This window comes from Glycine soja, chromosome 19 (assembly GCF_004193775.1).
Source record: "Glycine soja cultivar W05 chromosome 19, ASM419377v2, whole genome shotgun sequence".
Lineage (NCBI taxonomy): Eukaryota > Viridiplantae > Streptophyta > Magnoliopsida > Fabales > Fabaceae > Glycine > Glycine soja.
The window spans coordinates 39,072,013-39,143,453 of record NC_041020.1 but is presented as its reverse complement, the minus strand read 5'-3'; the positions used below and the strand labels follow the sequence as shown (position 1 = coordinate 39,143,453).

The 71,441-nt window shown below is 31.1% G+C and overlaps 8 protein-coding genes across 8 annotated transcripts; 4 read left to right on the top strand and 4 right to left on the bottom strand.

The window, feature by feature from the left end:
* Positions 1–6,329: 6,329 nt before the first annotated feature.
* LOC114399029 (DNA-directed RNA polymerase V subunit 5A-like) lies at positions 6,330–10,332 on the top strand. The gene is made up of 4 exons (XM_028361124.1): positions 6,330–6,666; positions 7,581–7,757; positions 9,261–9,374; positions 10,001–10,332. The coding sequence occupies exons 1-4, from the start codon at positions 6,526–6,528 to the stop codon at positions 10,124–10,126; spliced, it is 558 nt and encodes a 185-aa protein (XP_028216925.1). The 5' UTR covers positions 6,330–6,525; the 3' UTR covers positions 10,127–10,332.
* Positions 10,333–11,148: 816 nt separating this feature from the next.
* LOC114399375 (mitochondrial fission 1 protein A-like) lies at positions 11,149–14,940 on the bottom strand. Its single transcript, XM_028361564.1, has 5 exons — positions 14,796–14,940; positions 13,895–14,033; positions 12,760–12,881; positions 11,528–11,591; positions 11,149–11,443 (listed from the first exon to the last, which is right to left on the bottom strand). Exons 1-5 carry the CDS (start codon positions 14,886–14,888, stop codon positions 11,358–11,360), a joined length of 504 nt encoding a protein of 167 aa, XP_028217365.1. The 5' UTR covers positions 14,889–14,940; the 3' UTR covers positions 11,149–11,357.
* An 8,724-nt stretch (positions 14,941–23,664) lies between these two features.
* On the top strand, positions 23,665–24,231 carry LOC114398818. The gene has a single exon (XM_028360951.1). The coding sequence runs from the start codon at positions 23,665–23,667 to the stop codon at positions 24,229–24,231; it is 567 nt and encodes a 188-aa protein (XP_028216752.1).
* A 3,512-nt stretch (positions 24,232–27,743) lies between these two features.
* On the top strand, positions 27,744–31,938 carry LOC114400782 (pyrroline-5-carboxylate reductase). Its single transcript, XM_028363417.1, has 7 exons — positions 27,744–28,140; positions 28,233–28,281; positions 28,357–28,448; positions 29,427–29,499; positions 30,082–30,202; positions 30,749–30,854; positions 31,502–31,938. The coding sequence occupies exons 1-7, from the start codon at positions 27,940–27,942 to the stop codon at positions 31,682–31,684; spliced, it is 825 nt and encodes a 274-aa protein (XP_028219218.1). The 5' UTR covers positions 27,744–27,939; the 3' UTR covers positions 31,685–31,938.
* A 1,688-nt stretch (positions 31,939–33,626) lies between these two features.
* On the bottom strand, positions 33,627–35,659 carry LOC114400340 (lycopene beta cyclase, chloroplastic-like). The gene has a single exon (XM_028362776.1). The coding sequence runs from the start codon at positions 35,321–35,323 to the stop codon at positions 33,800–33,802; it is 1,524 nt and encodes a 507-aa protein (XP_028218577.1). The 5' UTR covers positions 35,324–35,659; the 3' UTR covers positions 33,627–33,799.
* A 7,428-nt stretch (positions 35,660–43,087) lies between these two features.
* LOC114399109 (protein polybromo-1-like) lies at positions 43,088–44,325 on the bottom strand. The gene is made up of 3 exons (XM_028361215.1): positions 44,120–44,325; positions 43,972–44,034; positions 43,088–43,757 (listed from the first exon to the last, which is right to left on the bottom strand). Exons 1-3 carry the CDS (start codon positions 44,315–44,317, stop codon positions 43,305–43,307), a joined length of 714 nt encoding a protein of 237 aa, XP_028217016.1. The 5' UTR covers positions 44,318–44,325; the 3' UTR covers positions 43,088–43,304.
* A 4,444-nt stretch (positions 44,326–48,769) lies between these two features.
* On the top strand, positions 48,770–50,760 carry LOC114400775 (ganglioside-induced differentiation-associated protein 2-like). The gene is made up of 3 exons (XM_028363409.1): positions 48,770–49,093; positions 49,486–49,750; positions 50,309–50,760. Exons 1-3 carry the CDS (start codon positions 48,853–48,855, stop codon positions 50,541–50,543), a joined length of 741 nt encoding a protein of 246 aa, XP_028219210.1. The 5' UTR covers positions 48,770–48,852; the 3' UTR covers positions 50,544–50,760.
* A 13,933-nt stretch (positions 50,761–64,693) lies between these two features.
* Positions 64,694–68,418, bottom strand: LOC114398100 (BTB/POZ domain and ankyrin repeat-containing protein COCH-like). The gene is made up of 2 exons (XM_028360246.1): positions 67,490–68,418; positions 64,694–66,262 (listed from the first exon to the last, which is right to left on the bottom strand). The coding sequence occupies exons 1-2, from the start codon at positions 67,943–67,945 to the stop codon at positions 65,252–65,254; spliced, it is 1,467 nt and encodes a 488-aa protein (XP_028216047.1). The 5' UTR covers positions 67,946–68,418; the 3' UTR covers positions 64,694–65,251.
* Positions 68,419–71,441: the final 3,023 nt, after the last annotated feature.

The window sequence follows — 71,441 nt, the reverse complement described above, 5'->3', positions numbered from 1 at the left end:
CTTTTTATGAGACACAAGATGTGAACGCCAACGATTTACTGTCGCACGTTGTCGGTAACTAGTTACTTGAGGGTGATTTTGATATGCTCACGCGTCATTCTTTTATAATTAAACTCACCCGCCAAAAGTGCTTCCCAACTACCAAGTTGTCACAGCCGGTAATTCAAACAGTCTCTCCCTTCTCAAAGTTAAACAACTAAGAGAGTTTTTGGCCTTTCTGTACGGCAACGCATCTCAAGAAATTTTTTGTAGTTTCCAAGTTCTCACACGGTTTATTATGTGCATATAGTAATATTGTGATTTGTGAAATACTACTCCTATTAAAGAAGATTTGTTAATTTTATTAATTTTATTGGGGCTGTTAATTGCGTAATAAAAAAATAATTTATGCTATTGAAGAAGATTAGTTAATTTAATTTAATTTTTAATCTTATTTGAAAATTAATTTTATTTTTCATATTAATTAATAAAAAGCTTTAATTTTATGATAATTTATTTTATATGGAAATACTCTTTTTCCATTTTGAATATTATGTAGTTAATATCACAATAATAAAATGGATAGTTGAAAATATAATATAAATTAAATAAAACTTATTTTGGAAATGATTCACTAAATACATTTTGAAAATATAATATAAATTAAATAAAACTTATGTTGGAATTTCTTAAATTATAATTTCTATTTATGATTATAGAGTGCGTTAAAATTTACTGCATACATTTTACCTAAATTTGTCCATACTATTTGAAACTACACAAAAATTTAGTCTTGTATACTTTTCTTTCTCACAAAATGGTCTTGAATTTTTGTACAATTCTCTGTGTATTAACATGTCTATACTTGCTTTAAACAAATAATATAAAAAAATTAGTATAAAATAATATATTATGTGACTATATTATAAACAAATAAAAGTAGTCTCATAGTTTATCTAAATGACAAAAACTTATGAATATATCTCACAATTTGATTAGTAAAAATAAATAAAAAACTGTAAAAGTTAAAGCCTTTTCATTTATTAATATCAATTGTGTTAATTAATTCTTCTTTACTCATGAATATTAAAAGTATTTGATATACATCAAACTTGCACTTTTATGATACAATAATTTGTTAAAAAATATAAATTATTAAAAAGTTTACATCCATTACCTTCTATTGTTTTTTTTTTAAAGATTGCTTGATGGAAACCCATTTGGGCTTAAGGACTTTATAACTATCCACATTTTGAATAGTTTGATAGATTTCTTCTGAGCAAACATTTATTTCATGATCCATTTTCTAATTATCTTTCAAAATTGTAAAGACATTAATCAACTCAAAATGAAAGTGAAAGTAGCTCATTATTTTGAAATAAGTTTTTATAATAACCAATGACCATTTCCTCTAAAATGTCCCAATTCCCACCATCATATGTAATCATCTCATATTTTTTTCTTCTTCTCCTAATAGTTGCAACACCATGGAAATATTTAGTATTTTGATCACCATAAAAATTCCATTTTGTCCCACATTTTTGGAACCAAAATAACTCTTCTTCAACTAAAACCTTTTCATACTTTCTCCATATCTATTTACACCTTCCAATCTTGAATCATGAAACATACCATCTTGCGATCCAAATGATCAAGCTTTTGCAAAACCCTATTGATAAACCACTTTTTTTTGTGATATTTTGTGTCATTTACATGTATTTTATTGACATAACTCACGTTTGGACACTAGTTTTGTATTACAGGAATACAATCGCTCAATTGAGTGAAAAAGTTGAAAATTGCATAATTTTATGAAGATTTGGAGACTTTGCACTTAATAATGGTCATGGTATATTTATCACGATCATGGTAAACAACACGACCATGAAAAAGGATAATTGCCCTCTAGAATAGTGTCAACCTTATGACAACGATCGTCATAAAGTTCATCATAGTCGTAGTCAACTCATGAGGGCTACAATTAATCCACAACGCCCCAGTGCTTCAACATCATGACTTTCCGACCACAACCGTGGTGGATTTCATCACAGCTATAATGCGCCTTTTCTGACTGATGTTTTTTGGAAAGTTATAAATATGGGTTGTATCTTGTACCTTTTGACCTTTTATCATATTTTCTAATTAGAGAGCACTTTTGAGGGTTTTAAGGTGAAGACAACACCTTAAGAATGAATCATGATCATCATTCTTCCCTTGTGGTATGCCTGAGCTAATTTCCTATGGGCTTTCTAATATTGCTTTGACCATGAGCGACACCCTAGTCTGGAGGTTATGATGTAACTATCTAATTGTATCCCTTTCTTTGTTCTTAATGAAATTTCTTAGTATTTTTATGTTAATTAATTCTCCAGTATCTACCCTTTTCTTATTGCTTAATTGAGAATTGATCAATCCTATGCTTAATCAAATGTATTGTGGTAATCATTTACATATGTTTAATAAACCTAGGTAGAGAATGTTTACACCAAGTCGCATGATTAAACTATTTTAGGTCATCTTTGATAAATTAGTTAATCTTTAATTGATCATTTATGGAATTGATTATATCCTTTGACTTAAATTGATATATTCATGATCATTGGAGTACTGATTTAAAACAAAAAAACATCATTTGACCTTGATCATAGGCTTTGATTGATTTTGAGAATCAGTAATTAATTGTAGGAGAAACTTCATTAGAATTGAGATTAGGGAAAAATTAGTACTAGTGAATCATAATCCCTAGTCATTTTACTATTACTTAAATCTCTTTTTTGCAATCATTTATTTGTTTTCTTTTAAAAACCAAAAACCACAAAAATACTTAAATCTTCTTCTTAATCATCTCACTTGTTTAGTTTAATAGTTTTGATTATTTGAGAATACAACTGATCTCTATAGTTGGATAACCGAACTTTTACTCCACTATTACTAATGCATAGGATACAGTTGCTCTTATATGAACACTATTTTTACGCATCACCTATATTTCTTTTGATGAATACACTTAAACACCTCTTTCTTCAAAATTATCAATTCATCAATAATATTATAAATTTTACCAAATCAAGAAGAGAAACTAAAATCATTTCTCTAGTATGGGTAAAAGAAGGAAAATTCTTGTGAATAGCCCAATGCATGTCAAACCAAAAGGTCTCTTATGTTGATTTCTAATTTTAGGCTTCTGAAGTTTAAATGGTAAAGGCATGTATGTGATCAAAGTTCATCAATCCCAAATGAGTGATATAGTAGCCTTCTAAAACCTTAGCCTTCAACCAATAACATCCCATTGGAAGCCCACATCAAAAAGGTCACTCTTTTACAAGACATTCTTGAAAGTCTTCATAATGATCATCCCAAAGAACCTAATGTCTAGCCACATAAGGAGCTCCATACACAATTATTAACAACCAAAAGGACTGATTATGCCACTAGACTTTCATATGTATAAGTTGAGTCGAGTTACTAATCATATCAACCTCCCAATTAACTAGATTCCACAAACACTATATTTCCATAAAATAACCATTGACTTTTTAAACAAAGGAACCTTAAAGCCAAATCTTTTTAATAATCCCTTAAGCTCTTACTCCAGTCATATGAGTTTCCAAAAGAATAATAAAAAAGATTGATTCTTCTTCATAATATCCTTAGTTAAAAACCCAAACCCTTTACTTGTCGTACCATGACAATTCCAGCTAACTATATTCGTAATAAACTAGTAACCTTTATAGGAAACTCACTACCCAATAACTTTGATGCAATCACCTCTAATCATTTTGAACAATTTGAAATCTCCAAAGTCTTATCCTCATTAGATTAAGAAATAGCCTTCATAACCACTAATTCCTTTTTCCTTTATAAAAGGGCTATTGTATCTAGATCAACATGAACATGGACTAATGGTAAATACTTAATCCTTGGACCAACACATCTTCCATCCACTTCAAGATATTTCATACTTTCAAAAACTAAATCATCAAAGGTATTCACCCCCTTCAAACCTAAAACTTCCTTTTTGTCCACCATGGCTTCACTTGCTTGCCTATTATATTTAGTGAAAGAGTTGAAATTCTTTTTAAAATCTTTTCTTCCCTACCACAAAAATATCTTCTTTTTTTCATTTTCCTTAAGGATTTTTACCTCGTAGTCATTACTCATATAATATATTTAGGAATAGAATCATGAGCAATCACATTTTTATTTGGACCCACCAAATGAGAAACATCAACATTTATTTTATTTTCCATAATAGTTTCCCTTTTTGACTCAATCATGATTGATCCACTCTCATTAAGCATTGAAATTTCCTTATTTAAAATACATTTATTCCCTTTTAACAAACCATTATAAACATTTTCCAAAGTTGGTTCCACATTATCCTCCTTTTGTAAAATTAAGAATCTCATCTCCACCCTTCCTTTAATGGTAGCATCTTGTCTAACTTTTTTTTCTCTTCAAATTTTGAAATTCTTTCAACGGTGCCACTTTTTCCTTGTTTATTCCAACCACTGCATCAGACAATCATCCATGGTCTGTAATCATTGTTAACATCATTAATGGACTAAGTAGCATTCTCAACGAGTGTGGGTGAATGAATAATTGGGTTGATGTCAACCCTAATCTCCTACTATAATGACTTGTCCTTCTCTACCTCTAATGTGTTAGAAACCATTGTCCTCTTCATCTCAGAATTTGTTGAGCCTCTAAAAACTCCATGCATTGATCTTTTTTATGGCCAAAATATCCACATCTAAAAAAATAGCATGTAAACATCCATATTTTAAATAAAGAGAAAACCCTTTAGGTATAATATGGGTAACCAAAGGCTTGTCAAGATCTAACTCCACACAAGCACGAGCAAATTCTCCTTGAGAATGGATAAACGCAAATCAATCCACTTTCAAAAAACTCTCAAGTGTCTTACCAATCCTTTTAAGGAAAATCTCATTGTAGAGTTCAATGGGAAGATGCCAAATACACATCTAAAGCGTGACCTTCTTTAACTCTTTAGCATGAATTAGAAAGAAAAAGCTTCTAATGATAAACAAGGAGGCAACCATCCAAGAGCCCTTGAACAAGGTGAATTTATAACCCTCCTCATTGGTAAAAATCACTTAATAGTATCCATCATGCATATCAATGATATGAATCTTCTCGCTCTTCATTCCTCCTCTGAAGCTTCACTTCAATAGTCCAAAAATTAACCTTTCCCCCCAAAACATTAACTACCAAAGTAATTCTCCATTGTGAATTCCAACTCACAAGTTCCTCTTTAGATAAAGGAATCACATGACCATTACAAAACTTTCCTAGGTTCAACACAACATCTTTGGACATACCCTTAAGCAAATTCTCCTCCACAATCATTTCCACATCATAGGCATGCAAACCATCCTCCTTATGTTTGATTACATAGACATTCTCCATGAAACTCTCAACTCCCACCTTATTCTTTTTCTTACTATGATGCAACAAATCTTCCTCTTGACTAGAAAAAGCTTTACTAGTCTCTTTTTTTTCAAAATCTTAACAAAGCTCACCATGTATTTATTTTTATTTACACATAAAATTTTTTAATACTATTTTGTAAGCAACTTTTATGTCATTCTTCGACATAAACACGACATATTTTTATTAATAAACTTTTACATTTGTTGTGTCTAAATAATGTAAGTTACTAATCCATAATATTTTGTCCTTATCCATAGTTTGGTATGTCATTTTTAAATCCAGACATTTAGAGCATTTTTGGAAAAGTTTTTTCTCCTTCAATTTCAACTATTTTTATGAAAAATAAGTCATTTATAAAATAAGTTAGATGCATGGAGCATCAGCTGAAAATTTTGTTAATTTTTTTTGAAAAATAAATTATTTTTATGAATCTAAAAATTGTAGCTTATAATTATTTTTCAAATACTTATTTTCCCTTCAAACACTTTTTTATTTTCCCTTGACTATAATGTGGGCATGTGGCTCATCGACGGTGGCATAACATCTTTTTTTTATATTTATTTTTGACAAATGTTAGTTTTTGATAACGTAAGAATTTGAAAGGTCTTTCTTATTTCTTTCTTCTTTTACATTCAGCATATTTCTTTACAGATTTACGTTTGAATATCTTATTATCAAATTAAGTCATAAGTAAAATTCAATATAATTTTTTAAATTCTTCTCCAACATAATATCAAACATATGAAATCAATTTTTTAACTTGAAACTAATGAACACTTAGACCACTTATGTGGAAAGGGGATAAATTTTTGAAAATAGAAAAAGTCAAATTCTAAAATCTCAAACAGTAAATGCTTTCTTTCATATGTGTCATTTTAATTTAATTCTTATTAATCAGCAATCCATTAAAATTTGAAACAGAACCGCAGCGGAAGAGCAGCACTCACAGCAGAGAATGGGTTGTTGGAGTGGGTGAGAGTGGGAGGGGAAGAAGAAGAAGAAGAAGAAGCAAAAGGGTGTTTGAGCAAGTTCGTGGATGATGGCATCGTGGAGAGCCACAGATACTACTTGTCTCGCAGAACCACTCTCGAAATGCTCAAAAACAGAGGCTATTCCATTCCCTCTCACGAAATCGACCTTTCTCTCTCTGATTTCCGCAACATGCATGGTCAATCCCCGGACCCTGATCGCCTTCGCCTCTCCCTCACTCATGCCACCAACTCTTCCAAAAGGGTATCTCTTTTTCTTCTTCATTTTCGTTATTTCAATGTCTTTCCCGTAGAATCTTGAGAAAAATTCAGTTTTTATATAGTGCATGTTTAGGTGAGCGGTTGTAAGATTGATTTTGAAAGAAAGTGAATTTAGTTTAAATTGATTTGGGGGTGAAGTGATTTAATATTATCATTTTTTTTTACTCTGGGAGCAAAGTTTGATGAAAAACTTATGTGAATTTTCTAAACTAAGGCAAAAGAACATCTGTAACTGTACTGAAATCACGTCCAGCACAGTTGGTAAATGTCTGGGTAGCGTGTTGTTAGGGGTTTGATTTGTGACTATTTGAATGGACAGGACTTTGTTGGAAGAGGCAGAATTCACTTCAATGGTGTCTACGATCTCTAAAGGAATTAGTCTCCCATTATTGGTTGGGAGATATCCTTGGTGTAAACCAAAAACAAAAATCAATCCTGATATTTTTGTAAAACTAAACAGATACTTGGACCGCATTGGGATTAAGTGTGTGTTTGGCTCCCTGTTGAATTACCCAAAACCAATTTGAATTTGAAATACCAGCTAATGTGATTTTAGGTAGATTTCACATGTTTGGGTTCATGTTGAAAAATTGAGTCTTGGTCCATGATTAATGTTGAGTTGAAGCAACTTTGGTTAATTTTTGCTTTATATAAAAAAATTTCACTGAATTTTACTATTAACTTATTTTTAGGATAAAAAAATCCAACTAAATCGCATTACATTAGAATCAATTTTAACCGAAATCAATTTCATCCAAAAATCAATTTTGTTAATGCTCACTCAACACACACCAGTTCATGGGCACTGCTACTGAAATTTTTCACATGTTTTGTGCTTGTTTTTGTGTAAAAGTAATGTAATATGGAGTCCTCGTCCTTGATTGTTGATGATTTCAGATTTTAGTCATATTCTGTGAGCCAGGTGTTGTGAAAGTTACTGCCATTCAGAACATTGTGGGGCAGATTATTAATAGAGACACTTTGACTGGCCTCATATTGATAGTGGAGAATCATATTACTAGCCAGGCCTTGAAAGCAGTCAATCTTTTCTCCTTCAAGGTTGAAATTTTCCAGGTTTGTAATTCTGTCTTACGTACTTCTGATAGCTGTTCTAGAGATTGGTTTTGTTTGATTTGCTTTTTTTTTTTGTTGGATTTCTAACAGGATTAGTTGACACTATTTTTTCATTACTGACCTCTGCGCTACACTATTTGAAATAGTTGGGTTAACCATGTTGAACAGGTATTTGTGTCAGATATTTCATGGTGTTTGAGTAATATTCAGTTCGGTTATGCTTAGCTGTAGTGTTGTTAAATAACCGCTATAGCGCTATTACATAGCGGAATTTCTGGGATCCATGATTACGACTCTGTCTACTATTGCAGCCGCTATGAGTGTTGTGGTCACATGCATCCTCTTGTCATCTCTGGCAAGTCTCCTGCCAATTGAAATTTTGAGTTAATATTATGCTAATTTTTATGTATTCTATTTTTATTTGCATACAACTTAATTTTATTCATATATAATTGATATATATCATATATTTTAACCATTATGTGACTTCTATATGCCTGTGACTCTATCCGCTATATGATATTAGTGTAACAGAATCTCCACAGTTGAGTAAGTTCATTCAGTTAATGATTTCACAACAGAAGGTTTCTTTGACTCTCTCTCTCTCATTTTTCATTCATTTTCTCTTGATTTTCATCAGTTTCTCAGTGCTTCTTGATTTCTTGAAATCAAGAGCTTTTTCCTCAGTTGGAAACCATGGCTAGTACTATTTAAGTGGTAAAGAATAAGGATGTAGTTTGAAATTGTTCCTTTGTGGAAGGGAAAGAAGAAAAAAGTGAAAATGATTCCTTATACTCTTTGAAGCCAGCATATGTTTAAAATCAGATTAGAAACCTGGAAATTTCCTGAGGATTCCATTCATTTGTTCATTATTAGGAGAGATCCAATCATTATATAGCATAAGTTGCGATACAATCTTCCCCATTTGAAAATTTCTTCATGTGATAGAAAACTTTTTATTTGAACTGTTATGATAAATTAAAACGCAGATATCATAAATATGGATATATATGTACTGAAATCCCTATTTGATCATGCTTCAAATATATCTGATATTCTGCATAAACTGGGAGTTTGTCAACGAAGAAACCTTTGACTTGCAATTTTTGTTAAAGACAACATTGAGTTTTGTGATGCTTACAGATTTTGAGTAACTATGGCATCTCATCCTGAATGGCTTCATTTTGTATCCAGATTTGCTTCAGTGGTGATCCACTAACTAATTATCGTCACTTATGTTTTTTTATCAGTAAATGTTAGTTTGTTAGTTTTGTTGGAAATGTCAGTAGGGAGATTCAAAATCACGACCTCCCCCCTCCCTTCTCCCTTCACCCTTGAGCCCGTTATTTTTTTTATGTAATACTTACATCATGAATCATGTGTATGCAATTTTATTTTTCTTCTAATATGAAACTTATTGACTAGTTTTCTTCTCTGTGCTGACAAAAATTATCAGTTTCATGCCCAACAACTCATGGAAACCTTTTTTTCCCTTCTGTTTAGATCACAGACTTGCTTGTTAATATTACAAAGCATGTATTGAAGCCAAAGCAGCAGGTGCTGACTGATAAGCAGAAGAAAAATCTCCTGAAGAAGTACAATATCAAAGAAAAGCAGGTCAGTTGATATAAATTGGGAAAAAAGCCTATGTCAGTCATGGATTAAGTCTTTTGTACTCGTTAAGATTTTGCACTTGAGATTTAGAGTCTTGCGTAGATAAAAGGAAGTTGCATTTTGAAATTACCAAAAGAAACCAATTTCTGTTGGGAATCAGCAGCAACAATTGATTTCACATTTAATTCATTACTAAACTTTACTGTTTGATAATTGACTCAAATTTTGTCTAGAATAGATATGTGCTACATTGCTGTGGTTACTTATATAGCCTGCTAGTATAATTTAAACTTAATAATGGTAGTTGGCTAGTTAGCATAAGCACACCATTCATGCTTTAATATGATTTGTTAATTTGAAATGCTATCAAGTGAAAAAGTATGAAATATGCTGGCTATGATTAAATGTGCTTTAGAATTTAGATCATCTCAGTATTACTTTAAATTATTTATGGTTGATTACTGAATTAGACTTTACATTAGCCATATGAAATACTGAGATTTTGTATTCATTTTTTATTTTTCTATTACATCACATATACATACTATAGTATAATTTGTATTCTATGAATCTTATTTCAGTTTTATTTTTCATATTCCAACACAAAAATTAAGTTTTGTTGTTTTCAGCTTCCCCGCATGCTACAGACAGATGCAATTGCAAGATATTATGGACTCAAGAGGGGGAAAGTAGTTAAGGTTACCTATAGTGGTGAAATCACCCAGATGCATGTCACATATCGATGTGTTTGGTGATAGTTTCTTGTGCTCTCTCGTATTTTTTATGGTTGAACTCGGTAGTACTCAGCTGTTGTATTATGCTTAAGTTTATATTTGCATGAGTTCCAGCTAATCAATCCTAATGATCTGAACTCTGTAAATTTAGTGGTAAGATTTCTCTCATAAACTCTTGAAGAACAATCCGCTTTGAACAATTCCATTCACAATTTTTATTCTTTTTACATTAACCGTACAAGTTTAAGTTGGATGATGTTTTTCAAATTATATTATCGATCTCACCTTGGGAGATAAGGCTTTTGTTGTTGACAACATGCAAAGTGGTTGCCTCTATAAAAGAAGCTCTAATTTTACACATGAAATTAAGTTAATTATAATTTATTCAAGAGCTTCTTATTAAACCTGCCTTGTTTTTTTTTTAAAAAAAGTCAAATTCATTTATTGAGACTCTTATTAAACATGCCTAAGCAGCTTTATCCATCCACATTAGCTGGTTGTGCATTTGTGAAGAAAATGTGTCCTTGTAGTATTTTCATTTATTATAAAGTTTTTCTTATTTTTTTTTAAAAAAACTTTTTAATATAAATTATTTGGACATGTATTCATATTCATCAAGCCTTGGTCTTGATCAAGGAATAAGAATCCATGCCTCAAATTCCAGGTTGCCCCTGCAGCAGCAAAAGGAATAAGATTTGCCTTCCAAGTGTATGTTTGGATTTCCAATTCAAACCTAGGTTTGAGTCAATCTCTGTTTCTGAGAAGCATCCAAACCTTTTTTCTTTTGCAAAACGGATATTCTGGATCATTAGCTTTATCTTTGAATTCGCACACCGCATTTCAAACGAACATCGAAGCATACCTTAAGTGACTAGTTGAAACGAGATGAACTTAATAATTTAAGTGAGCCATTTTATGCAAGGTTCCGCATTTATAGTTTTTATTTATTTATCAATAAACATATCTATTGAATGATTTACACATCCAGTGGCTTAAGGTTATTGCCACGTACTGCATGTGTAACCCACCTAGAATTTAAAAAAAAAAAAATTGCATTTGGAAAGGGAAATTTGAAATCAGCTCTTCAGTAAAAATGCTCCTTTTAACAAACAGAAAAATGTTGACAACAGTAGTTGTCAACGGAGGATTATTTCCCATTGACTTTAACATATTTGCAGAAGAAAGTAAAACAAAAAAGAGGCAAAGCTTGTTCGGTTGAGATTATTTCTGAGGAAATAATCGTTTAAGATTCTCAACTCCTCCTGGCCAGAGCCGTAGCTATGCCACCGACTATAAGTCCCACAGCCGTTGCAGTGATGCCAATTCCTATTACACCATCTGCATTGATACAACGAACATTTGCAATTCCTTAGTTAATGCTATAATGAAGGGATAACAGCTCAAGAAACAAGTGAGTTATACCTTTAGCAATTCGATCTTCAACTATTTTCTTGAGGGATAGTGCTTGCCTCCAATCAGGTGCAATCTGCAAGAACAAGAGGTCAGAATAAAATTGAGAGAAATAAAAAAAAAAAAAGAAGGATTGGCTCAAAGAGAATCGTTCATGTTAGTCCATGGATGTATATGCATAGTATCCCAAACATGCCATGGTGTTTAGGGTTTTTCTTTGGGCATCATGCAAATTGTTGGTACACCTAGCATAGCATTGGAAATTCCAATTTTACCCTTTTGTAAAAGGGATATGGATTGACAATCTCTAAGCCTCATACCAACTGAGCTAATATGTCAATTATGTTATAAAATATTTAATATCGCTATATATAACACTAAATTTTTTAATGTATATTTAATGCACATGTAAATTTACATAATAAATTTTGTAACAATTAATTTTTATCCAATAATTAATTTGTTTACATATATAAATTGTAAATAAAAATCATACGTAAGTCTCATACAAATTAGCAATCCGTATCGGTTTTAGGGAAGGATAAAACCGAAATTTCACATGTTATACTGGGTGTATCAGCAATTTGCATGGTATCCAAAGAAAAACCCATATGATAGAGTTCAAATTTGGCCCATTGTTTGTGCAAGACTTTCTAGCTTTCAATATTCAAGAAAGTACCACATCATAGTAACAACTAAGATATTTTACAAAAAAAATTATGTGCATTAACTGATAAAATTAAATCTGGCGTCTGACTATGAATACTGGACTTGTATATATATAACCCACTAATTTGCAAATAATAACATATTAATAAAAAAAGCAGCCTCCCAATAGGATGACAACTTTCAAAAAATGAAAAAAAACGAAAGTAATATATAGATTAAGTATCAGCTAAATGAAAAGAAATTCAGTTATTGTTGAAAAAAAATCTCCAAACATAAAATCAAAACCGTGGGTACTGGATATCTCATAAGGATAACAATGGGTCTTCACATTCCTAGGCTCCCACCACACCAACACAATGATCCATTATCTATCTATAACATATGCAGTGAACAAAATTACCGTCTATCACTTGTAGATAGTATTATAAAAAGAAAATTAACTATGACAAGTTCTATGGTGGCTTGTAGATAAAAATCCACTATCTATAAAAAGAAGCATTATATGAAATGACAATTCAGCAGGAAAAGTAAGAAAATTAGTTTCTAGCTACTATCTACAAGTGAGGAAGACAGACCTCCAAACATTGCTCCACAAGCTGCCGGCTCCTTCCATAGTCATTACTTCTATAGTAACCAACAGCCAGAAGATAAAGCTTCTCTCTTTGATGCAAAGGACTTTTATCATTGCCCAAGGAAGCTGCAAATCATAATTAAGGATGTAAAAGGTTAGCCAAGCATATAAAGGTCAGAATACTTCATCAAACATCTCTGTGTAATGCTATACAAGGAAAGCAATAGAAAGAAGGGAAGAGGCTGTGGTCATAGTGCCAATTGCCAGAACTCAGTAGCATAAGCATCTCAAGGCTATCCTTTATTAAAATAGAAAAGAAGAGAAAATTTAAAAGGCTAAATATGCTGTCCGTTAGTGAAGAAATCTCAATTGCATTGTTCAAGGCAGGTTAAACCACAGAACAATATTTTCAGTGATATTTATATGGAGTGAACAGAGTTAGTTGTAGGAAATTTGAGAGATCTTAAAGGCCTTGGTTAAATACGAGCCTTGCAAATGCTAGTTTAGTAAATTCACCGTCTTACATTAAAGTTTGCATGATAATCACAGAAAACCACAATGAACCCAGCGGCTACTTCTGAGAGGTTTTGATGGCCCAGACATAATTGCATTGCATATGCTATTTTGGTGAATTTCCAACTCTCCATCAGACTGGCAGAATAATCAGACAACTCACAATGAACCAATGAGTTGTCTTATGATTTGAGTGTTATTACATTAATTTTGTTATAATGAGCTGAGAAATCCAAGCTAGCACCCCAGACTAGTACATTAATTATACATTATAGGTTTTGAGATGGCATGGCTCATGAAATCCCAAGGATAAACAAGAGGGGGCTCTCAGATGAATGAATGTTAAAAGATGATTAAGCTCAATCAACGAAAAACATGAAATTAATAAGATGTCTTTTAAACTGCTGCACCCATGAATAACCTTTATAATAGACACCGAAAACATGCAACTGATTTTTGAAGCATCAGAAAAACAGAGAATATAACTTTTCTCAAAAGTTTATAAAAGGCTAGTACCAAAAGAATGAAACAAAAAATACTAACTAAATAAGTTTTAAATAAAACAATTTTACAAAAGCAGATCAGAATGGCATACTACACAGACATAATTCTGTAAGTTACAGTACTTTCAAGCATGGCTATCCCACGCTGAATATCTTCCTTTTGCCTTGAATGAACAAGAGCCCATGACAACCTCATTATACTCTCATTCTTCCGCTCCTCAGAGTCACCATTAGCAGCCTCTGCAACTTCTCTCTCACAGCCCTTCAAAACATGCCAAATAGTTAAGACTGAACGAAGGAAAAACAAATAAACATGCCTACACCCAATGCAAGCCAATTTCATCACAGCAAACACAATAGCCAACCTACGACAACAAGTCAAACAGTGTATTTGCAATCCCTGCAGCTACCATTACTGCCATGAGTAGTGTTAGCAACACACTCTATAAATAACATACTTTCCTATTTGTTAAAATTGATTGAAAATTACAAAATTATGTGTAGAGTTCATTGAAAAAAGTGTGGGACCCACACAATTTTAATCATTTTCAACCAAAGAGTGTGTTGTTTCATTTCTCTTACCGCCATAACTGATCTAAAAGACAATTACTAATAGAATTTTCTCCACTTCCTCTATTTAATTTGCAAATTTCTAAAATCTAATTACCAAAGGTTATATAATGTGGAAAACAAAGATCCGAGATCAATTTAAGGAAATTCCTACGACAAATTATCAATTCAAAGCATCCAATTAGATATTAACGTAAAATAAATCAGCCACAAATTAACACAAAAAATGAAAAAAAAAAAAAGAGACGCGAATCGACTCAAGGCGCAACAGTGTTGATGTTCCCAATCAGGATTCAAGAAAAATCATCAATCCTAACATATTCAAATGTCTCCGAAGGCAAAACTAGGGTTATAAAATACAAAAACCAAATACTAAAAACAAAATAAGAAGGGAAAAGGAAAGTTTGGATTTGAGATTGATGGAAGAATGGAAAGGGAAATGAAGGTGAATTACAGCGATGACGTCACGGTCGCACCACGGGATCTGCTCACCGCCGGTGAAGAAGTTTCCGATGGATTCGAAGAGGCTTCCGAACATGGCGTTCATTAGCAGTTATCACTTATTACAAGCATTAATCAGTGACTCAATAGTTTAGTATTTATAGGTTTGGGGTTTTTGGAATTATGCAGCATTTTTTGACCTGTACAAAGCTTGGAAAATGGCAATTATATTTTTATTATGATTAAGTTTTCATGTTAAATAAATAGTAGTACTACTTTTATTCATAAGACTTGATTATCTCATTCATCAACATCAAAAAAAATAATTAATTTAATTGATAATAATATATTTATTTTAAAATTATATATTTATTCAAAAATAGTATTATCATTAATATTTATCATTTTTTCTTATTTTTTTAATATAATTTCTCCCTTATTTAATTGGGAATATTTTAGTTTAAAAATAATTAATATAAAAGACATAATAAATTAGATGTTATAAAAACAAACAATTACACCTTCTAAGTTGTAATTTAAATCTTATGAATAGAAGGAAGGTAGTGTTACTTAATTTTAAAACTTAATATGAAATACATTTTGTGTTTTTCTCTTTTTTTTTTTCTACTATAAGATGATACTGCTATTAATTATGAGTATATTTTGAGATTAAATTATATATGAATTTATAATTTTTCTTTCCTAATTTTTTTTTGAGCAAATAATTGTTAAATTAACATAAGTTTTTGTTTAAAGAATATTAAAAGTGATAAATTTACTATGTTTAGTGAGTAAAATAAGACCCATGAAAGCATAAATAATTAGGGAAATGAGCTCATTAAAGAAAACAGAGTTAATTAAGGAAATCAAACTAATTAAGAAAGAAAATATTACACTATATATAAAAAAGAAGAGAGAGAAAAAAAAAGACACAGATTTCAAGAGAATATAATCTCTTATGAAAGGTAAAGGCTAGAAGTAGGATAAGTAATCATCATCCCTTCCTTCCATCCTTTTTTCTTATCTTATTCCCCTTCACTAAATATTTCCCTTTTGTTAATGTAAAGTCTCCTATGACTATGGGAGGCTAAATCTCTTTTCCTGAGAACTTAACAGTCAACTTCTCTTAATGTAATTTATCTTCCTATCTATTTATGAATATTACATTAGTATTATTTTTTCTTGCGCTTAATATTAATGCTTGTGGCTTAATCACCCATTTGCATGGTAAGTTTTAGGGGTAGCGTTGAGAAACGTTATTTTCTAATAGAATTGAGAAAGAATATCTAAATAAAGCCATTACTAGGGATAGATTGATATTTATTTAGCCTGTTATACATCTCTATTCTTAATACAATTTACTATTTTAGCTCTCCAAAGAGATTTGGGAGAGAAAATAAATAAATTAGGTTCTTTTGTACGGGGGATCAAAGTTAGAGTATACTAGTAGATGCAAGTGTAAATTTGAATAATTATAAATATAGAAAAATCATTAACATTACATTAAAGAGTAACTATAGTAGACTAAGTTCTCAACATTCTTATCTTCTGAATTTTCTTCTACAATATTATTGAATTTTATCATATTTTCTGTCTTTAATTAATTAATTTAAATTCATGTTTAATTCTTTTTCTTATTTGATTTAATTTTCAGCAATTTAATTTACTGTTTTCTACTACCTTTTCCAAATCTTTTTCTTAATTAAATATTTATCTACCTAAGTACAAACAAAGTCTATGTGGATACGATACTTTGACTTCCATTTTAACTTTACTACTTGAGACGCATTGGTGCACTTGTCAATCCATCAACATCCACCCGCATCTACTATGATACTCTATCTTTGGTTCCCGCAGGAAGAGCCTAATTTATCTATTTTCTCTCCCAAATTCCTTTGCAAAAATAAAATAATAAATCACGTTAAGATTAAATATGCATGAAATAGACTAAACAAACATCACTCTATTCCTAGCAATGATTTCATTTCCTAGTTCTGTAGAAAATAACCATTTTCCAATGCATTACTTCCTAAACAATGCATGAGCATGGATGATCAGACCACAATCAGCAACAATAAAGCACAGAAAAGAACAATAAAAACTGGAATTATATTAAATAGATAGTAAGGAAGAGTTACATTACAAGAGTTTGGTCTGTCAGGCTCCCAACAAGGGGGTTTAGCCTCTCATTTCCATGAGAGATTTTATACTTTATGGGTTGATGGGGATGGAAGAAGAAAATGGATGAATAAAGAAAGAGGGGAGAATGACTAAAGAAGGAGAGTTTTCCCTAGTAGAGATGCTCAAGCTTTGAGTGTATTCAATAGAGAACTCTAAGCCTCAGTGTGTCTTTCTCTTTTGCTTCCTACTCCTTTTATAGGCCTAAGGTAGTTTAAAATTCATGCGACCTCACGCTAAGCATGCCCTTCTAGGCTTAGCAGGTATGGCGATGTGATCACGCATTGAGCACGGTAGTGTCTGAGCTTAGTGAGTACGACAACGATCACGCACTTAGCGAGGGATTCGTGCTAAGGGCGCCTTTTGGCTTCCTCGTGGGCATTTTTCACGCTGAGCTCAAGCTGGCCGCTAAGTGAGTTGACGTGTTGGACCTGCCTTGTGCGTTAAACGAGCTGTCTCAATCTTCAACTTTTTCTTCAAGGTTTTTGCATCAATTTTCCTTCAAAGCACTTATAATTTTCCTTCTTTTGACTCCTATTGGTCAAGAATTAAAATGATATTAAAATCTTTATTATTCCATTAAAACAACAGTAAAATAGAGGAATTCTACTCATTTTTAGTCAAAATTGATTAAAAACCATTTGTCACACAAACAAACAGACAACATATAATTATAACTATCTAACCAATCATCACAAATAATTTGTCAAGGGTCGAACACCTCCAAACTCAAACCACAACGCGTACAGATAAAAATGACAATATGTATGTGTGTGTGTGTATGTGTTTATATATATATATATATATATATATATATATATATATATATATATATATATATATTAGAAATGAATTTGCATGCAACAGTATAATTTTTGGAGTTCACACTCTATCGGTTTTATCATTCAATAATTTTATTAGTAAAGAATTATCACAATAATTTTAGAATACGTATCAGTCATTAGATCTTGTATTTATCTCAACAATATAATAGTAAATAAATTAGTAGTTTCAAAAAATAAATAATTCTAAGATAATTTATATGGAGACATGAATTTCAAAGTTAAACTATATGTTGTCTAAAATCACTTTGTCGCTCGATTTTTCAATGTTTTGTTCCTAACTTATTTTTAGCGCTCTTGGTGCTTCAAGAGTAAGATTTTCACAAATCTTATATATTATCTTATATTTCCAAACCTAACAAATTGATTTTTGGGATCAAAATTTTAATAAAAACAATTCATACTGTTGTAACTCTCAGTCCAAATTCATGACAAATTTTTTCATTTTACTAAAGATCTTTAAACTTGTTTTAATACCCCTAATTATATTAATGATGTCCTTTTTATTGACACGAGATAATCCTTTTGCAGTAAAAAAAAAAAAAGAAGAGATAATTCCTTATTATTATAAAATCTTATATAAAGATGTGTTACTTTTCTTTTAAGTTGATTAATGTTTTTACAATTTTGCCTGTCATTAATTTATCATATTTTTTATATATTTAATAATTAATTTGAATTTTCTATCTTTCAGAGTTAATTATCTCTACCACACACTTTCAAGAAGTAAAATGAGTATTTATCCATAAATAAATAACACATCCATACATTAATAGAAATTATTGTAACTATTAAATCACATTAAATATTTATAAATTAATAAATGCTAAATTTATTAAGTTAATAGCTTTTTTACGAGGTATATTAAATTATAACGTAAACAATTCAATATAACATAGCCGATTGTAACGTACGATATTTTTTAGCGTAATCAATATTAATTGATATTGACTTATATATAATTTATAATAATGATAAATAACACTTATTCAAAAAAATAATGATAAAATAAACATTTAATCAAAAAATACAGTAAGAAATTATAATCTATAATAAAGCAATGATATTTTGAAGGAAAAAAAAAACTATTATCACCTTGTCGGAAGGAAAGAAAGCCCATCCAACGACAATAGAAAAATTAATATATTTTTAAATTAGCGTTGTATGATTGTATCACACAGAATTGTACGAATGGAATCAAATCACCGAAAAAATAAACCAATAATTAGAACTAGGATAAATACTCACGTGGGCTCCAACGTCTTTCAATGTCCATTTATTTCCATTTTAATCATAGGTCATACAAAAGAATAATAATACCTAATTTGTATTCTAATTCTTAGCCACACAAAAAACAACCAATTGTATTCTAATTTAATATTTCATCCAAAATACTTATAAAATGACACTTTTCTATTTATTAATATTTATTCTAGGCTAAAATAAAAACTCTCTCATCTGAATATTAGGTTTTAGTTTAGTAACTTAACTACGTAAGTATAAAAAATTTCTAGAGCAAATTGGTGCTTCTGTCATTTTTTTACTAACAATTTTCACCACTTTGACCGACATAAAACCTCTCAGTTTGTGACGTAGTTTACAAAATTAATGTAATTAATTGATAAAAGAATTAACAATAATAATGGACTGGATACTATAATATTAATTTGCATACTCATTTAAAAAAAATACATATATCAATCTCAGAATTACCTTGGTAGTAACTTTAATTTCATTCTCATACTCATTCAGTACTTATATACTCATATCACTCACATCTTATTTATATAATTTTTTGGTATAGACATTTTATTTATATATAAAATCTATAAATCAATACAAAAATTAATTAAAAAGTTACCACTCTTAAAAACTACCAACACCTTATGCTACAGTTTCAACTTAATAAAAAATTAATTATCCTTTTTAAAAAAAAGTATAAGTTGGTATGTATTAAATTATATGGAAGAAATTTGTCTTTAGCATGCTTCATTGTACAAAAGAAAGCTCGAGAATGAAATTATCTAATCAAAACAGATTCCAATATTGCTAGCTACTAAGGTATAAGCATCCTTATCTAATCAAAACAAATCATTGATCATAACAAACTAAATTCAAAATTTAGAACAACTAATTTATCACTAAATTCAAATATTCATAATGTTTACTAGCTATCATCTCATCATATCGGCAATTGAGTAACCTCATTATCTTATACTTATCTTCATTAGTATGAAAGTTAAAGTAACACAACACAAGGTTAATTGTGTTAAATTTTTATTATTATGTAATATTAGTCACTAAATTAATAACTAGTAAAGAGGATGGATTAAATTACTCCAAGAGATATTTTTTCATTCTCATCATTCATTTTTTTGAAATTCAATTGTTAAGATTAACTACTTAATACAACCATTAGATTTCAAGAAAATGAAGTATGTGAATGGAAGAGTTACTCTTGTAGTAACTTGATCCCTCATTATTAGTAAAATATACTTTAAGAAAATATAAGAAAAAAATTGAATCATACTCATCAAGAAAATTAGTTAACATTATCTAATTTTAATAGTCTCAATAAAAAAGTTAATTTATTTTCTAAAGTACCCTCTACACTAATTGCATAGGACAAAAAAAGATAAGGTTGTTCTCACGGAACAAATCCAAGAGATAGCGCCGAGATGCATGCTTTTTGCAGATGACATAGTCCTCCTTGGAGAGTCGAGGGAGGAGTTGAATGAGAGGTTGGAAACTTGGAGACGAGCTCTAGAAACACATGGCTTTCGCCTAAGCAGAAGCAAATCAGAGTATATGGAATGTAAGTTCAACAAAAGAAGGAGGGTTTCTAACTCAGAGGTGAAAATAGGAGACCATATTATCCCTCAAGTCACACGGTTTAAATATCTTGGGTCTGTTATACAGGATGATGGGGAAATTGAAGGGGATGTGAATCATCGCATTCAAGCAGGATGGATGAAATGGAGAAAAGCATCGGGGGTGTTATGTGATGCAAAGGTACCGATCAAGCTAAAGGGAAAGTTTTATCGGACTGCGGTAAGACCGGCGATTTTGTACGGAACAGAATGTTGGGCGGTCAAGAGCCAACATGAGAATAAAGTAGGTGTAGCGGAGATGAGGATGTTGCGGTGGATGTGTGGTAAGACTCGACAGGATAAAATTAGAAACGAAGCTATTAGAGAGAGGGTTGGAGTAGCGCCTATTGTAGAGAAGATGGTGGAAAATAGACTTAGGTGGTTTGGGCATGTAGAGAGAAGACCGGTAGACTCTGTAGTGAGGAGAGTAGACCAGATGGAGAGAAGACAAACAATTCGAGGCAGAGGAAGACCCAAAAAGACTATAAGAGAGGTTATCAAAAAGGATCTCGAACTTAATAATTTGGATAGAAGTATGATACTTGATAGAACATTATGGCGGAAGTTGATCCATGTAGCCGACCCCACCTAGTGGGATAAGGCATTGTTGTTGTTGTTGTTGTTGTTGAAAATAAATCTCTAATAAATGAAGGGTATTTGGGACATACTATCATTAAATTAGAAAGAGTTAATTAAAATTTGATTATATTTTAGTATAACACATATTGAATTTATTTGTTTTATATTTGAGTTTGGAGGGAGTATAATATATACTTGTTTATATATGTAAAATATTTTAATTAAATTAACATGTATATATAATCATGGGTGGATGCAAGTTATCTGTTGAGGGGGTAATTGCCCCCACTAGATTTTTTTATTTGTTTATGTATATAAAAAAATTGTCCTCATAAAAAATTATATATTACCGCCATTGAATTTTTTAACCCAAAGTCCAAACAAACAAAAGACATTTAATACAAAAATTACATGTTCAAGCTCAAATCATTTGGCTAAATTTTCATTACTGCTATAACAAAAAAAAAAATACACGACACAGAGCATACCGTTTCATGTAACATCACAAAAATAATAATAATATTCATCATGAATAAAGTTGACAAGATAAAAAATACATATGTATAGTTTAGATAAGACAAAATAGAATATTTGTTTTATCTTCTAGTTTTTAAACATATTAGTTTATCTTATATTTTTATATAAAAGAAATAAAATAAGATAAGATATTAGATTTATTTTATATTTATATATAAGATAAATAAGATATAATATAATCAATAGTAGATAATTAAAATTACTAGAAATTAGAATAAATAGAGATTAAAAGAATCAATGGACATCAACGAGCTAGAGAGATGTGGAAATAAAGAATAAAATGAGATAGCAAAAAATAGTTGAAAAAGCGAAGACACATAGGAAGAAAATGTCTTGTGACTATAAGATACATTGTGGGAACATCCGAATTTCCTTGTATGGAATTTATGAGACTTGAAAGTCAACTTGAAATTTTTATCAGAGATATTCGATCTAATGATCAATTTTTAACATTAAAAAAGATTCTTGATCTTTCTCAAATGTTGGTGAAACCTAAAATGTATATTGTGTATCCAATGATATACTTGCTTGTGAAGTTAGCTTTGATTTTACCTATGGAAACTGCAATTGAAAAATGTGTCTCTGCAATGAATTTTGTGAAGAATGGAATGTGGAATTGCATGGGAGATGAATGGTTGAATGGTTGTTTGTTTACATACATAGAGAAAGATATTTTTTTATAGTATTGACAATGAAAAAATCGTAAAACATTTTCAAACTATGAAAATACGCATGAGACAATTATAATTTGTAAAAGTTAGAGTATTTTAAATTTCTTTTATCATGATATTATATATTTTGTAGTACATGTACCCACACCTATCCCCATTCAAAATTTGCATGTAAATGTATGCTTTATATCCATCCCCAACAAGCGATATTTATCGTATCCATTTATAGATATTTATATCAGTACCCACAAGATTCAAGTATACTTTATCATTGTTAAGAATAACTAACTTAATCAAATAATAGAGATAGTTTAAAGAATTAAAATAAAAAATTTAAAACTTAAAGGACTAATTTGAAATAAAATATTTATAAGAGATCAAATTTTTATTTTGATCGGTCAAAAAATTTATGTGAGTTGAGCCTTAGACTCACTAGTATCAACAATTTGTTATAAGAGCATCTCCAACCAGAGGTGCTTTGTAGTTTTCTAAGTGTAAGAAATTGTTTCTTAGAAGAATCTTCCCATTAGAAAGTATCTATGTGGCATGAGAGTTTCTTCACCAAAAATTTGGGTGTTTAATATAAGAAATTGTTTCTTCAAATAATTTTTTTTTGAACATCACCAACTGAAATCAGAAGTCAACCAAGGGAAAAAGGGAAGAAGGAAGCACATACCTCCACGATGGGGGCAAGGTTGCGATGGTGGTTGAAATCCTCTTGAACAAATCGGGGGATGATGAGGCGCTCGATACCATGGATGACGTCATCGACATGAAGTATATCGACAAAGTCGACGGTTCTCTAGCCAAAGGGCTTAGAGGCCAAATGTAGGTGTTGGTCGGAGAGCAGTGACAGAGGTTAGTGGCAGGTCATGTTGATGTATATTGTAATTCAGTTAGTTAGTTAGGAGTTAGTTAGTGATTCATTTTGAAGTTAGTTTGATAGCTATGAAATTTGTTATAGCTACATGTGTAGTGTGTATAAAAATAATAGTGATCATCAGTGAGAAGCAATGAGAGTGCAGAAGTTTAATTCAGAATTCTAAGTTCCTTTTATTTTCTCTCAATTAATTCCTTCATCATCTTCTCTTATTCTCTAACATAGAGTTAGTAAGTGCATAGTATGAGTGTGTGTGAGAACTTTATTGTTCCAACAAACTGGTATTCAGAGCTGAGGTTCAAGATCCTTGGATACCGAAATTGAGATGGGTTCCTCGAATAGAAATTTTCCAGCATCTATGTCTGTTCTCATAAGCAAGAACTATGATGATTGGTGTGCTCAGATGAATGTAATCTTTCGATTTCAAGATGTGACAGAAGTGGTGCAAGAAGGGGTTCAAGAACCTAACAAGAACCCAACTGATGCACAGAAGGTGGCTCACCGTGATTTGATGAAAAGAGATGCAAAGACATTGTTCATTATTCATCAATGTGCACATGCAAATAATTTTCAGAAAATTAGATCTGCTAATACTGCGAAGAAGGCATGGGATACTCTAGAGAAATCCTATGCAGGGGATAACAAGAAGGTGAAGTTGCAAACCTTGAGAAGACAGTATGAACTTCTACAAATGAGTGATCAAGAAAGCATTGGTGAGTTCTTTTCTCGAATTTTGGCAATTACAAATCAAATGAATGCTTATAGTGACAAGCAATCAGACTTGGAGATCATTGACAAGGTATTAAGAACCTTGACACCAAGATTCGATCATATAGTGATGGTAATTGAGCAAGGCCAGAATCTTGAAGAAATGAAGATGAAAGAACTGTAAGGAATACTTGAAGCTCAAGAGATGAGGCTCAATGAAAGAAACTCACAAAGATCAGCTGAGCAAGCTATGCAAGCCCAAACAACCAAAGGGAACAACTATGATGGTAGCAAGAATAAGAAGGGAAAGGGAAAGTGGAAGAACAATAAGTAAAAGGGGTCAGGTGAGGGCTCCATCAGTTCTGGAAATCATAATCAGAATGAAGAACTAACAAGAAAAGTGGAGAGAATCACAAAGTGGGCAAGAAGAAATTCAACAAGAAAGGGATCGAGTTTTATAATTGTCAGAAATGAGGACATTTTACAGATGAATGTAGAAATAAAAGGGTTCCAAGAAATGTAGATGAGACTCAATTGACAAAAGATGAGGATTCTAACTCTGATAAGTGTTACTAATGGCAACAACAAACTCAGAAGAAGATAATGTTAATCTGTGATATCTTGACACAGGTTGTTCCAATCACATGACTGGACATAGAGAGTGGTTTGTAAACATTGATGATAAGGTGAATAGCAAGATCAAGTTTGCAGATAATATCTCTATAACTGCAAAAGGCATTGGAAATGTGATGATTCAGAGGAAGGATGGACAATACTCATTTATCAATGATGTGCTATGTGTTCCCAATATGAAGAATAATTTGTTGAGTTTGGGATAGTTGCTAGAAAAGGGTTATTCAATGCAGATGAGGGATAATCAAATGAAGATGTTTGATAGCAATAGGAGGTTGATTCTAAAGGCCCCTTTGTCAAGAAACAAAACATTCAAGATTGGAATTCAGATTGCAGAATTTCAATGCTTGGCTGCTTCTATAAGTAATGAAAGTTGGATGTGGCATCACATGTTTGGTCATCTAAATTTCAAGAGTTTAAGTGAATTGAAAAGTAAAAAAATGGTTCATGGTCTCCCTCAAATTGAGATACCAAAACAGTTGTGTCTTGAGTGTTGTGTGTCAAAGCAACCAAGGAATTCTTTCAAGTCAGAAATTCCAATCAGATCCAAAAAAAAGCTTGAAGTGATATATTTTGATGTGTGTGGTCCTTTTGAAGTGAAATCCCTAGGAGGTAATAGTTACTTTGTGTCATTCATTGATGAATTTACTAGAAAAATGTGGATATATCTCGTTAAGCAAAAAATTGAAGTGTTTAACATCTTTAAGAAGTTTAAGCTATTGAGTGAAAAGCAGAGTGATAAGGTAATCAAAGTACTTAGAACAGATGGAGGTGGTGAGTATAACTCACATGAATTTCAAGTATTTTATGATGAAGGGAGAATAATTCATGAAGTGACATCTCCCTATACACCTCAACATAATGGTGTTGCTGAGAGAAGAAACAGAACCATTCTGAACATGACCATGAGCATGATGAAAGGGAAGGGAATGGCTCATTACTTCCGGGGAAAGGAAAATTCTATTGTTGTGTATATTCTGAACAGATGTCCCACTAAGAGATTGCAGGGATACACACCTGAAGAAGCATGGTTAGAAAAGAAGCTTAGTGTGAGTCATTTTAGAATATTTGGTTCACTGTGTTTTAAGCATGTGCCTGAGCATATCAGAAAAAAACTTGATGACAAGGCTGAACCAATGATACTCATTGGATATCATCTAATTGGTGCCTACAAGTTGTATGATCCTAGAATGAGGAAGGTTGTGATTAGCAGAGATGTCTTGATAGATGAAACAAAAGGCTGAAATTGGGAAATAAATGTTGTTGACAATGGTGAAAGAAAGGTGATTGTAAACCTTGAAGACAAACAAAGTGAAGAGGATGTACCATCATGTAGAGAACAACTCAGAAGGTCACAAAGAGAGAGACAAGTACCACAAACACTCAGAGAGTATGAATTGTATCTTGATACAACAATCACTACATAAGGGGATTTTGTGCACTTTGCTCTCCTTGTTGAATCAGAACTAATGAGTCATGATGAAACCTCACAAAGTTCACATTGGAGAGCAGCTATGGAAGAAGAATTTGAGATTTCTGATCTTGGTGAACTATCATACTTCCTGGGTATTGAATTGTTTCTACCAGTAAAGGGATTTTCATGTATCAAAAGAAGTATGTAGAAGACATTCCAAAAAAGGTTCAATATGATGGAGTGCAATTCTGTTATCACACCAACTGAAACTGGAATTAAGCTGCAAATAGATGGAGATGAGAAAGAAGTTGATCCTACCTTGTAGAAACAAATTGTAGGCTCATTGAGGTACCTATGTAACACCAGATCTGATATTGCCTATTGTGTTGGGTTGATAAGCAGGCAAATTTATGGAGAAACCAAAGACACCTCACTTCCTAGTAGCAAAGAGGATTTTGAGGTATGTGAAAGGAACATTGAATCTTGACATTTTATATCCTTACAGTCAGAAAAATATAAAAGGAGAACTGTTTGATTATAGTGATTCAGATTGGTGTGGTGATAAGGATGATAGGAAAAACAATGCTGGGTATGTTTTCAAATTTAGAACAACACCAATCTCTTGGTGTTCAAAGAAGTAGAGTGTAGTTTCTTTGTCAACATGTGAAGCAGAATATATTGTTGTTGTTATGGCAGCTTGTCAAGCTCTATGGCTGGAAGCTTTAATTGAAGAACTAAACTTGAGAGATTGCAGTCCTATGAGGTTGTTGATTGATAACAAATCATCAATTGATTTATCCAAGCATCTTGTGGCACATGGCAGGAGTAAACATATTGAAACCAAGTTTCATTTCTTGCGTGATCAAGTGAGTAAAGAGAAGCTTGAATTGGAGTTTTGTAGGTTTGAAAATCAAGTTACAAACATACTAACTAAACCATTGAAGTTTATCAAGTTCAAGGAATTGAGACACAAGTTAGGAGTGACATCCTTGACAAATCTGAATTAAGGAGGAATGTTGATGTATGCTGTAATTTAATTAGTTAGTTAGGAGTTAGTTAGTGATTCATTTTGAAGTTAGTTTGACAGCTATGAAGTTTGTTATAACTACATGTGTAATGTGTATAAAAATAATAGTGATCATCAATGAGAAACAATGAGAATGTAGAAGTTTAATTCAAAATTCTAAGTTTTCTCTATTTTCTCTCAATTAATTCTTTCAATATCTTCTATTATTCTTTAACATAGAGTGAGTAAGTGCACATAGTGTGAGCGTGTGTGAGAACTTTATTATTCCAATTAGTGAGAGACTCTTGATGAGAATGGAAGGGTCAGGAAAAAGAACAAGTGAGAGAAATGAGATGAAGGATCTTTGGAGAGAGTGGAAAAACTCATGCAAATATTGCAGTTGAAGTTGAAGAGAGTATAATTTAGAATAATAATAATAATAATAAATAAATTATTTTATTGGAATAATAATTAGGTTATAATAAAAAATACAAATATGTAAATTTTTTGTAATATATTATATTAGAATAAAATAAAATTTTGTATGAATTTTTTTTATAAATAACATGACATTATAAAAATCATAAAAATTATTATAGGAAAATAAATAAATAACTCATAAGCAACCATACCGAGAGATGCTCTTGCTATTTTCCTCCACCTAATGTGACAAGTTGAGTATGCAAGTTAAACAAACAACTGCAAGGGAAATAGGGGCCTAACTTTATATATCGGCGTGAGTGAGTGCGTCATTTCTTTCTTTCTCTGCTTCCCTAACCAACTGAACCAGCAGCAACATTTGCGCAAATCGAAATTGATTCTCTGCCACTAAACCTAAAATGGAAATCTTTCCGATTCCCGCCGAATCCTACACTCTCGGCTTCATCGGCGCCGGAAAAATGGCCGAGTCCATTGCCCGAGGCGCCGTCCGCTCCGGCGTCCTGCCGCCTTCTCGCATTCGGACCGCCGTCCACTTCAACCTCGCCCGCCGTGGCGCCTTCGAGTCCTTCGGCGTCACCGTTCTCCCTTCAAACGACGACGTATTCCTATTCTCTCTCTCTCTTTTTTTTTTCTCACTGAAACAAAAACAAACGCGACGCCGTTTTTACTTCCTTTTCCCTCGCTCTCGCAGGTCGTTCGCGAAAGCGACGTCGTCGTTTTGTCGGTCAAACCTCAATTAGGTTTTTTTTTTCGCGCCACTGTGTTCATTCATGTTCGACTTGTGTTTTCACTTACGTGCTGTGTTGTTGTTGCAGTGAAAGACGTGGTGTCGAAATTGACGCCGCTTTTGACGAAGAACAAGCTTTTGGTTTCGGTCGCTGCTGGTACCAAATTGAAAGATCTTCAGGTTAACGAATGTAGCATTTTTTTTCTTCCTTTTTGTTTGTGTATTTGTCCTTTTGGACTATAATTTGAGTAACAACATGTTGGTTTAGGTTGAAAATTTGTTTTCTAATTAAGTGTGTATCAGAATAAGCATAAACAAAACAGAAAATAATAAAAGAATTTAATATAAATTCACTTATAGGGAAAGAATTTTTACATTGATCTAAAGGCTAATCACCTGATGATGGGTGTAGCCCATTTGCCAACACACGCTGAACTTGTGGGGAGAACCTGGGGTCTATCCCCGCAAAATACACTCTTGGGAAGGGGTGAAAAGTTTTAAGTGTAACTAAATCCCGGACTAAGGATTAGTCCCATAGCCGGCTCAAAGAATTGCAGCTCATGGGGATACCTCGAGGTCCCACTAGGAAGCCAAAGGCCTTAATTACGGTAGTTGAAAAAAAAATCTAGTTACTAATCCTCTTGTATGGTACAATTATTGACTTTTTATAATAGCTAGTGATTTATGATTGATTGGCATTGTAAAGTGTTTTAGAGTCACTGTGCATCACAATTAAACTAAATAAATGAAGTTGTTTTCACTGTGTCCTGTATCATGTGTTAGATGGTGTTTTTCGTAGCAGTCCGAGGGGTTGGTTTACTTTTGGACATGCTTCATTTGCTCTGCTATTCTTTTTCGGGCACATTTGGCATGGTGCTAGAACTTTATTCAGAGATGTTTTTGCTGGTATCGACCCAGATTTAAACGCTCAAGTAGAATTTGGAGCATTCCAAAAACTTGGAGATTCTTGAAAGAAACAAAATAAAAATAAGATGATATTTTTGTGATCAAGAGTGAAATGAGAAAATGAAAACAATTTTTTTTCTCAAGTAGACTACTTTACATGGGCTGTGCAAGTAGCTTTTTGCTCTTTTTTAGCCTTGTAGACATAGTTAGGTTACATATTTTAATGGAAAATGGTTGTTTCATAAAATGTAGGAATGGGCTGGGAACGACAGATTTATAAGAGTGATGCCTAATACCCCAGCAGCTGTTGGCCAGGCAGCATCTGGTATTATATATAACTTCTTCTTTTTTTTTACTTTTTAAGAGCATATTGTGTTTAGTTCCTCAGTTACTTTCAATACACAGCAGAATGTGAGAATGGATGCTGCGTGAATTATTTGTTTAACTTGGTAGTTCCGTAATTGACTCTCTGAATTCAAAATTGTCAGTTATGTTTATGATGAATGAGGCTATTTTATATGATGGAAGTTGCACATGATTTGCTATAATAGTCTATGTTTTGTTCTTCATTATGAAGGGTGGGGTTGAAAGGCTCGCAAAAGTAGTCTCTGATATGTGTGCACTTGTTACAGTTTGATCTTGTAGTCTCAGCATTTCTTTTTTATTTTTGGTTTGGATACATGAATTGCATGGGTAAATAATCTCAATTATGAAGAAGGCCTTCTTTGATCTTTCCTAAATTACAATGTTAAGCATGCCTTCTCTAACATATTATGGTAATTGTGTACCTTGTATGTTATTCTACAAAACAATGGATACTCCTTATTGCATTTCTTTTCGTGTTAATTTGCATTGTTGTAAGATTACAGACTTGAATGAATAGATAACTAAAGTAAAACTTTGACAGTAATGAGCTTGGGGGGATCTGCAACGGAAGAAGATGGAAATATCATAGCCCAATTATTTGGGTCAATTGGCAAAATATGGAAAGCTGAGGAAAAGTATTTTGATGCAATAACTGGCCTGAGGTATGTAGATCTCATTTTCTAAAATCACAGAACAATATTTGGATATTATCTAAGAAATCACAAGAAATTTCACTTCATCTTTGATGAACATAAATTTTCTTGGGAGGTAAGTGATGATACCAGTAGAAGGGTAGAAGATAATTATAGGTCTGTTATTCCCATGCAACTTTTTACATTTGGGAGAACAAAGGAAGAGTGTCTGGGGTCTGAATATTCTATTGGGTGTTTAATGTTCTTTCTTTTTGGTTTTGTGTGTACATGAGAATTGAACTCAGAACTCAGGGTTCTACCCCTAATCCGTACCTCTCTCATTCTCCTTCATGCAATGCTTGTACTTCCATTCCCAATTAGCATTGTAAATTGATTCCACCTGTTCAAAGTGATTTGTGAGCATTGCCCCTATTTTTCAGATTTTGTCCTAGTGTAACTTCTGAGTTCTTCAACGGCTGTACATCATTCCTGAAAGCCTATATATCTCTATAACTTGTATTTCCTAAAACTTGATGTATTTACTAAAACTTATTTTACTTTTCCTAAATTGTTCAGTGGCAGTGGTCCTGCTTATGTTTATTTAGCAATAGAGGCTTTGGCTGATGGAGGAGTAGCAGCTGGTTTACCACGTGATCTTTCATTAAGTCTAGCTTCTCAAACTGTAAGTGAAATGAAATACTATCCCCATTTAATGAAGAAAATTCATTCTTTATTTCTCCGAATGTGTATAATTTATCTGATGTTTGCTTTTGCATTGTCGTATTCTGCCATTTTGTCATATATATATATATATATATTTAAGATGAATCAAGTATGTTGAAGTTAGTGAATTTTAAATTTTAGATTAGTAAAAAAAATCCAGTTTTCTATGGTATGGTATTTTTCCAGTTTGCCAGGATAAGAACTTCTGGCTTTATAACTAAGTTGAAGATTGTTTGAATTTCAGTGTTATTATTAGCTTTACTGTGTGTACAAGTCCAATAAACAGAATTTAGTCTAAACCATGTGTCCAACAATGAATACAAAATTTGGGTTCAAGTAATTTACCAAGTATCCCTCTATGTTGCAATGTTTAAACAGAGTGAGCAAATTAATCTACCATCCCCGGTTTATAGAAAAGTCAGCTACTACACTAGTGCATCCAAATTATGTTGACCAATCCTTATACTTGGTCGCAATTTTTTACTGGTTCTAGTTAACCAACACACAGTGCTTGCACATAGGCATATACTAGTATTACCTTACCTACATTTGAGAAATCCCGTTCTATAGTTGTTTGCTTGACTTGTGTATTTGTGTGTTTTGCAGGTATTAGGGGCAGCATCAATGGTCTCCCAGACTGGGAAGCACCCGGGACAGCTCAAAGATGACGTTACTTCTCCAGGTGGGACAACAATTACGGGCATTCATGAGTTAGAAAATGGTGGGTTCCGTGGAACACTGATGAATGCTGTTGTTGCTGCTGCTAAGCGCAGCCGAGAGCTTTCCTGAATCAAGAGATTAGGATTCTACTTTTTTTTTAGACCAAAATCTGATTTCGGTCGAATTTTCAGTCACTATTATGAGAACTTGGGGCTCTTCTTTGAGAGGAGTAAACAAGAATGTTTGGCCATAACAGTCTTTTCGAGCTAGCATCATGAATGCATCCGAGTCTATATGAGAACTTGAAGTTTCCTTGCAAAAGAAGAGTACTAGCAGTAAAAATAAAATAAAACCACTAGGCCACTAAGCTGCATTCGAGTCTATATGCATTGTTTCTATTTCTTATCTTTCCTAATTTCTTTTGTTTACATGCCGAGCATGATATTGTTGAAAGGTCATAAAGATGCCGCTTTCAAATCAGACGTCAAACTATGCAACAACAGTCACAATATGACTTTATTTTATGTAGAATATAATTTAGGTTATGTTTAGTGAAACTATTGCAAATATGTAAATTTATATGTCCTAAAAATGAATAAAATATTTTATTAGACCAACATTGAAAAGGGGTAAAATTACAATGGTTAAAATTAAACGATAAATTTACATGAATAAAAAAAAATATTTACTGAATTAAAAAAATATTTAAGTAAAAAAATTAAAATGATAATTAGCCAAAAAAAATGTGTCTAAAAAATTAAGAATAAACTATCAATTTAGTTCCTCTCTCTTAAGTAGTCCTTAATGTAATGAATTTATATAATATGTTTATGTGATATATATATATATATATATATATATATATATATATATATATATATATTAATTAGAAAGAAAAAAATATTTCTAGATAATTAAAGTTTTAAGATTTTTGCATAGCTCTTCATTTTATTAAAGATTAAATAATTTATAACAAAATAAAATAAATAGTTTAAATAGTGTAATAATTAAAAATAATGCATTATATAGGACAATTTTTATTAATAGAGTAAGTAAAGATCTTTATTAAATTGAGGGTAAAAAACCTATAAGTTATAAGGTCAAATATTATTTCAAATGGTATAATTTTTTTTTATAAGGTAATAAACTAAATTCATTTATTAAACACTTTTATTTTGGCCAAACAACTTTATAAACTAATCAAAATAAGTTATAAAATAGCTTAAAAACATGTTAAACTCGACTTTAGTAAAGTTATTCATAAAAGATAATTTTTCTCAAACTAACACTAGAATGAAATTTGCTTTTTGTGATCATATTACTGACCACATGCGCAGGACTAGAATTAGAATAGCTGAAGCACATAATATAGTTAAGAATTGTATGATTCACTGCTAACATGTTGCTAGTTGAGTTCACTAACAAAATCTGCTGCTCAGATTGTAATTGCTAATAAAGAATGATAGTTTCTTGGAAAACAGACAAGATTGAAGACCATTGTTCCACCCATTAGCTACAAAGGTCAAAAATGGTGTCCACATCCTGATGTGGAAGCTTAAATTTCTAGAGTGAGGTGTATACCACTATTTCTTTCGCAATGGAGATATAAAATTAATTGGATGATTAAGAAAAAAGAAAAGAGGGAGAAGGTCAGGAGTTCAATCTCTCTTGCTGACAAAAAGCTAACCACAATTAACATTTACCGATAAAAATTAAAAAAAAAAAACTATTTCCACGCAACATTATACTCAGTAGTCAAGCAGAATAGGCTAATTTGAGAGAAAGGCCATGAATTAGCAGGATCAACATTTGAAAACATGGATCATATAGGTTCATCAAAATGAATAACAGTAATCACATTTGATCACAGTTATAGTTTATTTAGAAATGAATCAATACTTGGTCATGCTGAAGTGAAGAAATCAAGAAACCTTATCATCCAGTGAATAGTATATTTCGCCCAAGCATTCTATAAATGCAGAAGAGTGAAATTCCTTAACAAGATAAGCATTAACCAACAATGACCCGCCAGTTTTTTTCCTCTTATCCATTGCAAATGCAAACAACGATAGGCTTAAAATAGAGTAAGTTTGGGAACTTTTTCTCCAAAGTGAATTACGGTGAGCAAAGAGTAAATAAATATACACAATTATACATTATCAGAAATCTATAAGATGAGTAGGAAACTACATGTTGAAGCACAAACCATATGTAGCATACACAACAGAATAGAAGGAAGTCGTCTTATTCTGTATCTTTTACCAAGTTGTTGATCATGTTTACCAAAGGAAGAGTTCCCTTTGCCATAATCTCTATCCTAGATGTATTAGAAGCATAAGAAAATAGAGAGAGTCCAAAAAATATGAGCTCGGGAAGAAACAGTCTTGATGATAAGAATCCATGCCAGTAATGAGGTTCCAGATCAAAAAATGCATCAAAAAATCTCCTTGTACCTGGTAAGTCCAGCTTGAGTAAGATGTCCATACCAAAACAGAAGAACTCCCTTTGTCGCCTCCTTTGGATAGGCCACAAATCTTTCCACACTTGTGCAGATGTTTCGCCTCCTGAAAAACCTCTATCAGAACCAAGGCACTGAACAATAGAATTAGCAACAATAGGAGCTGCAGCCAGGGTCCTTGCTACCATATACCCTGTCGAAGGATGCACCATTCCTGCGGTACCGCCAATGCCTACAACTCTTTGGGGAAGTACTGGGAGGGGGCCACCCATGGGAATGACACACTGCTCATCTTCTTCGATGCTTTTCACTCTAATACCCAAGTGTTTCAACCTTGCAACCATTCTTTCTTGTATATCATCCATTCGTAACCCAGGGCGTGCCACAAGAGAAGTTTCTTCAAGAAATATCTTGGTGGATGAAAAGGGCATGGCATACAAAAAGGTGGGTATCCTACAATTTCTCTGCTTCAGCTCCATGTCATTGTTCAGATGAGAATCTCTCCAATCCATGAAAAGCATTTTATCTACATCAAACGGGTGTTCATCAACCTCGGCCAAAATCCCATAAGCAACCTGGTACCCCGGATTATACAGTTTATCATACTGAACAAGGCATCTTGAAAAGCCAGTTGCATCAAGAACCACAGTGGCCTGAATAGTGACACCATCATTACAAATCAGCAAAGATTTGGTCTCCTCGTGAATAACCTTGATAACTTTTGCTTGGTGAAACTTGACGCCATTTGATATGCATTTCTGCAGCATCTTGGACTTCAGCAGCTTCCTGTTGACCCTACCATAAGGCCTGTCTAGATCCTTCTTTGTTTTGTCGTCAATGAAGACGACCGCGCCGGACCAAGTAGTGTCAAGGCAATCAAGCAAATCCATGGCCTCAAACTCATCCACCCAAACCCCATAATTATTGGGCCAAATCAGCCTGGGGTTTGGATCAATGGCACAAACTGAAAGCCCTGCCTCAGAAACCTGCTGTGCAACAGCAAGCCCTGCAGGACCTCCTCCCACAACAGCAAGGTCCACTACAGCACCCTTTGAAGAATCATACAAAGGAAGTTCAAAATCCAGATTCTCCTTCTTGAATTCAGGAACAAGCTCCAAAAGGGCACTGCTACTAGCCCTCAAATTACCACATTTACCCCACCTCACAATTGGTTTCTTGGAACCAAACCTAAAATCCTGATTTTGTACCCTAGAGGAACATGAATTGCTAAATTTTTCAGAGTAACCGTGAAGGGGGTGCAAAAACTCAAGCTTGTTAGGTGTTTTGAGCAAAGTATCCATAGGTATCATACAAATCTCTCAAAGTACTCAATGAATCTCCAAACAAATACTCAAAACACCATCTGGGTCACACTAATTAACATACAACTTTGCACAGTGAATTCACAAAAAATGGAATTGCAATAATAATTACAAGAACCAGCAATTGTTATTCATGCTTACCGTGGAGAAAAGGAAAAGCATTGCAAGAATTCACATGCAGAAGCTAAGGACAATGGTTTTGCCGCTCTAGTAATGGTAAAGCTCGTGTGGCCACAAGACACTCCTCGTCAGCGACAATTCCAAGTGGGTCCTTTTTTCTTATAATGGAAATGAAAATGGAAATTGGGAAATTGGTGGTTTGTATGCTGGACTTGGATTATCCAGTGGCCACCATACGGTCCATACCCTACAGCTACAGATGCCAAATGCCAATTGGTTCAACCATCAATGTCGTCATTATACAGTTTGCACTTTTCTGAAGACTCTACCTTTTTTTTCTCTTGATTTTATGATGATTTTTATCTCATGAGTGAGGAGTTATAATTGTATGACAATAACTGAAATTAGATGAGATTAGTCAAAGTTTATGTAAAAAATAAAGGGTCAAATATATATGTGGAATTTTTCCAAATTTTTATTTTTAATCTAAAAAAAAATGATTGATCTTAATTTTAATGTTTTCATCCGTTAATATTTTTAGTCATTGTGATTAAATATTATCATTAGATATTGATGTGATGTTAATTTTATTATTATTAATTTTTTTATGAATTTCTACCCGTGCAAAAACATTTCCACACTCAGTGGAATCTAGCGATTTTGGTTTGTATTCAGACTCATTTAGCAAATAATTTCTCTTCCCCATTATAAGTATTGTTTTGAAGATAACAAACGGGTTTAATTCACATTTCATCGCATCCGCAATTAAGAATCCCTCTTAACATTTTCCTCTTACATAGACGTGAATTTTCTGATAATAAAATCAAGACCATGTACTTATGCTTTATTATGAGTAAGAATGCAAAAGCTTCTCTCTCACGTGTAAAAGCGTCTAAGTCCTAACAAGAAATTAAAAAGAGGGACAGAAAATCTGTTAAAATAGTGACACAAAAAGAGATTATATATATATATATAAAAGGTTAATTAAGTTTTTGTCCTTAAATTTTTATTTGACTTATTCAAGGTTTCTTGATTTTTTTTATTAAATTTTTTAATCCTTCAACTTTTAAAAAATTCAATTTTTAGTCATTAAAATCTCATTAAATAAATAAAAACAATTTGTTCAAATACTAAAAATTAAAATTTCTAAAGATTTAAAAACTTTAGTCAATCAAACAAAATTTTAGGAGACCGTGATGAGATAAAGTTAAAAAACTTAACCAATCAAATAAAATTTTAAAAACTAAAAACTGAATTTGGAAAAAGTTTAGACACGCGCTGGAGGAAAGAGGATGACAAACAGTTTTGAGTAATATTGATTGACGTTGTGCCATGAACATGTCTAATTTCACGTCTTGTCCCACAAGATTCACGTCTAATTCGCATGCTAAAGGAGAAGCTATCCTCTGTAATTTCAGATTATCACGTTTTTAGAAGTTGGACACCGATCCAAACACACTAGAATTACGGGCATAACCAGGTCATGCTCCTTAATATCAATGCTCGATACTAGAAACCTCTCTAGATAAAATAGAATTTGGATTGTGTCAAATGCTCGAATCCCTGCCAATAGTCCACAAATCTGAGACAAGTTGTGGAAAAACGCCAACCAAAGATCGAGACTTTCCGCAAAATTCAATTCTCCTATACGTGGGTTTTGTGTTTTGAGTTGTGTCGTCTTTGTTTCTTTGAATTTGCAAGTTTCTTGTGAAGTCTTGAACGCCGTCGACGATGATTTTCAATTTGAGGAAGGTCGCCACCTTCGACGGCTGTGGGAGGTTGTCTGTCATTGTGTTGTCTTTACCTCTCTCACGAACGTGAATTAATTTTGAATTTGGATATGTTATTATAAATTTTGGGGGTTTTGAAATAGCCAGAAAATGGTTTTACCTATATATTGCGCACTATTTTGAAACATTTTTTTTTTATAATTTATAATCTTCAGAAAATTTTCGGTTTCCCACTAATAAGGAGCTAAGAATGCTTGTTTTAAATGTTTGGTTTATCATATAAATGAAATGAAAATATTTTTAAAATCTAAAATACAGTATAATTTATATATTAAAAATATTTATTATGATTTTTAATTATAATATAATTTATATATTTAAACATATTTATTTATTATAAATTTTAGTTATAAAAATATTTATTTATTCATTATAATACAGAGCATAAAATACTAATTAATAATATTTGTGCGAAAAATCTCAATCTGTTATTATGTCAGAGAGGAACTGACTCTAATGTTCAAGGGCCTATAATATTTTGATATCGATAATTCTAATTAAAAAGAAAATCTTCATCGAATCATACAAAATGAAATATCATAGTAGAAGCATATAAGGGTAACCTTTCTGCCATCGGCCATTACCCAATTTAAAGGGCATCAAAGTGTAAAGGGAGTTGCTATTGATATAATCCATGTGGGTTCTTTTTTGTTATATCCTGAAATTATTTCTTGAATAGAAATACAAGATAACTGTATTTTCATTTTTTATATGAGGGATGAAAAAATAAATAATAATGACAATACGATTATGTTGTACAAATAGAATTGTGTTTTTATTGTCATTTTTTTCATCCCATACAAGCAATGAAAACACGATTCTGTTTTAGACTTGGATACTTATGAAACATAATCATGTTTCCATTGATTAATTTTTTGCTAACTAGTTGTACAACAAAAACACATTTTCATTGTGTAGTTACACAACGAAAACATATTTTCATTGTTTGAATTTGTCCCCCCCCCCCATTTGTTCAACGGACCATATTTTCATTGTGTAGTTATATAACGGAAATGTGTTTTTGTTGTGGGAATTTGACAATCATCCCAAAATTTTTATCAACCTGAATTACAACACAATATGCATGACTAACAATTAAAAAACTTTGCAGTCAACATTAAACGACTAAAAACATTAGCTAGAGTTATGTCAAGTGTCAAATGAATACACATAATAATATTTAATATAAGATAAGTTAACTAAAACTAATCCTTAGTGATGTTTAGTACATACTGAGATCATATAATTGGATGAAGCATCAATAAGTTGAATTCTTGTATGCATTGCATATACAATTTCTTCTATGAACGAGTTTCACGTGAACAATGTGTACTCCATTGTAGTGCAATAAAAGGTAGGAGACACATATCCTTTAAATACAATTATATTATCACAAAAAATGGTATAGTTGAGTTAGTGAATAAATCAATTAATGTTTACGATACTAAAAAGTCTCTTAAGTAGATTATGTATGCTTGCACAAAGTGATTTTCATTAACAAATTTAATTGCAATAAGGCGTTGATGTGCCACATATGATGCCAAACTTCTCAAAAAGAATGTTCAACTTCGCAACATAGATAAGGAAACTAATACAATATTATACTGACTAGCAATAACATAACTCATGTAAAAAATGGTCATCCACTTGTCAATGGATGTTGTTAGGCTAAGCTAGACATACAAAGAATCTAATAATTTAATCAGTCAGTCCTGTGTGTCAAACAACTCAACATATAGAGAATGTCATGTTTGAAGTTCTCGAATCAAGTTTTTGACAAACTAAAGCCCATGATTCCTTACCTTAACCTAGTCAAGCTGCAATTGGCAAAGTAGAGTTTTTTCTTCACTGCTTGAATAACCAACATACACATGACCCAACAATGCTTCAGTGACTTTGTGGTTATAAAAACCACAAACTACATAAAGTTTTCAACCTACCTTTGAAAAACTTCGCTTTCAATTTAAACGAACACCCACATTTTCTGGTTCTAGTGCTTTTGCAAACTAACTTATCTCCGTATTACTTGAACTTTCCTCCATTTTCACAACCTAATATAGCATATTTTCCTTCCATTTTTGACTCATGAATGACAATAACAAATCCAAGACTCCATCCCATATCTTGAACCCAAGTCAGCAAATTATCTCGCACCGCAAAAACCTAAAAACAAAATTCTTTCATTCACTAACAAAACATACCTCATAAAAACAAACAAATATAAAATCAATCATCAACTAATCAACATACCTCATTAGTCATGAAATGATCAGAAAAGTCAGGATAATTAGATTGGGAGGGTCAATGTCCAAACCATTGTTAGGATCATCATCCTAATTTTCCAAACCATTATCACCTGTATGTTTTACATCTGCTTGATTAGGATGGTAAAAATCATTTTGGTTCTCATCAATCATGTTTTCCTAAGCATGTGGCACTGTAACTTCTTCAAAAATAATGGAATTCCAATCCATGTATACCCTACAAATTTCAGCAAAAAATAAATAAAATTTTGCAAGGAAAATTCAGAAACATGGCAAAAAAATCAATTTCAACAACAACAAAAATCCACAATTGAATCATGGTTTCATTGTTGTTTGGGTTTCAACACACAACATAATCATGATTTCATTATTGATTGGGTTTCGACACATAACAGAATCATGATTTCGTTGTCTGCTAAAACTCAGACAACAACAAAATCATGATTACTTAATTTATTGTAAAAACATATTTCTCATAAAAACAAATCTAATATCTATTTATATCTTTAACTTAGTAAATTAGATTTAAATAAGCTAATAGTTCTAAATTTTGTGAGAGACAATAAACTAAGCGTATATTCAAAATGATGTTACATTAAAAAAGCAAATTAATTATAGGGTAAATACCCATTTTGGTTCCTAAAAGTGTGAGACGGCGATAAATTGATTCATGAAAGATGGAAAATTCAAATTTAATCCCCAATGTGCAAAAAGTGCACCAAATTAGTCTTGCAGACAATTTTATGACAAATTGATCTATAAAATTTACAACTTAAAGTTAAATTAATCTTCAAAAAATATAATTTATTGTCAAATTGGTTCTTGAATATTATAATTTAAGGACAAAGTGGTCTTATAAATTCAACCAAAGGACCAATCTATCACATTTTTTGCATATTTGAAGATTAATTTTTGAATTTTTTTTATCTTTCAGAGACTAATTTGTCACTGCCTCACACAGGGACAAAAATGAATATTTAACCTCAAGTGAATTTGTAAGTTTATTTTAAAAAAGGCTAAAATATGTTGTTTGTTCATGTAAAATTCCCAAAGTTTGGATTTAGTCCCTACAAAATTTTTCATCTATTTTTTGTCCTTAAAAATTTAAATTGTCACTTTTTGGACAAGAGCAAGATTCAGTTGTATCCAAACCCATAAATTTTAATTTAAATTATAAAACACGATTTATAAGGATTAAAAACCATCACAAATGTAGAAAAACTGCCACAAATGCAATTAAACACACTTTTATTAAACTATGAACAATATAAAAAAAAAACATAGTCCAAATTCGATCTCCAAGGCGTGGGCCTCCATCTCGTGTGGTGTATTCATGTACCTAGAGTGCTTTAGCAAGCACCAAAGCATCGCAGCCTCGATGTCCATCTCCTTCGTCCAATCTGGCATCCAAATCAAGTAAATAGAAGCTGCCAACAACAACAAAACTCAACTGTCAGCATGTCTTTCATCCATCTCTTTCCTTAGATAGTACAACCACATTGTCGTCACCTTGATTGTTCACCCACTACTACATCTATGGCAGGAATAGTCCTTTTCCTGACGAAGATTCCAATTAAACCACAGGGTGTGGGGGTGGCAATGAAGAAAACGTCGATGGGTGGGAGCATTGACCCAAGAATCATTTTCTCCACATGAATCTGGTTCTTGAATGGGTGAGGGCGTGGATCATGAATTTTCCCTTTTCTTTGAAGCATGGGTGCGGACCCAATAGAACCCTTTGCTGCATCAGGTGGCACCATTAACATCATGGGGTGAAAGTAAAAGAGTTTGCAGGCGGCAACGAGGCTGCTAACAATGATTTTGGTGTTGAAGTATAAGTTGTGGCCGCTAAAGCTAGAGAATCATCGATGAGAATCATGACATTGTTTTGATTGAATTTGTTATGATGTTGAAGAATTGCTTTTGCATTTTAATAGAATTTTGGGTCCAAGGTTTAGTGGTTAGATTGTGTGGGTTCAATTTCTAACACTTTTTAATCGTTAAGAAAAAAAACACCACAAATCTAATCGAATCTTGCTTTGCTCCAAAAAGAAGTTCATCATCATTTTATAAGTTCGAAAAATAGATAAAAAATTTCGAAATGTCTAAATCTAAACTTTGATAATTTTAAAGGGACGAAAAACATATTTTAACCCTTAAAAATTACTACAATTTTAAATTAAGTTACACTTCTAAAAAAATTGAATTAGGTGAATTGACCAAACTTAGGTATTAAATTTTAAAATAAATTAATTTGGAATCTTACAAAGTCTAATATAATTCAACTCATTTTCTTTGCTGCCTTAGCTTATTTAATAATAATTTTGTTGATCAAATCAAAGTTTCACTATAATAAAAACTTTTAAATAAATTTAAAAAATGTCCTTTTGGTAGGAATTTTAAAAGCCGAATAAAGGTCCTATTTTCAATAAAAACTAAATTTGTTGTACAGTGAAAATCAAATAACCTACCACATTAGAATAAAAAATAGAAAAATATATATCATATTAATAACTATCCCTAAGTCCATGGACAGATTCAGATCTCTCGAGGAAGGGGGCTTGAATTTTTTTTCTTCTTTTCAAATTATTTAAATGTATAGATTTTAATAATTAATTAATTAATAAATAATAGATTCCACAAATAATTTTTCTATTTTACACAAAATTAAAATTAAGTTTTATTTAAAATGTTAAAAATGAAAAAAAATGTAAAAAGAAATTTCATCAATTGATCAGTCAACCAGTATCGTGGGCGGGCTCAACCATTTCTCTATTCATATTCCATAACAAAGTTATCTATGGGATTCAAGAGCACATAATAGTTGCAAAGTTTACTATGTGATCAAGCAATAAATCAATTACTTTCAACACAAAAAATTAAGAATTTAATGGTGACATTGTAAAAAAATTTATGTTGTCATTCAATCACAAATCCCAATTGGTACGATTTTTAAGATAGTTTTTTTAAAAACCAACAAAACTTATCATAAGTTATAGTTTATGATTGAATGATAGTTGTTTTACCCTAGTCCTTTTTCTCAAAATTTAAAATAAAGCATATTTTTGTATTAGCAAAAAAATAATTTCATTGAGGATTTAGATGAAGGGTACAAGTGGTACCCTCTCTTACGAACTTACAAAAATCATCTATAGTTGCTAAATCATGTAAGTCAAATGATTTCCACCAAACCTATATAAAAGTTGTAAACATATATGCTGCCAATACTAGTGTGGATGCAGCCCCATAATAGACCTATAGAAGACAAAAGGAATTCCCACTGAGACTATTTGACTATCTACTCCCCACACATACGCATGGTATGTATGTATACATAAGATGTTGAGGGAGGGGGGCTAAGGCCTCTGCTCGCCCTCCAATTCATTTGTCCTTGCATAAATGAACAATAGAGATCATAGCATATATCTAAACAACATGTTGACAGAGCATGTATATGTATCAAGATATCATGCATCAGAGTAATTTAGAGAAATATAAGCAATCCATATTATGTCATAATTGTCAAAAGCAAGAAAATAAACTGAAAAATAGGCAAAAACTAAAAGAACTAAAAGATAGACAAAAACAAATAAGTTGTTCAAGATTGAGGAGGTGGTTAAGGTGGATGACATCATAGGGACAACTTGTTGATTTTGGTTTGGTTATGTAGAACAAACAAGTAATGAATCACACATAAGTTGGTGAAGGTGAAGGTGCAAAAGTGGATGAAGGAGTTGGTGGAGGATCTTCAACAACCTTGTAGATCATTTTTGAAACATTTGGTCCTTTAAAACATTAAGAGGTGAAACACTTTTTCTCCTTGAGCTTTTTTTTATTTTTCATTTGGTCTTCCCCATCATCAAGGGCTTCATCAGGCTCAATGTCGATTAGTTCACCAATACGTTGAAGAGTCTTCTCAACAAGCACATCAATCTCTTGCTGCTTAATATCCTCATAGTCCTTATCACCCAACCTCCAAAGTTTTTTTTCTACATTGTCATACACCTTTTGTACAATAAATCCTGGATGATCCTTACGTTTTGGAAGTTGCTTGTTTTGGGGAACAAAATGCACCACACACTTATGCATAACAGCCTCAGCATGAACATCATCACAGTGAAAACTATAAAACAACTCCCTTGAATCACACGATTTCCAATTTCCACCACCTTTTTTCTCAGCTTCTTCGGGACGATAAAACCATTGTCCCGTCACTACCACATTGCCATTATTTCCCTGTGTAATGTCCTGACAACAAGAAAACGTAAAATAATAATAATAATAACCAACTCCCTTAAAAGGGAAAAAAAACCATTCATAAGATCAATATAGCACAAACAAGTATTGATAAAGGGAATAGTAATTATCTATTCGGCAAGAATCAATCGAATTGATTAAACTCTTTTTTTTAATCTAAAATCACAATCAATATGAATTGAAAAGGGGATATAAGTGAGAGTACCTTAATAATTCCAGCATATGGCTTTTGGCCCTTTTCCTCGGGTTTGAAAAGAACATGATCCCCCTTCAGAAACAAAATTAAAATTGGAACGAGTTTGCAATCTTAAAATCCCTAAATTGTGAAGAATTAATGAGAAAAAGGAATTTACAATAGTATATTGGATGCCATTGAATTCAAAGGAGTCATAGTGCCACTTCTTGCTTTTCCCTTTTCTAGAATACTTAAGAGGCTCGCCAATAGGCTTAGCGTCCTCCACAGGACGAGGCAGTTTCAATACCTCTTCTTTTTCTTGTTCGTCTTCATCGTCGCTTGTTGTCACTTGAGTACGACGTCGATGATTCTCCATTTCTAATTGTTTTTTGTTACAATCACTACCTCAACTCCTCTATTGCAACACAATGTAACTTAAAACTCACTCCCTCACTAGTCAAGGCGAGTCACATATATACACGTACACAATGTATATAAAACCCATGTCACTCATCTTACCCAACCCACGGGTAAAATACTAACTTTACCTAAGATTATTTTCTTTAAAAGAATAAATTGATTTATATATGCATTTAATTTTTACTATAAATAAGATGCAGTTTAAGGTTATTTTAAAAACAAAACTATGAACTAGTGCAAAACATGAGAATTTACTGTGAACGGTACAAAACATGAGAATTTAATTTTAGAAAAATAATTAAATTTAGATACTATATTAAATGTCAACAGTAAGGGTTAATACAAATTTAAAAATAAATCATTTTTAACATATCAAATGTCAATGGTAAGAATCAATACAATTTGAAATATATAATTGAACGAAATAATAAATGTGATGATACTATTTATATATGAAATTTTATATACTTTATAAATTTATAGATTTACAACCAAATAATAATTATTTGCTACAATTTTAAATAATGTTATATACAATAAATTATTAATTAATACTTAATATGTAAGATTATGTAAATGTGATTTATGAGAACTTAAAATTTAGAGTAAATTATATAAATTCTCCTTGAGATTTGTACTTATTACACTTAATATTCCTTCATTCTAGAGCATTACTTTAACCCCTTATCCTAAATGGTGTTAGCTTCCACTGGGTTATCTAAAAAGAAAGAAAAAAAAAAAACCAATGAAAATAACCCAAACTTGCTCCATTCATTTAAATAAGATGCATATTATTTATCATTGTACCATTAGTGTTATTTAAATCATATCTTAAATATTTTCATCTTATATTTATTACTCTTTAAATCCTAATTTTAAACTATCTTCAGATATATTTCTTATATAATACTGCATTTTTATCATTATTATATAATATTTTGTATTTTTCTTTATGTGACACGTTTCAAGGTACATTCATCATTAACTTCATATATTATACACCTTAATTACAAAATAAAGCTTTTGACAATGGTTTATTTCCTTTAAGTGTGTTCATTCATTTTCTAATCTAAGCCTACGTCAACCATTTAGTGTCACATGCACATACCTTTAAACACATTGTCACATGAAGAAAAAAATGCAAAATATTGTAAAATAATAATGAAAACACAGTATTATATAATGAATATATGGTGAATATAATTTAAAATTAGGGTTTAAGAATAATAAAGAAAAGATGAAAACAAATTTTAGATAAGATTTAAAGAACACGAATGATAGGATGAAAATAAGACTAACAAACATGAGCATAAGATAAGTGTTTATCATTTTTTTATTTATTGTCAACCATTTTAATTCTTAAATGATATTTTATTAAAAATATATACCTATTCCAGAAGTATATCTTCGAAACTATGAATTATAGTTCCAAAGATACATTTTTGAAAGCAAAAGGGATGTACTTCTTTAAGAAAAAAAATATAATGGATAATTGAGAGGTAGAAAAAGGGGATATGGGTGTACTTTAAAAAAATGGCAATGTAAATAGCAAGAGTCTTAAATTTTTGTTAGTTGATTTGGGTGACTGAATTGATTGGATTAATTTTAGTTTAGTAAAATCAATTAAAATTAAATTGGGTGACGAATTTTGAGTTTTGGACTCGACCAACACTTAATCCAACTCGTAGATAATTAAATTACTAATATAAAAACATTAAATTAAGTAAAACTCATACTTAAATAATATATTATTTATTTTAAAATAATACATTATTTTGGAGTTTATTTTAAGATAATGCATTATTTTATTAATGATACTACAGACATATATTTATGGGTTTTTTTTTATTTTATCATATGAACAGTAAAACATTTTATGAAAACTATTTTTTAAAATATCCTTACTATTATATTAAAAAATGTTTTTACTATTATTTTTGAGCTTAAAGATTTTTTTTCAAAGTTTTACCAAGATTTAAAGATGTGAAAGTTTTTTAATAACCTGATAGTTAATCCAATCTAATTAAATTGAATTGACAAAATAAAAAAATTAAACTCAATTTAATCCAATTTAATTAAATTTAATTAAATTAAGTTAAAAAAATAGATAAAACTAAACCCAATTTAGATCAGTTACATCCGTACTCAAAAAAAAAAAATCATGCCATTACGTTCCATTTTATCATTATGAATTCCTTATAATCAATTCAATCAAAGGTTCAATTGTCAAGGAGAAATAAAAAAGGAAAAAGAAAAATCAACGAAACCGCTAAACTGCTCATAGAGACAAGCCAAATTTGCGAAAAAGAAAAAATATCTCGATATCATACAAGAGAACAACAAAAGTCCAAGAGAGCATCAAACACGGTAAAAACAAATTTGCTTGAAAGTGTAATTAACGAGAAAACATAAAGCCTACATGCATCATGCAAAAACAAATACCATTCAATTTAACCTATTCTAGAAATCTCCCTGCTTATAAAAAGAATGGGATTGTTAAATTAACAATTTGATTGTTTTGCTCTCAGCAATTTCTTTTAGAGTGCGTTTGGATATAAAATTTTAATTGAGGAAAGTAATTTATTAAATAATTTGAATTTCTGTCATTTAGAATTCATTGTTCAGATGCTTTTTATGAAGAATTAAAAATTTTAAAACAGAATTTTAAACAATTAAAAATTTGAAATTTCAATTTTCTTCTAAAAGATGAGAAATTGAAATTCTCTTATTGCACTCTTATTTAAGAAACTGAGCTCTTAAACACGTATAACTAGCACACCAAACATATTTTCTCTTTTTTTTCATTCATTCTTTTCATTCTCATAATTTTAATTTTTTTTATCCAAACACAAAATTTTGAAAATAAAAGAATTTCAATTGAAGTATTTAAAATTCTTAAAATTTAAAATTTTTCAAAATTTTAAATTTCTTCATCCAAACACACTCTTAGAATATGTTTGGATAGAGAAGTTTAACGGAGGAAAGTAATTTATCTGAGAATTTGAATTTCTGTAATCTAGAATTCATTCTTTGGATATTTTTTTTTGAAGAATTTAAATTTTTGAAATTTTAAAACAGAATTTTAAACAACTAAAAATGTGGAATTTCAATTTCCTTCAAAAAGGTGAGAAATTGAAATTCTTTTTTTATAAAAGAACCTTCTAAAACCTTTGCGTATTCCCTTAATAACTTTCATCATCTCTTCTACATGAAAGTTTCCGAAATCCTTAAAATGTTGAAAATTCCTAACTTTAATTTTTTTATCCAAACACAAAATTTTGAAAATAAAAAAATTTGAATTGAAGTATTTGAAATTCTTAAAATTTAAAATTTCTTAAAATTTTAAACTACACATACTAATGACTTTTAAACATTTGACAGTGTCATGTATGTTGATAATTTTGATTAAAAAATATTAAAATATATTTTTCGTCCTTTTAAATATAAAAAAATTCAAAATCATCATTATAAAAAATTCTATTTTTCGTACTTGTAAAATTTAAAAATGTTATTTTTTGGTCCAGAGTTAGATTTAGATACATCTGAACCTACATATATATTGTTATAAAAAGTATTAGGCTTTTCAAGTTTTTTACATTGCTTATATGTATAACCAGTGTAGAAAAGTTGAAAAACTTAACATTTTCTACAACAATATACACATAGGTTTGGATCTACCCGAAGCTAACACTAGGCTTATAAGAAATGTTATAAAGTTAATAAACCCAACAATTTTCACAACAACATGTATGTAGGTTTGTACTCAAATCTAGCTATAGTCTTAAAGTGTGAATAAGTTTGAGTGGGTTAGTTTTGTAGTCCATTGTAATAAGTTTGAGAGGATTAGTTTTTTAGCCGATCCAAATAGTCGAAGCTTATAGAGATAGTTGGAGTCCTAACGAGGAACTAAAGACCCTTATTATTGCGACTAAAAAAATAGAATTAAGACAGTCAAGAGTGATTTTATATTATCTAATTCTTGAATAATAATATGCTTTTAAAACAATGATTTATTATTTTATAAAATATAAGAATAAATAATCAAATTCATCCCTGAAAATGTAATACGACAACAAATTGGTAGATAAAAAATATAAATTCAATCCCTAAATGTAAAAAAAATATAAAAAAGTAATTCTGTAGTTAAATTTGTGAGACAATGTTATCATTTGTAATGTTCAAGAGTTAATTTTAATAATAAGTTATATTTTTTAAGAATCAATTTGATATTAAGATATAAAATTCATAAATTAATTTATTATTAAATTATGTACAAGATTAATTTGTTGGACATTTTATTCATTCAAATAATAAATTTAAATTTATTATCTTTCAAGATGAATTTATTGTGTCTCACACTTTCACTAAAGAATTTGATTATCTATATAAAAAAATATTTTTATTTCACGTGGTTTATCAGGTAGGACTGTGTTATTGAAGAGTAGAGACCGAATCCGTATCGTAGCAAAACGCACACGTTAGGGGGCGGCGATGGGAGGGTCATCGGAGGATTTCTCGGTGGTGGTGCTGGCGTCGGACCTCGGCGTCGATGCACGACCCTTCCTCGAACACGACCAACAGCAACAAGAAGAAGAGAATTGGCACGACTGTTCCCAGTACCTCTCCCCCGACGAGGACTTCTCCGATCTCGATCAGTTGCAATTCCTCCGCCTCCAAGGCTCCGACAAAAACTCCAATCGCATTCTCCGCATCGTCGGCAAGTACTTTCCCGGTACTCCTTCCTCAACTCAACCAATACTCGTAATTTCGTGTGTTATCGAGTTTGCTTCTCATACACACTTTTGGATGCTATTCAATTTAGTTTTCGCCATTTTTCTGCAAAATATTAGGTTTTTCACACTTCAATTTATGCTGAATCACTAATTCTTAGTCTGTTATGCAACAATCCTATCATTTCACCTTCTTAGTGTGCCTCTCTGCCTGGAAAAAAAAAAAAAACAGAACAAAACTCTAGCTAGGTCTCAAACAAGAAAAAGAAAAATAAAATGAAAGTGAATAATTAAAGTTATGGTGATAAAAATCCGTGCTTTATTTCTCTGAGGAGCTGTTTTGAAATTTGAATCAATTGATTTTGGTGCTGAAGTGCTTTCAAATGGTGTGCAGCAACCGTTGTGAGTGCGGAGCGGCTGAAGAGGTATGTGTTCCACAAAATTTGCAGTGAGTTGCCAGAGGGGCCATTTTGTATTGTTTACATGCACAGCACCGTTCAGAAGGAGGACAATTCCCCTGGCATCACCATCTTGAGCTGGATCTATGAAGAACTTCCTGCTGATTTCAAGGACAGGCTTCAAACTGTGTATTTCATACACCCTGGCTTTCGGTCCCGGCTGGTCATAGCTACTCTTGGCCGCATTTTCTTGAGCGGAGGGTAGCTCATCTATTCAATATATTCTTAACACAAATGAACATCCAAAAGCATTCTACTTAGGAGTATCATTTAGGTCATGTTTGGATAAACTTCTTTCAAAGAGGAGAAAATACAAAACAAAAAAGTAAAATGAATAAAGCTTCTTCTATAAGTTTAAATCAATTTATGCTCTTTAGCTTTTGAAGAAGTTAGATGAAAGAGTTCCTGTCAAAATTGAAGTGCATAACTTGATTTTAACTTTTGAGAAACCTTATTTTCTTAATCTATAAGTACTTTTAGAAGTTTATCCAAGTAGGACTATAGTCATGTTGCAGTGGCTATGATTTTCATCAACAAAGCGCATGTTTGGATTGACGTTAGGACAGTCACAACCTCCGTTTCCAAAAGTATGACCTATGATTTTCATCTGTGGTGAAGTAGCATCGTACCTCGTGCTGCCACAAGATCACCGCAATACAAACATGTGCTAAATTGGTTGACAGTTGACCCATTGTATCACTTTTTACATATAATCCCTTTTTGTTTTTTGGTTTGCTTGCTGACTTGTTGTTGGTTTAGATTATATTGGAAGATCAAGTATGTAAGCCGGCTTCAGTACCTTTGGGATGATATAAAGAAAGGAGAGATTGAGATACCAGATTTTGTTAAAAGTCATGATGATATTCTGGAGAATAGACCACTCACAGATTATGGCATTGAACCTGACCCCTTTCACTTGACTGGAATTCCTTCAACTACCTACTCATTTGGAAAGTACGAGGAGAGATGGGCGGGAAGGAATTATGTGTCTTAGAATGTGTGTTGTCCTGTCACATGATGAACTCGAAACCTTTGTCCAGAATGACTCTAGTATTTTATTTGTATTTCTTATAGTCTCTTCTTTGAGTTTCTTTTTTTGTTGAGTTAAACTTGACTGTGTATGAATATGACTACATGTTTTCTATGCCATAAGAATCTTGTTTCTGTAGATTGATGTATTAAAGTTTTCAAACATTCCTTGTTCATGTTGACATACTTGCATGAGTTGGTCCCCCGTTAATTAGTTGTGTGCTGTGCACTGCACGATTATCACCTTCTTTCCTGAGAGCTTTTGAAAAAAAAAAAAAAAACATGCAGCTGGTATTGCTGGATCTGGTTTGACAGGACACTACGTCTACATGCATCTTCTTAAGAATTGTATTCTGTCACCGGAATATGTATGTATTTTGAGGTATATTAGCTTTGCTTGATTACAATAGTCTTGTTATATTTCCCTCCATGAAAAACTGAGTCTTTAAACATGACGCTAAAGCTAAAAGGCTCAAAATATCATTGTTTCAAAAACTAGAGCGGATAGTGACAGGTCAATTTGGCCGGTCGGATCAGAATTCAGCAACCAGTTTAGTCACTACCATGGACTACTATAAAAATTGAGTAAAAAATGGTGTTAAATTAGTCAAACTAGACAAGTGCTTAAAATTGGGCAAGGATTTTAATGAGAAAAATGGTTTGAACAGTTTTTTTTTTTTAATAAAAAAATTTAGTTTTTTATTTTTTAAAATGTTAGTTCTAACACGTTTTTAAAATAAAAAGGTTTACAAGTAATAATAAGGCTATGAATAATCCAGTTTTGGATACAAGTAATAATATCAGCAAAAGAACTTTCTCTTGTGCTTCCGGACATGATGAACTACACGTATTTTTGTATGTCAAAAAGGGTAATTGATTCCATAAAAGACGATATCGGTAAATTGCAATTTATTGCAATGTAATCCTTGATCTACAATGTCTTTTATTAGCGGATTACATCCATGATTCTATACATCACATCCATGTGAGTCTAGAAAGATAGAAGGAAAATTCTCGAGCCATGAGAAACGTTAGTCTATACCTGATAACATTTAATTATTTGTGTGGGCCTAAGTAGCTTTAGTGAGACCCAACACAACTTACTTTTGTGATTTAAATTTTAATATATTTTTTCTATAAAATTTTCATCGAATATGTAAATATTTATTCTTATAATTTAAATATTAATATATTTTAGTCAAAATTTCCATTTTGTGAAGCAAATTATATATCCCCACAAACCCTCAATCAAACACAAACTATATTGACATCAAAGTATATTATTCACTTAGGTTGCCGATGCACTTGTCATGAAAAGCCACAAACATAACTTACAGAAACTCAATCTAGATTTCTAAAACTAGTGCACTCTAGAATCAACCACAAGTTACAGCTTAATTGATTGCATCTAAAAGTTATTTTCCATCTCTTCATTTTTTAACACAGATATTGCATAGCACCTAACCTACAGAGGCATTTCCTAAGCACTCTTATATGATCCATACCAGCTGGAAAACCCTTACCAATGGCTCAGACACATGCTTATTTTGCTTTCTATGGTGATAAATTTAAGTCTTGTTTTGATCCTTTAAGTTGGGAACAACCTTAGTCCAACCCCATTTCTATCAAGTCAAAGGAGCAGGATCCTCATGGCCCCAATTTAATCAAAGCTGAGGAACATCAAATTCACTTTGAGTTTACTGCCACCAAACCTGTAGGACTCAGCTTTAATAGTTACAGTGAATTTTATTCAATTCCTTTCCCACGCAGATCCCCACAAGTTTAGTATTATTGCCATCGGTATTACTTAAAGCATCTCATTATTTGTTTAATCTTCGTTATTATGCATGAATTAAGCTTTTTATTCCATCATTCTAGATAAAATCTAAAACTACTGACCAGGTCTCAAACAAATGGCAAAATTTAAATACCAACAAGAACATCTATATATATGTCTAAGAATTGAATGATACTAAGCCCGTTGTTAATTGCAAATAAAAATGATGAAGAATACAAAACAGAAAAGAAAAACCGAGGAATCTAGTTTTATTGAGAATAGATGATCACTTGAGTGTATATTACAACATGACTATATATAAGGTAAGGTAGTAATAATACAACGTATGCCTGGTGAAATCCACTAAAATAAACGCTAACAACCTAGGAAAGAAGCAGTAACCGTCGTTGTTAATATGCCAATATAGCTCTCTAGGCTCTACCTAGAATTGTAGTTCAGCAGCATTCTTCACAAAGCCAGCAGCAACACAGAGCAAAGAGGCTGCATCACCAATAAAAATTGCAATTGCAACAGGAAAAAAAGAAGAAGTAATATTAGTGTTTAAGAAAATAAATTTGTTTAGAAGCTTTTTGATAGATTATGCTGATCTGATCCAACTCCAAGTCATTTGTCTAGTATTCTAGACTTCTAGCGAATAGTTTGTGGCGTATATGGAAACTTTTGTCCATATCTATTAGCTTTAAAAAAAAAAGCATTGAATTTGCGTTTTGTAACTTTTGTTGGTTCATGTCTTAGTTAAACAATCATAAACTATAGTACATATCGTTACATTCCATGCTTTTCATGCAGGCTAAGCACATGTATGTGGGTATTCACCAAAAAAAAAGCAAGTGTATTAATAATCACTATGCAATTCACTAGAAGCTTACCATCCCTCAATGAATCCTCTCTCTCCTCTCTTCTTTAAACCAAAAAACAGCTTTCTTTTGGCCGGGGGATTCTCAGTTGGGTATCCTGAAATCATGCGAAAATGAAAAGTGAGTTCTATAGGAACTTCAAATTAAGTAGGTTGTGTTTGTGCATATTTGTTAGAGAGAGATGTGTTGTGTATAGGGGAACCTGGGGGAGGCTGGTTTCCCTGGGTCTCTGGCTTCTGCATTCTGGAGAATCAAGGTATGTGTGTCTGTATTGAATGATACTGTATAATAGTGATCTTATACTCATCAATATATGTGTATAAATACCTCGGGCAGTGACACTATATATAAAATGGGGGAGAGAGGATTTACTATGCAAAAGGAAGGACACCTCCATATTATAAACACGGATCTGATACTTTTTATTTCTTTAATTTTTTCCTTTTTTAATCATTTCATGTCATTTATTATATTACTCATATCTTCATTTTTTTTTAAATTCTAGGTGTCAATTAATATTAAGGACCAATGAAGATTGACACAAGTGATTAAAGATTTAACATAAACTTTTATTTTCGTAGTGTGGATTTAAATCTTCTTACATCACTTTTCTTGTTTAATGGACAATTCTTCTCGGAAAGATCTCTTATCTTTTAGAATTAATTGAACATTTACTATTAAATATATCAACTTCCAATTCAAACTTTTATAATAATTTTTTAGGTGAACAATAAATCCTTATTTTATCATTTTTAGTAATAAAAAAATTATTATGTTAAAGTGTCTACCAAAATGACTGTCATAAAACACCCTGTTTCATTTTTTGCCCTATGGTTTTGGTGGCACATTGTGAGCAATATTTTCTTGGAGCTACGGTTTAATCTTTTATAAAGTTTAATATTAATCTAGAATTTTTTATATTGTCAATTAATTAGAATTTATATGTGAGATAAACTTTAAAGTGATCATTATAAAAGTAATCAAACTTATTTTGAATTCTTTACTCAGTTTATATGATATTCAGTTTTTAGATATAAAAATCTTTATCTTTTGAAAGTCGGTTGGCTAACTGTTCACACGGTCTTTTGTGAACTTTACTTGACTTTATGGAGTGATTGTTTACATAAACTTTTGAAAGGCCACTTTCAATTTAAACTCCTTGGAGGCTTTCCTTTCAACTTGTCAGTTTTCACTACATCTTTCTAGTCCATAATTGGATTCCTAATAGAGAAAAAAAAAAAAAGGCAGAGAACACAGGCTGAGACTGGATTGAAAGACAAACCGGAATTTTCACTCTATTAGATTAGAAAACAAAATAAAAGGAGCCCTCTTATTCTTTTTTCTGATTCTTAATTTCATAATTTGGATCCTTTGCTTAACCCAGAGGACAAAAAAAGCAGTGTAGCGCACGTTATAGAAGAATAAAGGCACATATAAATGCCTAATAGACGCGATATATTGGGTTACTTTGTCAAACATTTTATACTTATTTGCGTATCAAAGCCAATTAGATGGACAATCAATTTTTATGAAGAATATATTCCTTACATCGATGGGGAAGAATTCTTTTTATTTTGTCGATATGATTAAATTTCTGTGGGCAGAATATGTCAATAATTAAGACATGATGTTAGGATTTAATTGGTGGAGGGTGTTTTGGGGAGGGGCCAATTGAGATGGAACAGATTTGGGAATTGGGATTAGTACCCATGTACCATGTAACATCATTTACAATGCAGATGTCTTCATATCCAATTTCTACAATTTTCGTGTTGCTTTAACTTTAACATTGATATCGTTGATCTCTTATGTCTAATACATGTCATGGAAGATCTTAATAGTCTAATATTTGATATTGTTTCCGTTTGAATCGGGTAAGTATTTAAGGCAATCGCATATATAAGGTTCGAATTTAAGACTTCTCATAAAACTGAATCTACGTGTTCTATGGTCATATAATATTAGATATAACAATTAAATTTGAATTCATGGTATTTTTTCTTTTTCATTTCAATTTAACTTTTATGGACAGAACTCACTTGAAAATTATGTTTGCATTTGGATTTTTTCATTTTACAAATTGAAGTCAATGTCAAGTTCAGAGATGCAAATCCTCTTTTCCAAATCTATCTCTCATTGTATCTTATAGATAAGAATATATTTTCTAACTCTTATTTTATAACTATTAAAAGTATAAATTAATTAATATAATAAATAAATAATTTATAAATTATTATGATAATTAAATAGTAAATTTGAAATTACATAATTTATTAAAAATATAATTTAATTGTTGAAGTTTGTATTTTTATAAATTTTATTATTTATTAATTTTGTATATAATTTAAATAGAAATATACTAAACAAACTAATATATAATTTATTTGCAATTATATATAAGTAAACTAATTTTTTGTTTTACAAAAAAAAAGGGTGATCGAGTTTCCTCCAAAATTTCTCAATCTTGACGAAAATGAGATTCATTTTATTTTTTTTTATCATTTTTATTGTTATTTTTCTAAATTTACCTTCAAACCCATCTAAGTTTTGTAGAAGACAGAAATAGGAATAGTCAAACTCAATTCCAATCCGTCCAAGTTTTTTTCTTTCTTTCTTTCTTTGTTGTGTGGGCTAGATCGAGGTAACATACTGGGTGCTATAACTATAGAATCCAACTTAATGCTTCAGAAGTATGGACCGGTCAACCCGAATTATCAAGCTTGGTGTTATGTGATTCGCTAGGTTTGTGTTTTGATGGGCTGTGTTCTTTTTTTCTTTCTTTCTTTCTTGCGTTTGCCTTTTGTAACAAGTTTAAGCTTAATTAGGGCTTAATTAATAAAATTAGAGTTTATGAGGAATGTTGAAAAAGATTAAGGTTATTAATTTATTGTTTAGGGACTAGTATAGTATATTAAGAAAAATATTAGAGTGACACTCTTTAACATACTCTTTAAAACTAGTAATAGATTTATGTTTGTTTGAGAGTAAACAAATGTATTCCTCAATTTAATAAGCTCACAAGTATTTTTCTTAAAATTTTATATTTGCACCTTCTAATTTTATGTGTTTGAACTCCTTAACTTATTATCATCTAAGAATAAACAAATAAACACCATTATTTAATAAAAATCATATATATTTATCTTAAAAATTTATATTTTACATCTTTTATTTATGTGTTTAAACTCCTTCTTCCTTTTTATGTATTAGATTTATTTTTCAACATAATTTATCTCCATTAACCTCATATCTTAGATCCGTCACATTTGTAAACACATTCTTTTTTATTGTTAAAATTTATTAAAAATCATAAAATTTAGTGGGTTTCACATCATATTTAATGATTATCTCATTTTATAATTTTCAATATATTTGTTCTTAGTCCTTATACTTGATTTGATATGGTGGTTAGGATAAATAAGATTTTTATTTTTTTGGTGTAATATCTCATTATGAATGTCACATAATACATTGATAGTCTTGGTTCTTTTCTTGATCTTTTTTTCTAATCCTATTTGTTCATTTTTCTTCTTCTAATTTTTGTTAAACATTAAACACAGTTCAATCAATTACATGCATATCTCATTTTGGGCGTTATTAAATTTTCATTTCTATCTTTCTTAACTTTTAATATTGCTAACTTTTTAAATTTCAATTTTTATAGTTATTTTTATCAAATTTTAAATTAATGGAAATAAAAAATGCATTCATTTTAATAATTAAAAATACACGCATATATTTCACTATATATGTATCTTAATTAGAGAAAATAATTGTATATTAACAAAATACATGTTAAGTAGTATTTTTCAATTATCTATAGTTTTATTATTTTCACTTTTATATGCACTAGTTTAATAAAAAAACATATTTGAGTAATATTTTCTAATTAATTTATTTTATATATTTGATAAATAATATATTACAATGTTATGTATACTAACAGTATTATCATATAAGGTGTTGAACTGTTTACAATAACATAATGAGTTAAATACAAATTTATATAATATGTGATGAATAACTTTTAAAAATAATTTATAAATTTTTTATAGAGGTTAAATCCTTTTATCTAATGAAACAACAATTTTTTTATATAAAATAACTAACATGTAAGAAAATCTGAGTGTTGGAAGTCAATTGAACTAACAATGGTGGATATTTAAAACTTTACCCAACTCAATTTATAAACAGGTGTTGGAATGATGTTAATCCATAACCACTAGAGTTGAAAAGCCATTTGCAATTGATATTTTTAATAATTTTTTAGTATTTTATTTATAATATTTGATGTAAACTGTACTTAATTGTAAATGACTTAATATTACAAATCAAATATTTTTATATGAATTATGTGTTAAAAAAAGGTGTTATGCCATTTCAATTATTCTACGACAATAATATTTATTTTAATGACACTATCTATATCTTTCATCATATGCATGTTGGTTTTTTTTTTTTTTAATGAAAAATCTTCCCTTTCAATCCACAAAATGTTATCCCTTCTCGAGATTGCCCACTAAGTTTCCTAACACGGATAATAAATTCCAAGTTTTGCACAAGTTGATTCACTACCCCAAACCAGCTAGTCGATTTTAATAAAGAAAATTAATATAGGAAAATCAGCTAATCAATTATATTCATAATTTTAAAAATCGAATTGGACATCAACCTAAGGTACTGATCAATGCATCAGTAATCAAACCCTTAAATCACTAATTAAATTGTATGATATGATCTTTATTAAAAAATTAAAAATATTTATGATATATAAAATTCATGCTTGCCAAATTTCTTAAAGTTTCAAACCATGACTTGATCAAAGATATATTTGTAACTAAAAAAGTCATCAAAGCCTTTTGAAAAACAACAAACAAAGAAGAAAGACTTTAAAAAGTGCTAACTCTTTGACAAGGGATACAATGGTGGTTTATTTTTATTTATTTATTTGAAACTAAGTATTTTTAAGGAAGAGAGAACGATGTCTCATTCTAAGACAGCAAAAACCTCCAAACTCAATAAAATTTACATTCATTTACCTTACTTAACCCAAAGAAAGAAGTAAGGTCTCAAACCTACAATATCTTTTTACTCCATTTGATCAATTTTTAAAAGTTAAGATTTGATTTTGATAAAGAGAAGGAAATAAATAAACAGTGATTAATGCAAATATGCAAAGACAAATTAATGTCATTTGTTAAGTCTAATATATACCACGTATCTACACTATATAATTTGACCATTAGCAATGAAATAGGAATCTTAAAATAGTAAAAAATTAATGATTGAAAAACAATTATACAAATATTCTGTATAGACCATACTTTAAAATGACTAATATTTTCGTAAATCTAGTGTTTGTAGCTTTACCAATTGTTCAATAAACTTTAATTTTCTTTCAACATTTTGATTCTCTCTTTTTTGTTCATTATTATTGTTTTATGATCTTATTTGATTGCTTTAATTTACTTTATGTTTTTTCTTCTCATTCCTTCTTTTTGTCTCTTTGATCTCGCAAATTTTTATATTCTTTTTCTTTTCAGTGTATTAAGTATATTAATTAATTATTTTGGTTATTTCAAACATCTTTTAGTTTTCCTCGAATTCTCAGTTTTACAATGTCTATTTTATTATATACAAGTTGTTCGATGATTTCTTGTAGTGTAAATGTTTCATTTTTAATTTAATTGTTTGCTTTTGTTTTCAAGTTTATATTAAGCTATTGTTAAAGAATCTCATTTAGAGGATTTGATTCTAAGTCTCAAACCTCATATGAAATCATCAGTAAAATATTTAATCATATAGCATCTAAAACTTATTTCACTGTCAACATGCATGCATGGTGTCAGGTACTTAATTGCTTCAAAATAAACTTAGAAAATATACAAGCTAGATGAAGAAGGATAGTTTAATAGCTAGCAAGGAATATTAGGAGAAAACTAGATAAATGGAAGGGATACAATGTTTTTGAAAGATATAACTGTGATTTAAAAGAATTTTTCAGCTAGCAATAGATAAAGAAGTAACGTTGCAACTGATGGGGGATTGGAGTAATGGAATTTGGAAATGAAAACGTTTGGTTGATAGAAATATATGATATATATAATTCAGACTATGGTTTTATGCAATGCTGAGATAGATGTATCGGAACGCTCTACAGAGTACTCTTCCAACATCTACACAGTCAAATAAGATTATACAGATTTACAGTTAAAAGCTCAAACGGGTATGATATGATAACTATTCCTAATCTGGTTACATCTTTGGTTTTTATATTGTGTATACGTATATATGTTTTCGAACTGTTCCTTGTATTTCATGAAATAAAATTTCTTTAACTCAACAAGAAAAAAATAAATCTTTTTCACGCAGTAAGTTTTTCTTTTTGAAAAATATATTTTTGCACTGATTATTACAAATAAGAAACCGGAGTTGTATTTTAAAGGAAAAAAACAACAAGATCGAGTTATATCAAATTTAAAACGTAGTAACTTCTTGTAACAAATACTACAGCATTTTCTTATGTCTGCCAGACAAACCATTAAATAAATAATGTTGAAGATATCTTGTTGGAGGAGAAGAAAAGTAGTGGACACCACCAATTTAAGGCAAACTAACACAAACACGATAATATAGATTACGGACGATAATTATGAACCAAAAGACATGTGTTGCATTTACAGATCAGCATTGATCAAACCCAATTAAAATTGTTACATATTTTTTTCGGAGAATTATTGAAAGAGATATGTGGAAGTGGGAAAACCACATCTTTTGCTTTGCAGAGAATAAAAGGGCTCCCCGGGGAAGAAGGGAGAATAACGTAGAAAAAAAAATGGGTATATATATGAAGATATTGATATTTGCTTTCGACTTGTTACTACTTTCGGTGACCATCCAGGACAAGCTGTTACTTAGGCAAAGACCTAGAAATATCAATCTATCCGGGCATATACATGTATTTTAGGTCATTAATTTTCATTGTCTGCTTCACTACTTAACTAACAAACTATACTTGGAATTCATGTGTGTTTGGTTTCATCTTAAATTTTCCAAGGATCACATTGAAATATCAACTAATGTGATTTTAAGTACATATTTATATGTTTGATTTTACATTAAATAATTAATTTTAGGTTCAAAATTAATTTTAAATTAAAATAATTTTAAGTAATTTTTGTATTAAATAAAATCGTAATACTAAGTTTATTATTATATAATTTCAAAATCAATTTTATAAGATCAATTTAATTTAAAATAAATTTCATTATCGCTTATTCAAACACATAGTGTATTTATTTGTTTACTGGAAAACACTTTATTAAATGAGAGAAATGCTAGTAATATTATTCTATTAGTCTAACACATTATTGTTAACTGAAATTTATTCAAAATCATAAATTTATTGGAATCTCAATTCCTATAATAATGAGCCTAATTATTAAATTTTTTAGTTTCATATAAAATTTAACTAATAGTAAATAGTGTTAAAGGAATATGATAGAGTGAGTTAGTGACACTTTTTTTTTATAAAACCTTTTAGATTAATAAATCAAGGTGAAGAATTTTACTGAAAGAAAAGAAGAAGAGAAATATCTTAACAGCAACGTACATGTTGTAAGTATTCTGGTTGTAGATGCTCATATTGAAAAGCAAACACAGTAAATGAGACCTAGTTAATTAGTAAGCCATATGATAATAACGGGTAATGGGACAGATAAATTAACTTCAAAATAACAATTAACTATATTAATTTTCCATAATTTGTATAGTATTCTGCAATAAGTATATCGTCAATCGTCAAATAAAATTGTACTTTTGTAATGTAGATAGGAAAGAATCATGACTTTATTGAATTTGTAGAATAAGGGTCAAATTTCCAATCAAGTAAATATTGTGTGCAAGAACAAATGAATCGAAATAATGCACAATGTATATTATATTATGCATATATAATAAAAAGAGGGTGAAAAAGACAGGCATTTTGGAAGGAGGAACGACATTAGAATCTCTTTCTTTCTACCATTGATAAGTTCCATCATCTTCACCAGCAAAGCAAAGGTTAGTTCTCTAAATTATCCCACGCCTCATGGCAACTAGACAAAGGAGTTAATTTCTTTACCTTTTGGATATCGGCCAGCAAAATATTTGAGCTTTCTGCAGGTGAATCACGACTAGCTAAAAACTCAGACACAGCACAGTATCATAACGAGTAGTCACTTCCTTACTTTTCATGTACAATATAAGTAAAAGGTTATGATATTTAAACATAATTCTAAATAAGAATTTTTTTCTGTCTTTAATTATAAGATTTTTCTTAATTAATTTATAATTTTTTTTTAAAAATAATTAATTTAATTAATTATATTAAATAAATATGTTAATTATTTATATTGTCATTTTAAAATTATTTTTTTATCTTTTATTCATTTAATGAATTTTCATTAATACGTGAAAAAAATGATTAAATAAAGACACGTAGGAAAAATAATAAATAACGCATGTAAAAATTTAAAAAAATAACTTACAAAAGTAGACAAATAAATTTTTAAAAATAATCTTATAATTATGGAAGGAGAATATTGTACATATTTAATTTTGTCTCTCATTTAAGTTTTATATTTTTATCATATATACACATCTCAAAATTATGTTTAACAAAAATTAAACAAATAACAAATGTTATTCCAAATTTGCTGTACAAAAAACATTTGATATTTTTTATTATCTAATAAACAATATTAGAAGAAAAATGTTAGTATATTATAACAAACTCTTTTCCAATTACCAAACCATGGACAAGTGTGCATAACTACTATGCATTTTATTACCAAAGGAAACTACATACTATTATTGCATCACAAAAGGAGATACGTAATGGAGGGCAACAAGATACGTTATGCACAGGCATCCCAATCTATTTCCCTTCTCCTTTGATATTTCAGTGTGGACTTCTCATTAAAGAAAATAACTTATAATTTTTTTTGCCATTTGTTTCGAATATAACTCAAGTAGAATAGGAACATTAAGGATGACAGGAACTAACTGCCATGTTCTATATATCTTTTAGAGAACATGAGGATTTAAGAACTAGTCAAAACTGCGGCCTCAGTATATATGTAATTTATTTCTTAATTGTTCATAATTTGTTGTTAGATGCATAATTTTGGAATTATTTCGACCATCTAACGCTAAGTGCAATATAAAACTTCTATTTATAACTTGAAATGAAAAATATTCTTGTTAATAATAAAAAAATGTGTCAACATTAACATTACACCGTGGTTAAACTCATAATTATGCATGTGGTTTTTTATTGTAATAATTGTGCATGTGGTTAATTTTCTTTTTCATTTCTCATCTCACCTCACCTCATGCTCTATCTCTCTCTCTATATATAATAATTTTTGTACAAATAAGTGAATGTTAGTGGTGTAATCGTTAAATAATGTGATAATATTTGCTAATGATTTTATAATTAAATTATAGATAGTTCAAAGATTTGTACATATAGGAGTTAGTGGGAAGAGCATCTTATGAGTCTTGTAATCTTTTTTTAGTTTATTTTTCAGTAGTAAATAAGCTTTCTTAACTATTTGAATGATTTTATAATTAAATTTAAATTTATGATGCAAAATGCGATAAGAACATATTAAATTTCTGTAAAAAAAATTATTTAGAGTAAATCACCATTAAAGTGTATAGTGCTGTTTTTGGGAGTGAGTAAAAGGAGTACTCCAACCCTTTCACAAAATATACTACATAAAATTTAAAATTTGTACTAAAATTAAAATTTATCATTTTAACCAGCTTTTTATGCACAACTAGGAATTTGTCAACCACTCAATAAAAGCATAAATACATATATAGTATTAATACATTAGTCCTTGAAGCTTAATAAATTTTAAATAAATCACTAAATTTTTCAACAATTCCAACTAAGTCCTTAAATTTACCATTTATTATCATTTTGGTCCCTAAACATATTTTAATATTATCACTTACCTAATGCGGCAGTGATATATACTTTCATAGACTAAAATAGTGGTTAATTCTATCAAATTAGCACTTACTTAAGGGAGGGTTTCGAAGAATTTATTTACAATTTTGAGTATATCTTCCAATACACATACTTGTAGAAACATGTAAGTATATTCTTTTGAAAATAGTTTATGATATTTTCTAAGTTGTTTTCAACTTGTTTCAATTAATAATCTCTATAGGATAACTTATAAAAACAATTTATGGCCTATATAAAAAAGAATTTAACCATATTTCCATTTTGATTATAAAAACAACATATACATTAAGGTTTGTATGATAAACATTTATTTAATAAAAACATCATTAAGGTTTTAACTCAAAAATACCCTAAGTGCATATTTGGTTCATTTTATTTTGAAAAATTAATAATCACTTATTTTGAACAACTTTTAAAGGAACTTCTATAAAAATAAGCTATTAATTTCTAAAAAATAATGGTTTTTAATCTTACATTAAGCTATTTGTCTAAATGTACCCATACTTTGGTAACAAAAAATTACGAATATTTAAATTAATATATAATAAGTTAAAATACTAGTAAAGAGGTTTGACCAAATATAAATAATTTTTGCTGTTTTTGGTGTACTCTCGAGACTAACATCAGATATGAATTACAGTACATCAGATGTTAACACATCTTACCTATACATAACATTATAGATATTTTCCGTTAGACCATTATATTATTAAATACACGTTAATATTAGAGATGCTGGGCATTAATTTTTCAAATATTAATAGGTTTTATTTGGGACAATGATTTTTAAGTAACATGCAGTTAAGACCCTGGATATACAACATAAGTTCAAGCAGAAAATTATAGAGTAATCCTCAAGAATCTTCTGTATCCAACATCCGATGAATTTAGACAGAACATATAGTAATAATTAAAGAAATGATTAATAATATAATAAGTTTTTAGCTGTAAGTTTTATATTTTTGTTTTGTCTAAAGAGACCTAAAAAAGGCAATGGGGGACAAGAAGAGGATTACATGGAAGGTGATAGTGCCAATTTTTTAACTTGACATGTGTGGTCACACTCATTGTTGCATTCATGCAAGACAACAAATCAATTTGTTCACAGCCACATGATTTTTATTAGAATAATTAACTCCCAAAACACTAGCCAATGGATCACTCCAAAGGACTACAAAATGATAGAAGGAAAAGAACATAATATATTAGGTAGGAGAAGAAGGGAAGGGACAGCCCTCTATGATCCCTTAGAAAAAATATGAAAACAAATTATAAAAAACTTTTTGAGAAATACTGTATTAAATCAGAGAAAAAAAATAAGAAAATAAAAAAAGTAAGAGACTCCCCACACCACAGGAAGAATAGAAGCAAAACATAGCATAATTGTAAATAAATAATTGAGGGGGTTATGAGAAAGTGCGGGGTGGGACAAGATAAAATCTGAAATTGTAAAGCGATCACAATAAATAGGCCGTGATATTAGCTACGGATCAGTAAATACAAATTAAGGAGTTGACAGGTGAAGGAGGATTTGAAAAGATTGACCTGCGTCTCCTCCATGCACCCATTCGTTTCACAGAAAAACTAAAAAAAAATAAAAAAAATTGAACCGATTAGATTCTCCCTGTCTCTTATCCCAATCTCCCATGAAACCGCACTTCAAATGGTGACCATTTGAAGAGCCTAAACCCCAAAAAACTAAAAAAGAAAGAAAAAAAACCCAACAAAATACCATAGAGTCAAGACAGAAAAATTAGAAGGGCAGTGAATACCAGTCTATTCTTCCAAGTGACAAAAGAAGAGTCTTTTACGCTCCATCCATCATCCAAATCCAATAGGGTCCCTCCATATTCATCAATTCTCCTCCTTCTCCCTCTTCAAATTTTCCATAGTCTCCATCGTTCGTGGCAATTGAAATAACCTTAAATCATATATATATATATATATATATATATCAGTGATGTATGTGGAAAGTTTAGATTCAGTAGCAGCAGCTACTAGTAGTCATGAGAGTGGTGATGATGGTACATGGTTTGGTTCATGGCTTCTCTCTCGTCCTCAGCATTATCCAACCTTGAACTCATTGAAGCGGTGGCACCAAGGTTGAGATACACCAACCTCGAATCCAAGTTAAGGTTACCAATGTTGTTGTTGTTGTTGCCACTGCTGCTGCTGCTGTTGTTGTTGTGATCCTCGTTCATTGGTGGAGGGTAAATGGGTGCTGCTGAATTATTAGTAGCATTGTTGTTGTTGTTGTTGTTGGCGTTATTGCCATCTTCTCGCGACATGACGAGAGCCGCGGATTGAACAAGCTCCAAGCACAGCCTCAGCTTGTTGGGCTCGATGTGGGTCAATCCGGGGACAGCACCCTTGAAGAGGAAATCCGAGGTTAGGGTTCTGAGGATGTCTAGAGGGGTGACCCCATCGACAGTTCTGACGTTGGGGTCCGCGTGGTGGTCAAGAAGCACCGCCACCATATCGGGGGACACCATCTCCGCCGCAATGTGGAGCGGCGTCTTCCCGGCGGGACCCGACGGGTAGTTAACGTCGGCTGCACCAAGCTCCAGTAAGGCCTTCACCACTTCTCTGCTGCAATTCTCCACTGCGTAGGGTAAGGCCAAAGCCTCGTCGAGGTTTAGGCCTTCTCCCATTACCATTAGCTTCACCAGTTCAACGTCGGAGGAGTCCAGGGCGCGCCTCATTCGCCGGATTTTCTGGTCCTCGAGGTCGAGTGCCGCCGCCGCGTGGTGGTGGTGGTGGTGGTGATGGTGGTGGTGAGAAGGCACCAATGAGCGGCGTGCCAGGGAGGATTTGAGACGGAGCTCTTCGATTTTCGCCACAATGTCTATTGGTAAGTGCTTTGCTAGAACCTCTGGAGGAAGACCTGATTTTGCCACCAAGTGGGAACATGTTGCCCATAGTTGCTGCATGTCTTGCTTTCTTGATGCCAACAGCACTTTCATTACATCCTCTATTGAAGCCTTCTCTACCATGCTCGCCAGTTGTTTCTAACAAAGAAAAATATCAAAATGCGTGAGAGCAAGAAACAAGAAAGAGTTTATTTACATATAAAAAACAGTATATTGCATCCTACTCAACCAACAAAGAATTTATTTGCATAGGAAAGAAACATGTTTGATGACAGCACTTACATGTAAGGCAATAATACTGACAATTTTGTGGGAAAGTAATAAATGAATGCAAAACGGAAGAGAACAAATGGAACGGGATGGGATGGTTGGGAAACGCAGCGTAGGAGAATTAAAGGACCCTTTTTTTTAAAAATTCTTCTGCGGTGGTTTGTTCTCTTTTCGAGTCCAAACCCAAATGAGGAAAGTGGATGTTTGGGAAAAGTTTTCGTGCGCTTACTGTGTGCTAGACAAGACTGCTATATCATGATCTAAATTTAGAAATTCCTCAGTGTTCGTCTTAGAGGGTGGAAGAACTCCAATTCGAGAAACTCTATCCTATGATTTTCAGCACATGAAATCAGCTATGTCCAACTCTAACATAAACAAATACAACTAGTATACAAAGCTTTAATTCAGCCAACAAAATTCGATACCCTCATCAATCGTAGCAAGCTCATGAGCTACATTTTGAAACTTGAAAGTGGTATTATTGCGTGTGTGGGTTTGTTGAGGAGAGAATTGAAGCTAACAAGTGAAAGTCAAGGAGAAAGAAATTATGGAGAGTGGAATTAATGAGAGAGAGAGAGAGAGAAAAGAGAAATAGTTGTAAAAGAAATCAGCTATTCAGTCGCTGACAAACAAAAGCAGTAGTTTAGCGGTGACACGAGATCATAGAATAGAACGAACTTGTGGTATAACTCCTGATGGGATAGATTGAAGCACAAATTCAGAACCCAAAATTCTCATTCATATTACAGACCCTCTGAATAAAAATAAAGATAAAAAAAATTAAAAACAATTATAAAGACATAGAAACACCCGTTCCCAGTTCCCAAAACGAGAGCAGACCCAGCAGCAGTAACTGTCCGAATTCCCAAGACCCATGAAACATATGACTGGCAACACAAAGGGTGGAAAGAAAAAAAAAAAAAACAGTTGAGTGAGGGATATGATATGATACTGATATTGGTAACAACAAGGATACTTGTTTGGAGTCAGGTTTGAGAGGTGGAAGCAATAACAATTAACTTGTGAGAATTATATTTATGTGAAAATCAAACACGAAAAAATTAGAATTAGAAAGGGAATGGAAAAGTGGAAAACCTGAGTGAGTAATGCGAGCTGTTCGACCCCGAAGTATCTAGCGGCGGCGAGGGTGTCGAGGGCGAGATCGACGGCGGAGGTGCAATGCGTGTGCCAGCATCCCCGCTCGCCGCAATTGGGCCTGGCCTCGTGCTTCTGAGGCACGATGGAGACTTGGCCACTGTATAGAAACTGGAGCATGAGGAGAAAGACCTCGTAGCCAACCGAGTTGACTGGGATGACCCCTCCGGATCGCGAGGAGTTAACTCCTCGCGGTCCGGTGGGGTCGAGGCCGGACGGTGGGTCCGGCCCACAAAAGAATTTTCTGAAGAAGAGACTCCTCGCCGCGAGTATGCAGCGGTGCGCGTGGACCAGACGACCCTCCACGCTGAAAGTGACGTCGCTGAAGGCCTGCCCGTTGATGAGGAGGTTGAGGTAATCCAGAGAAAGAGATCTTAGCGACTCTTCAAGGGACATGGTGGTGCTGGTGATGGTGCTAGTAACTGTTACTGTTATTTGTTTCCTTGTAAAATAGATAGAGTTTGCTGTTCCTGATGTACTGTGCTGTCGCCTCAACGCTCTCTAGGGTTGGTGGTTGTAAGTTATTGCTAAGCAAGAGAGAGAGAGAGAGAGAGAGAGAGAGAAAGGGAGAGGGATTGTTAAAGGGAAAAGTGAGAGAGATGGAATAGTGAGGGAAGGGAGAAGGTTGGGTTCATCCGTTTTGTTGTTGTTGATGATGATGATGGTACTGTGGGTGTTGTTTTTATGGGATTCGCTCGGTGAATGGTGAATGGAGGGGCATGGTTTTGGGATGGGAAAAATTCTTGTGTATGCGTGGATGTATTTTGATAGATATTTTTTTATTTTTTTTGAGAGAGAGAGAATGGGAAGAGAGAGAAACAAAGATTGCAATTTGGGTGGCTATTCTGGGCGGCTCCGGGGTTAAAAAAGGGCTCAAATATTAATTAAAAATATGGTTTTTTTCTTCTTCTTCCTATTCCTCCTTTTTGTATGCTGTGTGTTCTACATGGTAGTAGAGTAGAAGCATAGTGTTAAGTGAGGGAGGTGGAAGTAGAAGCATGTAGGAGAAGTATTGAAAACGATGTGTGGATAAAAAATAAGATGGGTTTAGACTTTGCTTAATGATATGAGCAACTGAAGTCTCTATAAAATAGACTAATACATAATAAAATACAACTCCATGGGGCCTGTTCTGTTGACTGTTGCACTTGTACGTGTTGTCCGCATTTTTGGATATACATATACAATTTTTTTTTTTTTTTATGAAGTGAAAGAGAGAAATGTTAAATAACATAAGTGATGTATGAAAATAAAAATAGAATGATAAAATAGCAGTAATTTGTTATTTTCTTAATTACATATTAATGATTTTCAATTTACATTTTTAAGGTAAGTTACAATTTTAGTTAAACGAGTGGATAGTAGCGAGTTTTGACATAAAATGAGACTATAGTATTAACAATCTAAGTCGGACATTCAATCAACGTAACTCAATTATTTCAATATAGTTATAATGTTTTTGTTTTCATAAAATCCTTGCCAACATGTTTTTTTTTTTTATTATCGGATAATATTTCTTTCCACTATGAACATTTTCAAACGGTCTTACGTGTCTCATATCACAAGATAGGCACATGTGAAAATATATCAAATTTATTTTAAGATTATTTAATTAAAAATAATATTAATGTTTTTTCTGTTTTATACGCAGCTTTTGGTTCTCAATGATAAAAATATTCTTCCAATATATCATCATAAAGCGGTTGCAGTATTAAAAAGAATTATATTGAAAAAATATGGAGTCAAGTTGTATAATTTTGATCTTTGGGCCACGACCTAATTAAAATTTATAATATCTTCTTTCTTTGATAAAGTATCGTATCGATTATTATTTATAAATAACGTAAACTAACACGCATGTGTGTGAGAGCCTATCATTTGCTCAAATAAATAAAATTCATTTATGCTGAAGTCTTTATTATTGGTGAAAAACACTAAAAATGATGCTGGAGTATACAAATTAAGAAAAAGAAAAAGTACTGTCGTCTACATACTCGCTCACACAAACAACAGAAAAGTAAATCCAGGTAATCACTAAAGAAGATGGATTTGCAACTGACTTCACAAGATAGCTTTATATAATTAATCTTTTCTATTTGAAGTCAACACAAGTGTTTTGATTATTTCTTCGATATATCTTAGTTTTTATTTAAAATTCTGCAACGAATTTAGACTAGAAAGGTGATTTTGGCTTATTTTAATGTGTCTGAAATTTGACGAATTTGTAATGTTTATACTTGAAAGATTGTTTTAGAATAAAAGATATTGAAATTTGACGGATGTATGTAATTTTGAAAAATTAATTTAGGATTTATTCTATTTTTAGTACATAAGATGTTCTTAATAAGTTATATTAAAAGCCATAAGTAACCGATGGTCAAAAGGTGTGTCATGACTGACCTTGGGTTACAAGTGACGACTTGCAGTTTGGATCTTTTAAGTATATCGTAAAGATTTGATTCTTAACGGGTATTTTATTTTTTTTGAAAATTAATCTCATAATATTTGATTGTAGATATTTTGTTTACAGCAAAAAGAAATTTATCTGTCCCATTAAAATTATCTTGTAAGGAGAAAATATTTGATTTAAAATAATTATCATTTTAACTTTTTAATGTCATATTTTTCCACTTATATCTTTTAAGATATTAATGATATAAGTTTCAAAAAGAAAAAATAAATTAATGATAATAAAATTAATTATATAAATATATTATTTTTTTCATTTATTTATTTATTTTCCTTAGTCTATGTAAGACAACATCGACAAGGATAATGAAAAGAAGAGAATAAAAAGTTGTTGCTGGTTTGAATTCACGTTAGGGGATCTTGAAGTGCATGTATATTAAATTCATTAAATTATAAAACAAGGTATTTAATACTTTTAATTGTACATCTTAAAAAAAACTTATAATTGTAGCTTTTATTTGATATATATATATATGTTATTTCTAAAAAATAAAAAATAAAATAGAAACCAGAAATAAAAAAAGATATTCAATCAAAATTTATTTAAGCCCCTTCCCAATTTTGTCATTCGTTAGGTCAAGTCCTTTTAAGCTTGTTTGATTGACCGTACCTATCAGTAGCACGACTCTTAAAATAAAATGGATATGTGGCCTGTAATAATCCCTTAATGCTAGTTTCTGTATAGACGTTGAGTCACACAGTTCATGCAATGTTGGGAGAGTAATTACTGGTGTGGAAAAATTATTAATGATGGATAACGGTTAATTATTAATTATGAGTATATTTTAAGGTTAAATTATATAAAAATTTGTAATTTTTCTTTTTTAATTTTTTTTGAGAAAATAATTATTAAACTAACATCATTTAAGTTTTTGTGTAGAAAATATTAAAAATGATGAATTTATGATGCAAGACTAATTAAGGAAAACTTAGTTAATTAAGAAAAAATAGGATAATTAAGGGTGTATTTGGTATGTATTTTCATTTCCTGTTTTCATTTTCAAAATATTAAAATTCTGAAAATATATTTGGTTTGATTTCTTGTTTTCTACTTTCAAAAAATAAAAACACTAAAAATGTGTTTTCAAAAGAAAATGTATTTTTAGATTTGTTTAAAATTGTCACCGCGTTTTCATTTTAGTCAAAATGAGGTTCTTGGTTTCAACTGAAAACACTAAAAATGATATTTTATTATTTTTAGTTTTTGGTTCTTTTGGGAAAATATTTTCACTGAAAATGAAAAAAGAAATCCAACCAAACACATTTCCATCATCATTTTCTATTTTCAGTGAAAATAAAAACAGAAAACAACAAACCAAACACCCCCTAAGGAAAACATGATTAGTTAAGGAAAATAGATTAATTAAGGAAAGCATGTTAATTCAGGAAAGTAAAGGCAGATTTAACGTGAGAAGTTCGCTTA

Coding starts and splice junctions, on each gene's coding strand:
- LOC114399029 (XM_028361124.1), top strand. CDS start 6,526: ATGCTCAAAAACAGAGGCTATTCCATTCCCTCTCACGAAATCGACCTT. Junction 6,667..7,580: donor CCACCAACTCTTCCAAAAGG/GTATCTCTTTTT, acceptor TGATGATTTCAG/ATTTTAGTCATATTCTGTGA. Junction 7,758..9,260: donor TCAAGGTTGAAATTTTCCAG/GTTTGTAATTCT, acceptor CCTTCTGTTTAG/ATCACAGACTTGCTTGTTAA.
- LOC114399375 (XM_028361564.1), bottom strand. CDS start 14,888: ATGAACGCCATGTTCGGAAGCCTCTTCGAATCCATCGGAAACTTCTTC. Junction 14,034..14,795: donor GCGACCGTGACGTCATCGCT/GTAATTCACCTT, acceptor CATGTTTTGAAG/GGCTGTGAGAGAGAAGTTGC. Junction 12,882..13,894: donor TGGGATAGCCATGCTTGAAA/GTACTGTAACTT, acceptor TATGATTTGCAG/CTTCCTTGGGCAATGATAAA.
- LOC114398818 (XM_028360951.1), top strand. CDS start 23,665: ATGGGTTCCTCGAATAGAAATTTTCCAGCATCTATGTCTGTTCTCATA.
- LOC114400782 (XM_028363417.1), top strand. CDS start 27,940: ATGGAAATCTTTCCGATTCCCGCCGAATCCTACACTCTCGGCTTCATC. Junction 28,141..28,232: donor TTCTCCCTTCAAACGACGAC/GTATTCCTATTC, acceptor TCGCTCTCGCAG/GTCGTTCGCGAAAGCGACGT. Junction 30,203..30,748: donor GATGCAATAACTGGCCTGAG/GTATGTAGATCT, acceptor TAAATTGTTCAG/TGGCAGTGGTCCTGCTTATG.
- LOC114400340 (XM_028362776.1), bottom strand. CDS start 35,323: ATGATACCTATGGATACTTTGCTCAAAACACCTAACAAGCTTGAGTTT.
- LOC114399109 (XM_028361215.1), bottom strand. CDS start 44,317: ATGGAGAATCATCGACGTCGTACTCAAGTGACAACAAGCGACGATGAA. Junction 44,035..44,119: donor ATGGCATCCAATATACTATT/GTAAATTCCTTT, acceptor TTGTTTCTGAAG/GGGGATCATGTTCTTTTCAA. Junction 43,758..43,971: donor CATATGCTGGAATTATTAAG/GTACTCTCACTT, acceptor TCTTGTTGTCAG/GACATTACACAGGGAAATAA.
- LOC114400775 (XM_028363409.1), top strand. CDS start 48,853: ATGGGAGGGTCATCGGAGGATTTCTCGGTGGTGGTGCTGGCGTCGGAC. Junction 49,094..49,485: donor CGTCGGCAAGTACTTTCCCG/GTACTCCTTCCT, acceptor AATGGTGTGCAG/CAACCGTTGTGAGTGCGGAG. Junction 49,751..50,308: donor CGCATTTTCTTGAGCGGAGG/GTAGCTCATCTA, acceptor TTGTTGGTTTAG/ATTATATTGGAAGATCAAGT.
- LOC114398100 (XM_028360246.1), bottom strand. CDS start 67,945: ATGTCCCTTGAAGAGTCGCTAAGATCTCTTTCTCTGGATTACCTCAAC. Junction 66,263..67,489: donor AGCTCGCATTACTCACTCAG/GTTTTCCACTTT, acceptor TTTCTTTGTTAG/AAACAACTGGCGAGCATGGT.